The sequence below is a fragment of the Papaver somniferum genome, unplaced genomic scaffold (genome assembly GCF_003573695.1).
Source record: "Papaver somniferum cultivar HN1 unplaced genomic scaffold, ASM357369v1 unplaced-scaffold_107, whole genome shotgun sequence".
Taxonomy (NCBI): domain Eukaryota; kingdom Viridiplantae; phylum Streptophyta; class Magnoliopsida; order Ranunculales; family Papaveraceae; genus Papaver; species Papaver somniferum.
The window spans coordinates 4,560,123-4,632,211 of record NW_020619603.1 but is presented as its reverse complement, the minus strand read 5'-3'; the positions used below and the strand labels follow the sequence as shown (position 1 = coordinate 4,632,211).

At 37.6% G+C, this 72,089-nt stretch overlaps 3 protein-coding genes and 1 long non-coding RNA gene across 7 annotated transcripts; 3 read left to right on the top strand and 1 right to left on the bottom strand.

The window, feature by feature from the left end:
* The first annotated feature begins 5,350 nt into the window (after positions 1 to 5,350).
* LOC113327916 (uncharacterized mitochondrial protein AtMg00810-like) lies at positions 5,351 to 5,839 on the top strand. The gene has a single exon (XM_026575030.1). The coding sequence runs from the start codon at positions 5,351 to 5,353 to the stop codon at positions 5,837 to 5,839; it is 489 nt and encodes a 162-aa protein (XP_026430815.1).
* A 33,698-nt stretch (positions 5,840 to 39,537) lies between these two features.
* On the bottom strand, positions 39,538 to 42,455 carry LOC113328383 (pollen receptor-like kinase 3). The gene is made up of 2 exons (XM_026575502.1): positions 40,947 to 42,455; positions 39,538 to 40,805 (listed from the first exon to the last, which is right to left on the bottom strand). Exons 1-2 carry the CDS (start codon positions 42,301 to 42,303, stop codon positions 40,114 to 40,116), a joined length of 2,049 nt encoding a protein of 682 aa, XP_026431287.1. The 5' UTR covers positions 42,304 to 42,455; the 3' UTR covers positions 39,538 to 40,113.
* Positions 42,456 to 49,401: 6,946 nt separating this feature from the next.
* LOC113327914 (probable leucine-rich repeat receptor-like protein kinase At1g35710) lies at positions 49,402 to 54,819 on the top strand. Its single transcript, XM_026575029.1, has 4 exons — positions 49,402 to 49,760; positions 49,875 to 49,909; positions 50,602 to 51,157; positions 52,860 to 54,819. Exons 1-4 carry the CDS (start codon positions 49,402 to 49,404, stop codon positions 54,817 to 54,819), a joined length of 2,910 nt encoding a protein of 969 aa, XP_026430814.1.
* An 11,356-nt stretch (positions 54,820 to 66,175) lies between these two features.
* LOC113328446 lies at positions 66,176 to 69,552 on the top strand. 4 transcript variants are annotated; one of them, XR_003349418.1, is made up of 10 exons: positions 66,176 to 66,378; positions 66,523 to 66,586; positions 66,672 to 66,737; positions 66,900 to 67,038; positions 67,320 to 67,497; positions 67,590 to 67,646; positions 67,770 to 67,921; positions 68,100 to 68,970; positions 69,058 to 69,176; positions 69,370 to 69,552. It is a non-coding gene; the product is annotated as an uncharacterized LOC113328446 (long non-coding RNA). The 4 variants fall into 4 exon arrangements; XR_003349420.1 differs by having other exon boundaries at positions 67,320 to 67,404; positions 69,058 to 69,552; XR_003349419.1 differs by having other exon boundaries at positions 68,863 to 68,970; positions 69,058 to 69,552.
* The last annotated feature ends 2,537 nt before the right edge of the window (positions 69,553 to 72,089 follow it).

The window sequence follows — 72,089 nt, the reverse complement described above, 5'->3', positions numbered from 1 at the left end:
CCCTTAGCTGGTCCAACGTCATGTTTTCTTCTCCGATATTCTCTTCCATCTCCTCGCGAGTCATCTCCTCCTCGACAACGGTGTCCGTATCGGATGTGTGCACTGAACCTTCCCTGAGGTCATCTTCTTCCGTCTTCCGCTGGTTCTTTTCTCGTCTGTCTCCCACAACTGATATTCCGTCCCGTTCCATCTCCTCCTCTACATGCCTCCTTATCAATTTGTGTACTTCCACCGTGACAAAGTAAGATGTCCTCCTCGACCTTTTCTTCCAAGGTTGGTATGTACACAACAACTCCAGGAAAATATACCAAATTCTGGTCATGAAGAAAATTATAATTTTTACAGTGTGCACTAGGATTGACGAAGAGAACTCGAAGAACCTAAAAAATATGTGTAAATATTCCTTCATGAAAGCACCAGTTCGAATAGTCACACTTCTGTGATCGACGCAATAATTCTCCATAAAAATAGGGTTGTTCTAACACGAAGCAAATCCATAAGACCATCGTTACACGCCGGAGTGATAAAAATATTTGACCGTTCACTATTGAAGAAATTAGCTCCGACGGCTTCTACACTATATAATGTCCTAGTACCAAGAGAAAAATGACGAGACATGATATTCTCGCAATGGTGAAAGGTAAGAAAGATCACCAACTTCAGTGGCAACAAGGTGAAGTTTGTATGATGTTCACAGTACCCTGAATCAATTATTGACACATATGTATACACTCGAAAATTTGAGCCTCCACAGCTACCAGGTGTAACACACTTAACCAAAATCCCAAAGGCATCTTTATAAGGGACAGCGTTAGATAAGAATCCTTTAGTTGTCGTCTCATTAAATAAAGACACGGCAAACTCCTCTTTTGAGTATTCTATCCAAGTCGAGTACGTAAGCATATTAAGAGAAAAATTAATTCCTGGAAGAAGTATAACAAAATTCTCGAAGCCACAGTTCACCAAAACCAACCTGGTGGTAGTACTGTATCCATTGTTTAGTGTCAATAGTGTAGACCCGAACTGAGATGAATGAGTATTGTCTGCAATGAGGTGCAGTCTACTTGTTTTACAACATTCCATGAACTCTAAAAAATCATTATCTCCAAATAACGACAGAACTCCAGTTGAACTCGACTAATCCATGCATGAAAGATATTTTGTCGCCTCCTCATCATCAAACACTAGATTCCTTGCACATATCATAAGTCCAAACAAATCTGGAAGTATGAATGGACAATAAGAAACTCCAAACAAAGGTTTATTTGTTGTCTCTCCTTCCTGTTGGAAAAAAAATGGGTTTCACAAAGGATGAATGACACAGAGAAGAAAGTGTTGCACTCCAAAACTTTCAAGGCTTGTATAAATTTCTTTTAGACAAATATTTCTACCCTCCCAATAACAATTGGCGATTACAACAGGTATGCGAAATATTGCCTTCAGGATACAATGAAAGCCCTGCAACGAAAACTGAATTCAAGGTTTGTACCCCTTGATTCAATCAAGAACACACAAAGAGATTTCTGATTTCTGATGATGCTTTTTTGAAAACAGAGAAAACAGATTGATTTTTCTTATATGTTAAACGAAACTGGGAGAAGCTATTTATAAAGGGTTTTGCACCTGTTGGGAATAGGTTTTTATTCGCCAACAGGTTTCTATTCACGAAACGTCAGGTTCCTTCATCAACAGACATCAATGGTGTCTTTTGGATTCGAAATTTTCGAACAGGCTTTTATCGACCACAGCCTGGGGGGCGATGCCCCCCAGGACCCCCCTTTGGTTAGCGGCGTTGAAAATATTCCAACACTTCCAACTTAGAGTAAATATATCTACTTAGAGATAACAACTTGTAAAAATTAAGAAAAACCTTAGTTTTCCGTACAGGGCCAGCTCAGATTAACTTGAACTGTAGTGGCTGCGGGTTTGTCAATAGTAATCATCATAACATCATAGCCACGTATAGAAGTAATCCCATGCGTGCATATTGGATTAACCTTTAAATCTTCTTCCAACAATACTCTCTTAGCCTTTGAGAAAATCCGACCACGAATTCTTCCAATATAATTTCCGGTAGTCATATCGATTTGAGGTCGAAAATCATATTCATAGAGAAACATATAAAAATTTGAAACAGCGCATGCGAATAGATTTTGTTGAAAATCAATTGTTTTCGTTGGCTTACTTAGATATACCTCAAAATAATCTCTAGAGGCCAACTCATGATCAACATCCTTACTAGGGTTCATATAAGAGACCATTCGCGGTTTCTCATGAGTAAGAACTCGATAATCCTCAACAGTAGGAAAATCACATATTTCACTATCAGGAACTAGTACATCCACAGGTTTATTAAAGTTAGATGACTCACCAATAACCTCCAAAGAATTATGCGACAGCTCCTTTTGATAATTAACTTCCATAGGTTGCGGACCTTCAAAAGTCTCCTCTGAAACTGGAACCAACATCACATCAAAATTCTCTTGAGAAGTAATCTTCGTCTCTTCTTGACCAGCTGATGTAGCTGAAACATCTCCAGCACCTTTAGCCGACGACAAATCATCTTGAGTTGAAAAGGAAACTTGCTTATCCTGATTTTCATCTTTTTCTTTAAAAACTATGTTCTCTTCAACAAACTGAGAAGTAGTTTTAATTTCTTCCTTTAGAACAACAACTTTTATCTCTTCTTTGTTTTCCTTATTTGATTCTTTATCTTCACCGATCAAATTTTCTTTTTTCAGAGAAACATGAGGTATTACGTCATTCCCATAAGTTGATTTAATACAGAATTGACCAACTGAAGTAACGGAAAAAATTGCATCAATCTTGGTTTCAAAAAAATTAAAGGACGTTTCAAGTATGTTGCCGAGCTTGGTTTCAAGTGTTGTGCCGATCTTGGTCTCAAGTGTTGTGACAATGGCATCAATATCAGTTTGTGTTAACTTATCTCCGGTTGAAAAGTAAGTTTTACGGTTTGAGTTGCGGTTTTGAGTTACGGAAACGATTATGGATCGGTTTCTAGATAAGAAACTAGAAACGTTGGCTGTGGTACCAAGTAATGTAGAACCTGTTAAGAAGAAAGCAATACGGAGATTGCAGGCAATACGAAGAGACGAAATAGATACGAATAAGATGAAATTGATAAAGAGATTAAGAAAACATAAAAGAGAGTTCGTATAAACGAACAAGATTGATAATAATATTGTTTGATAAAAGATTATACATCGTCTAAACAAGAAGGCATAGCCTTTATATAGGTTCTACAAGGACCGACTAAAAGAAAGAAAAGGAAATTCTAAGTAAACTAGGAAAGTAAAAGACTTGCAAAGCAAGTAAACTTATGGGAGCAACTTGGCAAGTTGATGTCGTTGTTATGGGAGCAACTGGACAAAGTTGATACCCTCTTGAAGCATTGGATGTCCTACATCAAGATGACTAAGAATAGGTTGTTTCCTTTGAATATTCAATGTCAAAAGGAAAGGTGTTATAGCAGTTATGTTCGTAATGATTCTTGGTTATGGCATAAGAGGATGGGACATGTGAACTTTAACAGTTTGCAAACTTTAGCAAAGAAGGAGATGGTGTCAGGTCTACCTTTTATTGAGCTTCCAGAATCAAGATGTGAGAATTGCATCTTTGGCAAGCACCACAAAGATCCATCCCAGTGAATAAGGCAAGAAGAGCAGAACAACAACTGGAGATTGTTCATAGTGACTTATGTGGTCCTATTGAAGTAACGTCACATGGAGGTAACAATTACTTTATAACTTTTATTGATGATTTTAGTAGAAAAGTATGGGTATATCTACTTAGACAAGAAAATGATGCTTTTCAAGCTTTTAGAAGTTTTAAAACTAATGTCTAGAAACAAATTGGTAAAACTATCAAGATTTTAAGAACTGATAGAGGATAAGAGTATACTGTTGTTGACAGTTTTATGGAAGAACATGGCATTCAACATCAATTAACTGCAAGATATACACCACAACAAAATGGAGTTGTAGAGAGAAAGAATATAACCATAATGGAGATGGAAAGAACTATAAGAAGAACAAAAGATTTACCAAAGAATTTCTGGGGTTATGCAGTTGACACAGCTGTGTACTTACTTAACAGATGTCCTACAAATAGTTTGAATAATATGACACAATAAGAACCTTGAAGAGGTGTCAGACCAAGTGTAAGACATCTGAGATTATTTGGGTGTATTGCATATGCACATGTACCCAAAGAGCTGAGAAAAAAGTTGGATGATAAAAGTGAGAAGTGTATTCTTGTTGGTTATAGTTCAGTAACCAAAGGATATAAGTTGTTTAATCCAGAAACAGGAAAAGTAATCACAAGTAGAGATGTGATCTTTGATAAAGATTCACATTGGAATTGTATTACTGGGTCAACAAACAATGTTTATCCAAATTATGGGTCAACAAGGAATGTTGATCCACATACTGGATCAACAAGGAATGTTGATCCACCTACTACTGTCAGATCAGTTCCAATTGTAGTTGAAGAAGAAGTGCAAACTCAAGACAATGATGAAGAACATCATAAAGAAGCAAGAACAGAAGCAACGCCACAACAAGAAACTACAAGACCAAGAAGAAAATATATTATACCTGCCAGGTTGAATGATTAGGTTTTATCAAAAGATAATGAAGATACTGATGATGATATAGTGAACTTTGCATTATTTGGAGATTGTGATCCTGTATCTTATGAAGAAGCTTCTAAAGAACAAGGTTGGATACAAGCCATGAATGAAGAATTGAAGTCAATTGAGAAGAATAATACTTGGGAACTTACTACACTTCCACCAAATAAGAAACCCATTGGTGTTAAGTGGGTGTACATAACAAAATACAAGTGAAATGGTGAAGTAGACAGACTTAAATCAAGATTAGTTGCTAAGGGATATAAACAAAAACAAGGAGTAGATTATGAAGAAGTATTTGCACCAGTTGCAAGAATTGATACAATAATAATGATAATTGCTTTAGCTGCACAGAAGTAATGGAAGATATTTCAAATGGATGTGAAATCAACATTCTTGAATGAAGTATTGGAAGAAGAAGTTTATGTTGAACAACCAGCAGGTTACATTATGGAGCGGAAGGAGAATGAAGTATACAATCTAAACAAAGCTTTGTATGGTTTGAAACAAGCACCAAGAGTTTGGTATACAAGAATAGATTCTTATTTCATTAAGAAAGGGTTTAAAAGATGTCCACATGAACATACTTTATATTTGAAAGCTGATACTCTTGGAAATCATATTATAATATGTTTGTATGTAGATGATCTTATTTTCATTGGAAATATTTATGAGATGATTAATGAATTCAGGGAGGATATGGTGAAGGAGTTTGAGATGACAAATCTTGGTTTAATGTCATACTTTCTTGGAATAGAAGTACAACAAACTGAAAGAGGAATTTTTATCAATCAACAAAGATATGCAGAAGGAATATTAAAGTGTTTCAAGACGGATAATTGCAATCCAATCTTAACACCAGTAGAGGAGAGATTGAAGTTGACAAGAGAAGGGTCAGGAGAACTTGTGAAATCAACAGACTTTAAAGGTCTTTTTGGATGTCTAAGATATTTGACTGCTACAAGACCTGATATCATGTATGCAGTTGGATTGGTTAGTAGGTTTATGGAAGAACCTAGAAAATCACATTTACAAGATGCAAAACGTATTTTGAGATATGTTAGAGGAACAACTAGCTTGGGAATTATCTATAATGTTTCAGAATACCCAAAATTAATTGGATTTACTGATAGTGATTGGGCTGGTGATACAGAAGGAAGAAAGAGCACTTCGGGTTATGGATTTTAGTTAGGAACTGGTTTTTTCTCTTGGTCATCAAAGAAGCAACAAGTTGGTGATTTGTCTACAACAAAAGATGAATATATAGCTGCTAGCAATTGTGTTACAAAAGTTGTGTGGTTGAGAATGATGCCGAAGGCATTGTTTCAAGAACAGAAAACTCCTACAACAATAGTTTGTGATAACAAGTCTACAATTTCATTAACTAAGAATCATGTGCTTCATGGAAGAAGTAAGCACATTGATATTAAGTTTCATTACATCAGAGAGCTTGTAAGTAACAAGGACATAGTTGTGGAGTTTTATGAAAGTCAAGAACAAGTGGCTGATATTTTTACCAAGTCTTTGAAGTCTAACACTTTCATTTACTTGCATGGAAAATTGGGAATGATTAGCAAAGAGTATCTTGGTTTAAGGGATGATGTTGAAGAATAAACCAAGATACTATGAAGAAGATAGAAGAGAACAACATTGTGTGTTGATACAGTATGAAGAAAGCAGTATGGATCAACTATAAGAGTTGACATAGTATGGCTGGATCAACTGGTACGGTTGACACGATGTGAATGGATCAACAACTATTGTTGACACGGTGGTATGGTATTTAGAAGTAAACTTGGGTTTCAAGTATTATGTGTTTTTTAGAAGTCGTTTACGTGAGAATTTTCTAGAGGAGTCTTTGTTAGAGTTTGATTATGTTAGGAAAGTGTTTATTACTTGAGAGTTAAGTTTGTAAACATATAATTAGGCTGTTAATCCGTGAGTTTTAATTTCCTCTATTAAGAGAAGTATTTGAGAGTTTAGTTTTGTGTTCTTTCATTAAGTCTTTGATATCAGATTTTCTACGGTGGGGGTGATGATATTATTACAAAAACACTTCGTGTATGATAAATTTGTTTAAGAATTTATTAAATGTCCTCTAAATTTTCTAATGTTAGATTTGTGATGTTGTTAGATCAAAAGATGGAATAGTACACAGACAAAAATGTTTTTTTTCTAAGATACAAGGTGGAAAAATTATAAAAAAATACAAACGACTTGACATCTAACTCGAGTCAGATACCAAGTCGGATTACAATGCAAAGTCAGATTCAAACAGAAAAATAAAATGTAAGCATTATGTTACGGACCACAAAATTTCACTTTTAGCGCCATATTCGGTAGCCTAATCTTCCCTATCCGCCACTCAATTGTGTAACATGGCTGTAAATTTTGTTTCTTACCAAGCATATGTCCACCGATTTTCCTTTACAAACATACTTTACGAGCATAATATTTTGGATGTAACTCCATACTGTCTCCCCCTTGATCTGCTAACGATGCAAATCCATAACGGTTGATGCTGATGCATTTTGCATGCATCATAGGCTCACCAGTATCATTTAAGCATCAGTCATGCCTTGGACTAGTACATAGGACATTACAAGCTTATTTTTAGCATCCTTTTTCATTAAGGTGATGCGGGGATGCATGCACTGATTATTCTCGTTCCAAGAGTGCAACGGCCAACCACAAGTCAATCGTTGTCGTGCATCATTCCTTGGATGCGAAGGGCTTACGCAAGTTTTCCTAGCTTGCAATCTAGTTAACTTCTTTTCCCTGACCATGCCTCATTCGAAATTTGTACATGCGAACATCTATAGCTTGGTAAGTAATATTAACATTATGTAAATGAATGTCGACTACTTGATCAATTGTGGTAACAATCATCTCTTTTCTCGCTAGATGATATGAGTTACCAAAAATATTGGACCGCCAGGAGGATGTCTATGTATCCAACTCTATACCGTGAAAGGATTAAGCATGGAGTTTGTTTATCTCGGATAAAACAAGAAATTCAATCTTATTAAGGAAAAGAAAACACTTTCACCAAAGATCAATCGTTCTAAGGGGATACGATCATCCATGTAAAACTTGAATCACCAACAATTATCAACTTGTGTCACCAGATTAAAGTCCAGGCAACAACTAATTCTTATAGGTTAGGGAGTTTAGCAATAGATGCACAATATTATACTTGGCTAATGCTACTTAGTTCGCAAATCTGCATTCTCATGTTCAGGTTGAGTAAATTGACACAATATTTATCAAAATGATACATTCTCGGTAACCAACTCAGCAAAATAATCCTTTCCCTTTCTCGGTGTGCAACATTGAAAAGATGGTTCATCTGGGCTATATGCATTTCCAACCAACACCTCATTGGTATATAAGTTTTATTCACATTTCAATGTAATAAAATTAGGGAGATATTTACGATGTATCGTCTTCCTACCTTATTTTTGCAACACAACGAGTGCCAAGTTAATGAATCGTTTGGGTTAATGATGCATATTCCTAACAAGAAATACAAGTTAAGGATGCATTTACATCAAAAATATTAGCCTGTATGCATTTTCATCAGAACATGAAAGCAATACATTTTTACATATAAAAATTGAGCAAATGCTTGTTATGTGTTATCCCACCTCCTTTCAGCGACATAACGAATACCAAGTTGATGCATCGTTTGGGTTAAAGATGCATATTTCCAACAAGCAATACATTTTAATGATGTATTTTCATCATAAACCTTCTTCGGGAAAGTAACATAGCACAATGTCGCATTATCTGAATAAGGGCTAGGTATACTGATGCAATAACATCACGATGCTTCCCCCGGTAAGCGACATTGATAAATGTAGCATCTTTTTATACGGGACAACATACTTTTACTAAATATGCACATGTTATCGGAAAAAAAATAACACAGACACCAGATTTTTTTTAGAGGAAACCGCAAATGCAGAAAACCCCGGGACCTCGTCCAGTTTTGAACACCACACTGTATTAACCTCTACAGACTCTATCCTACTACAAGTTAACTTCGCACTGGAATGTAGTTGATCCCTAACCAATCTCTAGCTGATTAAGGTAAAATCACGTTCCTTACGCCTCTGAATCCCAGCAGGACTCTACGCACTTGATTCTCTTAGATGATCTCACCCACAACTAAGAGTTGCTACGACCCAAAGTCGAAGACTTGATAAATCTGTCTATTGAATAGATAAATCTGTCTCCCACAGAAATACCTACGAGTTTTTGTTCCGTCTTTTGATAAATCAAGGTGAAAAAAACCAATTGATACATCAGACTTATATTCCCGAAGAACAACATAGTAATATCAATCACCTCAGAATAATCTTAACCGTATGGTAGTGGAACAAGATATTGTGTAATCACAAAGAATGAGACGAAGAGCTTTGTGACTACTTTTTATCTTACCTATCAGAGATTAAATCTCGAGCAAATATTAGAGAAGATAGTAATCAATACGATAGAACAAAGTAAGATCAGAACATGCAACTACAGAGAAAATAGTTGGGTCGGGCATCAGAATCCCAATGAATCCTTTAAGTCGTTAACTTATAATGGTTTTAGGAAAAACCTAGGTTAAAGGAGAATCGACTCTAGTTGCAACTAGTATCACACAGGAGGTGTGGGGATTAGGTTTCCTAGTTGCTAGAGTTCTCCCTTATATATTCTTCAAATCAGGTTTTGCAATCAATGCTACCTTGGTAACAACGCATTCAATATTCACTGTTAGATGAAAACATTATTAGAGTCAAGCTAATACGTTAGATTGACTTAGCTTGTTACACACAAATGAAATGTGCCTTCATTTGGATATGGGTAACCGTACCTAAATGTGTACATTTGGTTGGCTCAACAATAGTTAACCGAAGTTAGCCATATGAACACTTTCATATCAACCTTGTTCATCTTTATCACAACTAGTTCAAATGACATAAATGAAACTAGTTATAGAGTTGTTCAATTGTATATATTCTCATAGAAGTATACAAGACACAATTGAAGCAAAATCGGTTTTGATTCACTCGAATCAATTCATGAACATTATAGCCACGGTTTGCAAAGATTGCATTCCTTATTATATAAATGTATTTGTTCATGATTATGTAAACATACATAACCTATTTTATAACTTAAACCACTCAGGTATGCAAATGGGTACGCATACCTAAGTTCCCCGACTTGGTCTTGTTCGCAAGTGTGCAAAAGGGTATGCATACTGTCGTTCATGATTGAACTCAGTTGAATCATTACGCATACTCATATGCATATTATAGTTCCCGGACTTCAAATGTTGAATCTATACACATACGGTTATGCGTACTAAATTCCTGGACTTGGAATACACTTGCAACAGTTAGCATACAAGTACGCATACTGTGTTATATTCAATCAACGTGGAATTGTTCTAAACTCCCATTTCAATCATTGAAATATTCTTAGAAGACGAGAATAGATATCTCGCACAAACTATTAGCTTCAAATCAATTTCAAGTGGTCGAATGAACAACACGACACATTCCGAGTCTACATCAAATGACTGTCTCACACAAATCATGTAAGATGTTACCAGGATATTTTCACATGATCATCTTTTGACTTTCGCCAAGAATAAAAGATGAACTTGGTTTAAGCAAAAGCTTACCAACACATATTTCGATAAATATGTAAGCATGTTAAACTCAACTCGAAATATCAAATGTATATAATGTAACGTATATATAGCTATACGACTTTTGTGTCAATAGGAGATAGAATAGAAATAGACTTCTGAGTGATAGATGTGTAGTTGCATCTTTTCTGATGACTACACCCAAGTAGATCTAAAGTCTATAAAACTACTAAATTCAAGATTCAAAGATAAACAAGATGTTAAGAACATGAAAAGTAAAGATTGACACAAGCATACAACGTGGTTCGGCCATAAAGACCTACGTTCACGGGAGAGAAGATGTTTTCTTTATTGATTAAGGTCTTACCCTTGAAAGAGTAACAAATATCACTTAGATTTCTCACTCTCTCTTTCTATAAATTTATCTCAGGAATTATCTGTAGAAAGACCATCTAAAATTACATATCCATCTCCTTCTACATGGACTGATATTTGTAGGTAAACTAAACTCGTGAGGTACACTCTGGTCTCTCCGAGTCGGTGGAGATATCATACATCTTCTCATTACTTCGAACGAGCTCTATACTATCACTCGTGATTCCCTGCTCGGTTCTCCTTCCGAGTTATCTCGCGTCGTAAGTCATCGTGCTGCTTGATAGACACATTTTTATGTCTAATTTGTCTCGATTATATATATTGATAGTGCTCATTTTTGTACTTATTATGGTGTTTTATGTGTGTGTAGGTATTTTTGTCCAATAAACATTTTTGGAAAAATCGGCTCGAAAAGTTGTCGAAAAGCGCACCCGGAGGACACTTGCTATTCGGACTCTCACTATGGATAAGGGGTATCCGAATTACTAAGGAGCACCCTCAGGACACCCCAAAGGCACCTGCTATCGTCACCCCTACTCTGGATAGGGGGAAAACTTTCTCTTCTCTAGATTTTTGGCGGGAAAAACTGAATTCAAATTCAGTTTTGCAGCGGAATATTCTGGCGAGATTCTAATCGAGTTTTAGGCTGAATTCGTGTTTGTTGTGGATTTGGATTACCCTGTTTTGGTCAAACAAGGAAGGTATGAGCTGCAGAATCGAAAAAAAAGGGTCAGAAATTTATACAAAACAAAGGCTTGGAGTTTCACGGGACTTGTGAGATTTTATGGATCTGATTTGGAGTGATTCAACTGCATATACGTGTTGGGATGGACTTCTTAGAGCATAACAGGGGATGTATGTTTATCAAATACGAAGGAATAGGGACGAATTCTTGGATTGAATAAAACAGAGAAGGAGCATTATTATCGGGAATTCTCTTGGTTCTATACATGGGGATTACGTGCAGATAAGGGTAGAAGATCTTCTGTATATTTAATGCCATCATTGGGAGATTCTTGGACGTCAGATTTAATTTGTAAGATGCGTAGAGAAGATTCAGAAAAGGAAATATCCGAGACTTGCTGTGAAGGAAAGAGAGGGATTAAATCGACTTATTTTTGGGTATGTTGCCTATATATAGGTTGGTTGCAGGTCATAGAAGGGTTACGCATACTTTGGGGAAGTTTAGAAACAGAACAGAGCTAAGAAAAATTCACAGAGAAGAATAACCGAGTTGCAGTCGAGAGGAAGAAGAAGAACAGAGAACCGTCACCTTTTCTTTCAAACTGTATCAATTTGCCAACAACTATTACTGTTAGTATCTCTTTGTAACACTGCTTTCTGTAACAGTGCGTTTTGTAACAATTACAACTGGTACAAACACGCTGCTTCATACCTTCTCTTCTATTTAATCAACTTTTGAGCAACAAACATGTATCTTGAGCAAGTGATTAACATGAGGATCTAAACCCCATTGCTGAGGCGATAGAGGAAGCTATTTTTCCAACAATAAGTGGTATATTCTATTTCATCTATTTATTGCAATTATGATTATGATTGTTTTCCTTGAGCTATAATTGAATATGATTTTTACTTCAGTGATTGTGATCTATTTTGATGAAGTATGCTTAGTTTATAGACTTTTGATGCTTCATACTTGATATTTACAACTATTACTTTTGAAAATCTACTTGTTGCAATGTTTTAGAATCAAATTGAATGAGAAAATTGCATAAATATAAAGATTGGATTAAATCACTTTGAACTTGAAAAAATAATGGAATCTTAGCCTCAGTTGTCTTTTAATATTGATATCAACTTTGTCAGTGTTTGCTTTAATTATTAGTGAGTTTTCTATTTTAGTTTTAGAATTTAAGTATATATTTTATCCTTCGCAAGTCTGAGAATCGAACCACTTTTACCACTATCTTTAGACCACATCAATTTTTGGCGCCGCCGACGCGGATTTGCTTTTAGGGTTTTAGACTTATTTTTCTTTTATTTTTTAGGTTTTTATTATTTTTGTTCTTTTTTACGTTTTTGGGTATTTATCTTTTGTCTACAGGTTTTGGATCATAAAGAGAATTGAGCCAAGGAGTTTGGTGATTTCATAAAGATTGGATCTTAAAGTATAAAGACTTGGAGCGAAAGATTAAAGCGAAAAGAACGGAAAAGAAGACAATTTCTTTTTAGTTTTTTTTTTTTTTAGGGTTTTGTTTTTACTTTATTATTAAAAAAAAAAAAAAAAAGAGAGAACTGTATTAGGGTTTGTTATTTTTGTAATTTTTTCTTTTCTTTTTGTACACTTGGACATTAAACTTTGGACATTATTATTTTTAAACTCTAAGGAAGGGTTGGTTTAAATATACACTGTATGCAGAGAAGGACGGTGATTACGATATCTCCTCGGCCTCTCGGGTTCGTACATGACGTAGGAGTCGTGGCCCGAGTCGACTTCAGCGGTTCTTCTCCCGTCTGGTACGGGAGGTAAGTTTTTCGAAACACCCGTGAATCCCCTGTCAGTGGGTTTACTGTATTCCTTCGTTTGCATATATGCTGAGGACTTGAAAACGTCTGCTTTAATTTCCAAGTAAAGGTCAAGGACTGGCCATACAAGATAAGGGTTCGGATTTCATCACCGTTCTCTTCTTTCCGGCCTTAGGAAAACGAAACCAAACGCGAACCTAAGACCAAAATTTTGACTAGAACGAGACCTATAGGGTAACAAGATTAATAGGAAAGTCGTTCTAAAAATATTGGTTACTCTTTTGAGCATACTTCGAAGTTCATGATAGTTTCTGTGAGTTGAATGCGTGACTGCGCCGCCTTGTAACCGGTGAGGCCTTGGGTATCAAAGCTCCACTGAGATTCCCTCGCCTCGATTCAACTTACTTTGACTCGGATTGATTCCAGAGGGGTTTTCTCAGATTGTAACGAGTTCCTTTTCGAAAGAATAGAAGCTGGTCTAGAAACAATCTAAGTGGAGCCATCATGCTTTTTGTTTGCTAGAAGTTTAGGTTTGATTTGGTTGAGTTAGCCTTGTTTTGTGATTGCGCATAGAATTCCCTACCTTATTCTGTTGCATGCCTGAACGTAAAAGATACGCCCTAGGTAGATTTGTTAAAGAGAAACCTAGTAGTTCTAAGCATCTCGATTACCTCAATTTAGAAAGTCCGATTCTTGAAAATTCCGTTTTTGAACGTCCGTTTGAGGAGAAAACCCTGTATATGCGCCAAAAAAAAAAGGAAAAAGAAAAAAAAGAAATGGCAACTTTGAAAGCTTTGTTGAACCCTACTAGGACTACTCGTCCCTCGTGTATCAGGTTACCTGAAACTGAAGCAAATTATGAACTTAAGCCTGGAACCTTACAGTTGCTCCCAATCTTTTTAGGAAAGAAAATGAAAACCCCTATTTCCATGTTAGGGACTTTGAGGAAATTTGTAGTACCCTGAAAATTAGAAACCTTGATGATGATGCTTTAAAACTCAGGTTATTCCCCTTTTCCTTAAAAGATAAAGCCAAGTCGTGGATGTATAGTTTGGCTTCCGAATCAATTGAAACCTATGAACAACTTACATCTGCCTTTTTGAACAAGTTTTTCCCTAGGCACAAAATCGTCTATTAGGACGCAAATCTGCACGTTTCAACAAGAGGGAGAATCTTTGTATAGGTATTTGGAAAGGTTCAATGATTTATTAGCCCAATGTCCTCATCATGGTTTAGAAAAGGTTAGGTTAGTTCAGATCCTTTATGAGGGTTTAGATTATCCCACACAACTACAGTAGAGTCCATGTGTACAGGTGGGTTTGAAAACCAAACAGTTGATGATGCGATGACATATTTGCATGAAATCGCCGAAAAGACCCAACAATGGGAAAGCAATAGGGTACCCCAGAAAAAATTCTTCTAGGCAGAGGAAACGTTAATAGGGTAGAAGGAAGCTTTGAATCAGATGCCAAAATTGCTGCTATAGCGAAAAGGTTAGAAGCTTTAGAAGTGGGTCACACTAGTGGTAGATTGGAGCCTTTTTGGGAAGGCCAGAATAATGAAGAGCAAGCCAATGCTCTCTATAATAACACTAGGTATGATAACCGTCAGAAGTTTGACCCATATTCAGAAACCTATAATCCTGGTTGGAGAAACCATCCGAACCTTTCATGGTCTAAGGGCCAGAGTCAAGGTCAGTTTAGTAATTCTAATGCTCCCCCAGGTTTTGGTTACACTAAGAATTCATCAGGCCCAGAAAACAAAACGACTAGCTTAGAGGAATCTATTAAGATGTTAGCAAAAACTCAGGATATGTTAGCACAGAGCCAAATTAGTTTTCAACAGGAAACCAAGCAGAACTTTCAAACTAATGCTCAGAGCCTTGCTAAGCTAGAACTTCAAGTCGGCCAAATAGCTAAGACCTTAAGTGAGAGAGATAACGGAAGGCTCCCTAGTCAGACTACCCCCAACTAGAGGAGTTCATGAAGTAGGTGCAAAACCATCGAATCAATTGAATGCTATTAGAACCCTTAGGAGTGGTAGAGTAGTAGACAATCAGGTAACCATGCCCGATAGTGAACATACTGTAGTTCACCCCTCAGGATCTCATCCCTCAGGACCACTAACTGAGGGGACTGATAAAATTTCCGATGATGCCAATTCGGTTCCTGAGAGGTCTGATTCTGTGCCTAGAGCCCCATTTCCCCAGCTATTAGCATCAACAAAGAAGGAATCGAACTTTAATGACATATTGGAGGTTTTTAAGCAAGTTACCATAAACCTTCCTTTATTAGATGCAATTAGGCAAATTCCTGCTTATGCCAAGTTCCTTAAGGATATGTGTACGCGAAAGCGAAAACTTAGCGTCCATAAGAAAGCCTTTTTAGCTAGTCAGTAAGTTCAATCATTCAGAACACTACCACACTCCAAAGTACAAAGACCCAGGTTCCCCACCATTGCTTGTACAATAGGTAAACACCGGGTAGAAAAAGCTTTACTTGACTTAGGAGCCAGTGTGAACTTACTGCCGTACCATGTGTACTTACAGCTAGGACTTGGTGAAATGAAACCTACTCAGATAACACTGCAGTTAGCTGATAGGTCTGTCAAAATTCCTCGAGGTGTTATCGAGGATGTTCTTATTGAGGTCGACAAGTTTATTTATCCAGTGGATTTCGTGGTCCTAGATACCCAACCTGTCCCTGACCCAGAGAACCAGATACCTGTGATTTTAGGTCGCCCATTCTTAGCTACGTCTAATGCGATCATAAACTGTCGAAATGGTGTGATGAATTTATCCTTTGGTAATATGACTATCGAAATGAACATTTTTAATGTCAGTAAGCTACCTTATGAGCTAGATGACACATGTGTTGAAGAGGTGAATATGATAGAATCCTTAGTTCAGGAGTCATTACCAAACATTTGTCTGAAGACCCATTAGAGAGTTCTATCCCATTTTGGTTTAGATTTTGACGATGATAGTACCATTGAACAAGTGAATGCTCTATTAGATTCTACCCCTGTGTTAGACACTGATAGATGGAAAGCTAGGTTCGAACCATTACCAGCTTCTGAGACTACCTCAGTTCCTTCCTTAGAAGAGCCCCCTAAGTTGGACCTCAAACCACTACCAGATAACCTGAAGTATGTGTTCTTAGGCCCATCTGAGACTTTACCTGTGATTATTGCTGCCGACTTGGATAGTGATCAGGAAAGTAGGGCTAGTAAAAGTACTTCAAGATAATAAGGAAGCTTTAGGGTGGTCTATAGACATTAAGGGTATTAGTCCTACCGTTTGTATGCATCAGATTCATTTAGAGGAAGACTCCAAACCTTCTAGGGAGATGCAACGTCGACTGAACCCTAACATGAAAGAAGTAGTTCGAAAAGAGGTGCTTAAGTTGTTAGATGCGGGTATTATCTACCCAATTTCAGACAGTAAGTGGGTCAGCCCCGTTCAGGTTGTTCCCAAGAAATCAGGTATCACTGTAGTCCAGAATGAGGATAATGAGTTAATCCCAACCCGAGTGACCACGGGATGGCGTGTCTGTATCGACTATAGGAAATTGAACAAGGTCACAAGGAAGGATCACTTTCCCCTTCCTTTTATCGACCAAATGCTAGAGAGATTAGCTGGATATAGTTATTGCTTTCTAGATGGCTTTTCCGGATATAATCAGATCGTTATTGCCCCAGAAGACCAAGAGAAAACCACTTTTACCTGTCCCTTTGGTACCTTGCGTATAGACGCATGCCTTTGGGCTTTGTAATGCCCCTGCGACTTTTCAGCGTTGTATGATGAGCATATTTTCTGATATGGTAGAACGGTTTTTAGAGGTCTTTATGGATGATTTTTCAGTGTTTGGTTCATCTTTTGATGAGTGCTTGCATCATTTGACATTAGTGTTGACTAGGTGTAAGGAAAAGAATTTAGTGCTTAATTGGGAAAAATCATTTCATGGTTAAATCAGGAATTGTTTAGGGCACATCATTTCTTCAAAGGGTATAGAGGTAGATAAAGCCAAAGTTGACCTTATTAAGACTTTACAGGTCCCAAAAACCGTAAAAGACATTAGGTCATTCTAGGCATGCAGGTTTTTACCGTCGATTCATTAAGGATTTTAGCTTGATTTCTAGACCTCTTTGCAATTTGCTTGCAAAAGACGTTAAGTTTGTCTTTGATGATGCTTGTTTAGAGTTTGAGAAGCTTAAATTTACTCACTACCGCTCCCATAGTCCAGGCACCAACTGGAACCTACCCTTTGAGATTATGTGTGATGCTTCAGATTATGCTATAGGCGTGTGTTAGGTACGTGTGACAAATTACTTCATGTGATTTACTATGCTAGCAAAACTCTGAATGATGCCCAGTTGAACTATACAACTACCGAGAAGGAACTTAGCCATCGTGTTTGCCTTGGATAAGTTTAGATCCTACCTTAGGTTCTAAGATCGTAATCTATACTGATCATGCTCTTTGAAATACCTTTTGTCTAAGAAGGATACCAAACCTAGATTGATTAGGTGGATCCTATTGTTACAAGAATTTTCTCCAGACATTAGAGACAAAAAGGGTGCTGAAAATGTAGTAGCAGACCACTTATCCAGGTTAGTTGTTAGTTCCCCTAGTGATTCCCTTCCTATAAGGGATAGCTTTCCTGATGAACAATTGTTCTCTGTTTCCCAATCACCTTGGTATGCAAATATAGTGAATTATCTTGTTACTGGCCGAACCCCTCAACATTGGGGTAAACAAGATCGTTCTAGGTTTTTAGCCGAGGTTAAGCATTTCTTTTGGGACGATCCTTATTTGTTTAAGTATTGTCCAGACCAGATTATTAGGAGATGTGTACCTGAGAGTGACCAGTCCAGTATTCTCTCCTTTTGTCATGAACATGCTTGTGGGGGTCATTTTAGTGCTAAGAAGACTTCTGCTAAGATATTGCAGTGTGGCTTTTACTAGCCTTCCTTGTTTAAGGACTCCCATAGTCACTGTGTGTCTTGTGATCATTGCCAGAGGTTAGGGACCATTTCCCGTAGAAATATGATGCCTTTGAACCCTATTTTAGTGATTGAGGTCTTTGATGTATGGGGCATTGATTTTATGGGTCCATTTCCTAATTCTTTGGGTTATCTTTACATACTTGTCGCTGTAGACTATGTGTCTAAATGGGTTGAGGCGGTTCCATGTAAAACAAATGACCATAGGGTCGTAAAAGTTTTTGAAAGATAATATACTTACACGTTTTGGTACACCGCGAGCTATAATTAGTGATGGGGGTTCACACTTTTGTCATAGACCGTTTGCTCTGTTAATGAAACAATATGGTATTACCCACAAAGTAGCTACCCCATATCACCCACAGACTAGTGGTCAGGTAGAGGTTTCCAATAGGGAAATTAAGCGTATTTTAGAGAAAACAGTTAATCCCAATAGGAAAGATTGGTCGTCGAGGCTTACTGATGCCTTATGGGCTTACCGTACTGCGTTTAAGACACCCATTGGAATGTCACCCTACCGTTTAGTATTTGGAAAGGCATGTCACTTGCCTGTTGAGTTAGAGCATAGAGCCTATTGGTCTATTAAGAAGCTAAACTTTTCACTTGACAAGGTAGGAGCTCACAGAGAGCTCCAGCTCAATGAGTTGGACGAGATTCGTAGAGATGCATACGATAGTGCTAAGGAGTATAAGAACAAAATGAAACTTGTGCATGATAAGAATATTTTACGGAAGTCGTTTTCTCCAGGTCAAAAATTTCTTCTGTATGACACTCGTTTGCATCTATTCCCCGGGAAACTGCGCTCTCGGTGGACCGGTTCCTTTTGTGGTCCGTACTATTTTTCCTCATGGCGCTGTTGAGATTGAGACATCAGATGGTACTAGTTATTCAAAGGTTAACGGTCAGAGATTGAAGCCCTTTTTAGAGCCTTTTCCTACAGGTGATGTTGAGGAGGTCCCTCTGGAGGACCCTGTTTACCCTTGATTGACCATCGAGGCGATTTGTATGTTGTGTACTATTTTTGTCAGTTTTTGGTTTCACTTCACCGAAGTACTATCTTTCCGAACTCTCTATTTCCTCATGTTACTTATATTTTTGGCACTGTTCTTTCATTCGAAACATTGAGGACAATGTTAGATTTAAGTTTGGGGGTGGGATAGAAACTTTTTGTTTTAATAAATAAAATCCAGAGCCTAGAAATTTATGCACATTAAGGATAACACTAACCAACCTAAGTGGATAGAAGCATTTTGGTTGTAGGAGTTAAGGAATCAATCTGATTAGATGGAAACATCTAGAAGAGTCTATTCATAAAAGCACAGATCTCAGGTGTTAGAAATAACATGATAGTTTCACCATATCTCGTTGAGTCCTTTTCACTTCTATTTTTATTTTATTTTGTTTTTAAACTATGTTACTCTAAGTGATTAGGTGGGGCTCATGATTCAAGTTGTTACCAATGCTAGGGTGAATTAGAGTGATTGAGATACCAAAAAAAAAAGATGCCAAAAAAATAAAATAAAAATGAGACCAGACCATTTGACCAAAAGGAATAAATTCAATAAAGTCGACCACTGGTACCCTTGTATATGCCAGCTGTGTTGACCTAGAGTTAAGATTATCAATCACTGTTCCCTTGTATATGCCAGTTGTGTTGATATTATTCAGACTAGTATCTCAGTCCATTAGGATAGGTTCATTTTTGGCGGAGGCCTTCAGACAGATATGGGAAACACCGTTCACTTAGTAAACATCAAAACCATCTACGTTTTTCTATATCCATCTCTTAATCTATCCATGTGATTGGTTTGAATCCGAATATTGATGTCCATAGTGCAACTATTTGAGTAGAGCTCTGTCACTTTATATGAATTTTAGTATGCTTGAGTGCAAACTCGTGTACAACAATTGGAATTTCGCATCACGGTATTTCTTCCTGTAGTCAATAAGTATGCCAACCAAGGAGATTCTTTAGTGCTTTCCAAGGTTCTGCGTAGATAACTAGGGTCTGGAGTATAAAGGTTTTGTGGGTATACCTCTGGTAAGCCCTCCCGAGACTATAACTCGGCCACTAGGGCCACTTAGGGGTTTAAAGGCTTATTGCATACGCTAAATGCAATCGACGATTCCTGCGTCAGTGAGTTAGGATTTTATTTTTCAATTTTATCTTTGCTCAAGAACTAGAAAATAATAGGTTTGGGGGTATTTGATAGACACATTTTTGTGTCTAATTTGTCTCGATTCTATATATTGATAGTGCTCATTTTTGTACTTATTATGGTGTTTTATGTGTGTGTAGGTATTTTTATCCAATAAACATTTTTGGAAAAATCGGCTCGAAAAGTTGTCGAAAAGCGCACCCGGGGGACACTTGCTATTCGTACTTTCACTATGGATAAGGGGTACCCGAATTACTAAGGGCACCCTCAGGACACCCCAAAGGCACCTGCTATCGGCACCCCTACTCTGGATAGGGGGCAACCTTTCTCTTCTCTAGATTTTTGGCGGGAAGAACTAAATTCAAATTCAGTTTTGCAGCGGAACATTCTGGCGAGATTCTGATCGAGTTTTAGACTGAATTCGTGTTTGTTGTGGATTGGGATTACCCTGTTTTGGTCAAACAGGGAAGGTATGAGTTGTAGAATCGAAAAAACAGGGTCAGAAATCGAGTTTATACAAAACAAAGGCTTGGAGTTTCACGGGACTTGTGAGATTTTATGGATCTGATTTGGAGTGATTCAACTGCATATTCGTGTTGGGATGGACTTCTTAGAGCATAACATGGGATGTATGTTTATCAAATACGAAAGAATATGTATGAATTGTTGGATTGAACAAAACAGAGGAGGAGCATTATTATCGGGAATTTGCTTGGTTTTATATGTTAGACACATTTTTGTGTCTGAATTGTCCTCAATATCTCTATTGATAGTACTCGTTTTCGTCCTTATTATGGTGTTTTATGTGTTTGTAGGTAGTTTTTTGGAAATAAATAATTTTGGAAAAATCTGCTCGAAAAATTATGCGGAGCATCCCGGAGGACATTTTTTATTCGGACTCTCTGTTTTGGATAAGGGGCACCTCAATTTATAAGGGGTACCTGAGTTGGACACCTGCTAGTTACACTCCACAGACAGTTAGGGGGCAGTCATCTTCAAGAATTCAAATTCTGGATTTTGGCGGGAAATACTTAAACAGTTCTGGAAGAATTTCAATTGAGAAAATGAAGGGGTCATGGGTCGATTCAATGACTGAAATTTGGTAGAGAGATGTGATATAGGTTAAGAAACACAGTATGAGTGACAAGATCGATTAACTTTGGATGGAATTCTCGGTGTGATTCACAATCCCAAAATAGAGTACGTGGACTGTAACACGAGTAAAAATATGTTTCTGCTGTGCATGGAGAAGTTCTGCTAGCGTTAGACGAATTCTGAGGCGTGTATAAGCTGAATTGGAGCGTGCTACAATGAAGTTTACGTGTGAAATTCCAAAAATGGTAAGAAAATATTCTCTTCACTGCCCGAGTAATGAAGGATTATTTGGAGTTATAGCGACGGATTTCAGCGTGTTTTTGAGTATAAATATGCTCCTTGGGTCTACTAGAAAGGTTGGAAAGTGAGAGGGGATATAATAGAGCAACACAGAGTTCAAGGGAATCGATAGAAAAACTTCCAGAGAAGAATGTTTCTGCTGCTGCTGGAAGGGAAGAACGCGAAGAACAGACTGACTAAGACAGTCGTTTATCAACAGTGACAATGACTGTCCACTGTGGGTCGTAGTATTCTAAATACTACTGCACTTTAGGGATATCGTTCTTTGTAACGGTGTTTGGTTATAAACGTTGCAAACACCCGATTTTATCATTTTTCTCCATTTCATCCTTGTAAACATCTTTTGAGCAATGAATATCAATTTTGAGCAAGTTTACACAATGATGAGCTAAACCCATCCTCTGGGGCAACGGAGGAAACTATTCGGCCAATGAAAAAGGAGTAATTTCTATTTTAATTATTTATGCAATTTATTATATTTAATTATTTTCCTTGAACAGAGAGTTTTTCCAAGGATTTTTATTAAACAGTTGTCATTTTAATTGATGGTATATGCTTGACTTAGAGTTTTTGATATTCCATGCTTTTAACTTACATTTATTATTTTATAAAATCCATTTTTGCAATAATTAAAACTATTTAAAAGGAAAAATTTGCATAATAATATTAGAAATATCATTTTAAATTGGTAGAAAAAGTGGAATCCTTAGCCCCAGTTTCTCCAAAAATATTCCAATCACTTTGCTATTTTGCTTCACTTATAAAATTTATTTAAATCTAAAAAAAATTATCTCCTTCACAAGTTCGAAAAGCATCCCAGTTCTTACCACTATTCACAACAACTTTTGAAAATACATCACTATACATGGGGATTACGTGCAGATAAGGGTAGAAGATCTTCTGTATATTTAATGCCATCATTGGGAGATTCTTGGACGTCATATTTAATTTGTAAGACGTGTAGAGAAGATTCAGAAAAGGAAATATCCGAGACTTGCTGTGAAGGAAAGAGAGGGATTAAATCGAGTTATTTTTGGTCTGTTGCCTATATATAGGTTGGTTGCAGGTCATAGAAGGGTTACGCATACTTTGGGGAAGTTTAGAAATAGAACAAAGCTAAGAAAAATTCACAGAAAAGAATAGCCGAGTTGCAGTCGAGAGGAAGAAGAAGGACAGAGAACCGTCACCTTTTCTTTCAAAATGTAACAATTTGCCAACAACTATTACTTTTAGTATTTCTTTGTAACACTGCTTTCTGTAACAGTGCGTTTTGTAACAATTACAAATGTTACAAACACGCTGCTTCATACCTTCTCTTCTATTTAATCAACTTTTGAGCAACAAACATGTATCTTGAGCAAGTGATTAACATGAGGAGCTAAACCCCATTGCTGAGGCGATAGAGGAAGCTATTTTTCCAACAAGAAGTGGTATATTCTATTTCATCTATTTATTGCAATTATGATTATGATTATTTGCGTTGAGATATAATTGAATATGATTTTTACTTGAGTGATTGTGATATATTTTTATGAAGTATGCTTAGTTTATAGACTTTTGATGCTTCATACTTGATATTTACAATTATTTCTTTTGAAAATCTACTTGTTGCAATGTTTTAGAATCAAATTGAATGAGAAAATTGCATAAATATAAAGATTGGATTAAATCACTTTGAACTTGAAAAAATAGTGGAATCTTAGCCTCAGTTGTCTTATAATATTGATATCAACTTTGTCAGTGTTTGATTTAATGATTAGTGAGTTTTCTATTTTAGTTTTAGGATTTAAGTGTATATTTTATCCTTCGCAAGTCTGAGAATCGAACCACTTTTACCACTATCTTTAGACCACATCACTGCTCATTATAGGGGGATCTTGTATTGCACCATCCTTGAGTCATAGTGTAGATCGTCCGAGCCTTCTGATGCAATGTAGATTAGTCCACGTCTCTTCTGATCCTTCATTAAATGCATTCCTTCTTTTTTAACTTGACCGTCTGAGAGGATTAAACCACTTCTCACACGCGTCATGCATGTAGCGTTGTAGCAGGCGTCTCGATTCAAACAAAATCACCTTTTAGAGTATGATTCGATGCTTCTATCTTATCACCTTATCATGAAATCATCCCATGAGATGTTGAGACGTGGACATCGGGTATTTTAACCTCACCTGTTGATCATTTTCTTTTCATCTTGCCGAGGGCATGATGGGGAGAAAACTTCGTAACTGTTCCGTCTTTATTGCCACGTCCGATATTCTCGCCACGTCTGCACTTTTAGTGCGCTTTTACCTGTTGGACTGGAGGCGCCGGTTGGTTGTCCATAGGTTTCGTAAAAAATCTCTTGGAGAAAGAGAATGATGTCTTTATTTTCTGTTTTCAGAGTTCATAACTTTTTCATTCTTTTTTCTCCTCTATCTTCTACTCTTCCTTCTTAACTTCTTGTCTCCTATAAAGAAGTTCATTATGTCTGGAAGAAACTCTCCATCTCGGGCTTCAAGACGGTATGGTTCTTCTTCTTTGCTTTTATTTTTGTTTTGATCGGTGGCTTATGACGTTTTTTTGAACTCAATGGTTCTTATGAGATCACCATGGTTACTTCTTTTTCTCTTTTGATGTCTTCACTTGTTTTTTTTACATCAATATAAGTTCTGATTATTCTTTTGTTTACACTTTTTAGTGCTGAGAAGAGACCAATCAGACCTTCTAGTACCAGCAGTTCTTCTGGTATGTCTGACGCTACTTACATAGAAGCGGTGAAAGTTACTCATCGTCTAAGGAGATTTGATGTTTCTTTTACCAGTCCGGCGGGTCAATCCGGCATTTTGACAAAGAATATCCTTGAGGATAACCCTTGCGGTCCCAACGAGATCGTCGTGACGGTGGGTCAGCTCGATGCTGGGCTTCGCCTTCCTTTGTATTGCCTGCTAGATCCCTTCCAGTACGAGGTGCTTTGTCGAATCAGTCCTCAGCGAGGTATTTTTCAACCCAATGGTAATTTTTATAGGATCGCCCGAGAATGTGCTCGGAGAAGTAAAGGTAAGGTTACTGAGCACGATCATAATGAGTTCTTTCATTCTCATATGGAATTATATACACCTGAGACTTTTGTGGAGAATTATTGGTGTCAACAGTCCGATACTTTTGAGGGATTTGGAGTTGGAATTTCTCAATCCCGCAAAGCTATCGAGGGCCCCGTGCTCATGTCCAGCAATTTTTATTCCCAAGAATCATGATCCAAAGTGGTTTTAGTTCCTCTTCGAATTGTGGGGCCTTACATTTTTGGTTGGGATGATTCTGGCAATGTTCTTACCGGGATTACCGATATGCATAGTCATCTGCCACCTAATAAGCCATGGGATCTTATATGGGTTACTCCTCTTAGGCGTCCATCACAAACCGTCCAAACTATTGAGTATGCTAAGGTAGAAAATGTTGTCTTAATGTTTTAACGTATATATACCTTTCCCTTGTTTTATGCCTTAGCATTTTATTTATTTTTGGACAGAGGAGGAGGGTTGCTGATGGTTCTGGGCCATCTTCTGCTCCAGTGGAGGTTGCAGAACATGCTTTGGATGTTGATATTGGTGTTCTGTTTGGTGAGAATGAGATGAATAACCTTGGTGATGGATTTTTTTATGATGTTGACCAAGCCTTATTGGATGATCCCATCAATCCCGGTGGCACTACTACCTTATTGGAGGTGAGGATTCCCCAGGCGAGTAATCTTGCTGATAAGGGTGCTCTTCCCGATGTAGGTTCTCGGGTTAGGGGTAGTGGTGGTAATATTGTTCCTTTTATTCCAAGTGATGGTGGTGTTGGCACTGGCGTACCAAGTGCTTATGATGGTGGTTTTTCTTCTGCTCCAGCAGTTCCTTCTAGTTTGTCTTTCACCGTTTTAGGTGGGGGATCTGAGGCGATGAAAATGTTATGCTCGGATCAGTATGCTCAGTTGAGCGAGGTCGAGCAAGCTCGTATCTTAACTTCCTTGGATAAGTCCACTCAGTATCAGCTTGTGCAGGAGGTATGTATTAAAACTTGACTATATTTTTAATAATATGTATTTGTTAGTGCCCCAATCTAACTGGTGATTTTGTTTGATTTTCTAGAGCAACAATCTGAGGGTTGGAATGTTTTCCGAGACTCGCATTGCCAGGAGGCGAGCTAGAACTGTGGATCACGAGAACGAGAAATTGCGTCTTACTGTGGAGATGGCTAAGCAGGAATCCTTGTCCTTTCGTTAGGATAAGAAGGAGTTGGAAGGTATTTATTTTCTCCTTTGTATAATTTTTTCGACTCCATACTATGTTCTAGAGTTCTGAATGAGTCCCTATATTGGTAGCCAACGTCAAATGTTTGGAGGAGAAGATATATAATATTGGTCATAGGCATGCTAAGGAACTTTGCGGCTTAAAGCTCTATGTGAGCTCTCATTAGTGTAAAATTGATTCCATGGAGCATGAAAATACACAACTTTAGACGGATGTGGATGTTCACCAGGATTTACTTGTTGAGTTTCGTGTGATGTTAGATAAAGCTAAGCAGGTGGATGTAGCTCGCTCGGATGAGATCAAGCTGCTCCGAGCTCAGAAGGATGAGCTTATTGAGTGGAAGTCCGATCATCTGCCCCAGCTGGCACATGCAGAGGATGACAGAGAAGAACTTGCTTGTCTTAAGAGATATTTTATTCAACTCGAGAAGGAGCACGATAGACATATGCTATCGTACCAGGTTGGTGATGCCGCCATAACTCTTATTGAAGCACAAATTAGTTCTTTAAATAATCAGAAAGCCCAAGTGGAACATACCTTAGCTTCTGTTTTAGTTGAACATGAAGGTTGCCTATAACAACTTTTTATTTTTTTATTTCATTCCTTGTGAAATTTGCTTTTGGACTAACTGTCTCCATTTGCTTATCTTGTAGAGTCTCATAAGCGCAATGCAGAGTTGGAGAGGCAGTTTAGGACGTGAAGGGAGCAAAGCAAAATCCTGATGAAGAGCTTAATGACTTGGTGAATCGTCATGAGGAAGAGCTAGAGGCTAAGCGCGCTGATAAGAATAAGAAGATGAGCAATCTTCATGCTGAGTATAAGGTCAAGATGACAAATGCATGCAAGGAAGCCATCCTTCGTGAGCGTCAAAGAGTTGCTGCATCTACTGCTACCAATGATGTGGTTTCTCCTGAACATGTTGAGCCTGAGTCCGAGCAAGATGCTCCTGATGCTGCCGAGGGCGAGGATCAGATGGATACTGAGCAGGGTGCTCTTGGCGAGGAACAGTCGTGATGCTCCTTTGTTTGTTTTACTTTGATGCTAAGAACTCTTTAGTGTTTTTGGTTACTATGCCCTCGTGTTGTGTCCGAGGTGATTTAAAGTTGTGGGTAGTAAGTCCTCTGTTGTTTTGGAGGCATTATTTTGCTAACTATTTTGTTTTGGAAAGTATTCAAATGTGGGAGGTGATTAATACTTTCTTTTGAAGCAACTGTTAATATGGATGATAATTTTCCTTGTTGAATTATTCCACATAATGTGTTTACTTTGATGGTTATGAGGGGTTTTTGTGAATACTGTTGGTCCAACCATGGGTGACAAAGCCAAGGAGTGATCAGTTCCTTAATTGGATAATGCATCGCTTACAGTGTTGGATTTGTAGTATAGCGCATTCCCCTTCTCGTCTTAATTTTATGCCTTCATGGGCGTGGTTTTTTAATAGTGTCCAGTTTAGATTACACTCTCCCTTTGGTTGAGTGATCAGATGTTTGAATCACTTGCTATTTAACCATTCTTTGCAGGGCAATACCTCGGTCAAGTGATTCTTGCCTTAGCCAAAGGCAAGTACCTTGATTCTGGATATCTCCTGTTATGGAAGGACATCATCCGATTTAATGATCGTTATGGCATTACCTTAGGTCTATTTCCGTCTTAGGTATCTTAGGGTGTCCCCCGCTTCATCTTTTTTCACTCGTCTAGATGCCGTTGCCTAAGGTCTGTGTCCGACTCGGGCATCTTAAGTATTTTATCCGCATCATTCGTTGTAAAATGGAAGTTGTGGCTAGTACCGTACCATAGTCTTGATGGTCTTTGATTATAATGCAATTATGGAGTGATTGTTCTACATGCAAGTGCAAGAAATGAAAAAATTAAAGGAAAGGGGAAAAACATAATCATGGAAAATCACAAGAAAACAAATAATCAAACAACTAGATAAAAGAAAAAACAATAAATGTAAATAAACGAGAAGTGAGCAAAAGGATTAGTTTTATTACTCTCAAAAGAGGGTTTATAAACCCTTGGTACATTAGGATAAGACCTTTTACAAGTAGGGATTCAAACCCTGTTTTCGCAAGTTGACCTTCTAACCGATAGGTTGTTTAAGTATTGTATTGCTTGAGGTACTTGATATTCTATGGGCGTTCTTATTCTTCGCCATTGGGTTTGAGCAATCTGTAGGCCCCATCGCCTGCCTTGGCGATGACTGTAAGTGGTCCTTCCCAGATGGGAGAAAATTTTCCAGACTCGCGCTGATACGGTGGTATCTCGCGCCAGACTTTGTCGCATGGGCTAAATTGTCTTTAATGAACACGTTTGTTGAATTCTCGGGCTAACCTCCGATGATAATTTTCTATTATTTAAAGATCTATTTCTCGGTTTTCCTCGAGATCGTCTATCTTAGCGAGTATCATGTCCGAGGTTAGGTTCTTTTCCCAAGCCTCGGTCTTAGTTGTTGGGATCATCGCTTCGGATGGTATGATAGCTTCCGTGCCATAGGTGAGAGCGAAGGGGCTCATCCCTGTTGCTTCTGTTCAAATGGTCCGATAGGCCCATAGAACATTGTATAATTGCTCACACCAACAATCTCCATGTCCATCCAGCTTCTTTTTGAGCATATCGGCGATGGTTTTGTTAGTGGCCTCTGCCTGACCATTACTCTCGGGGTTGATGGGTGTGGATTTATTCTTCCTGATCTTGAAGCAGTTAAACGAGGAGATCATTGTTTTTTCCTCGGAGTTGGGCCCCATTATCTGATACGATGGCGGCTTGGATACCGAAGCGGCATATGATGTGCTCAAAAAGGATTTTAAAGACATTATGGTCTCTAATTTTCCTGAGGGCTGAGGCTTTTACCCATTTGGTAAAGTAATCTGCGGCCACAATTAAGTATTTTCGATGCCCTGTAGAAACTCGTAGGGTTCCAACGATGTCGACTACCCACTTGGAGAATAGCCAATGGCTTAGTACATATTTTAAATCCATTGAGGGGGCATGCCTTCGTTTACCAAAATTTTGACAATCTAAGCATAGTTTGGCCATTTACTTCGAGTCTTCGTTCATGCGAGGACAGAAATATCTTTGTAGTCTGTGTTTGTGAGCTAGGGATCTTCCTCCGTTATGGTTCCATGCGTAACCATAATGTATTTCTTTTAATATTTCTTGGCCTTCAACAAAGGAAAGGCATCTAAATAAAGGTCCCGAATATGACTGTCTATAAAGTATGCCATCCCTGAGTTGGTAATTTCCTGATCGTGATATCACTTTGTGTGCGGGCTTTTGGTTACTTCGGAGATCACAATTGGCTAGGTACTTTATGACCGGGGTTCTCCAATCGTCCTCGGTCAAAGCCTATTCTTGGCTTGTTGAGCCCACATTAAGAATTTTCGTACCTCCTTCTATGGGTATGAAGGGAAGCATTACCCTCTCGATTCTTATATTTGTGGCCTTCAGATCTGTCGTCATGGAGGCAAGGAAAGCTAAGTCATCTGCGTGCCTATTGTTGTTCCTTTTTAAGTGTCGGAAAGTGATGTTAGGTATCTGTCCGATATAGTGTTTGGCGAGTTGAAGATATCGCTGCAAACATGCATCGGAAGCTTGATATATTCCATCTATCTGTAGGAAGATGAGCTGTGAATCACTCCTGAGTCTCTCTTCATTGATGCCGAGTGCAATTATTACTCGGAGAGCATGTATGACTGCCTCCTACTCAGTTATCTTATTAGTAGCGGGGAATTCCATCCTTAGGCTATAAACTATCATGTGGCCTGTTGGAGTAGTAAAGACCATTTTGATGCCAGATATTTCCGAATTACATGACCCGTCTACAAATACTTCCCATCGTCTTGGGTTTTCCGAGCGAAGTAGCTCGGGTGGATCATCTAGCTAGTCCTCCATTCCTGGGATTTCTTCGATTTCGTCGGTATCTTCTAGGGGAAAGTCGACCAAGAAGTACGAAACAACTTGGGGTTTTATAGCAGTTTGGGCTTGATATTTTACCCCAAACTGTTTTATTTGAGCTCCCCATCTGGATATTCTTCAATCTCTATCGGCATGGTCTAGGACAGACTCTATTGGAGCTTTTGTATTGACAGTCACAATGTGTGCATGGAAATATGTTTTCAATTTTTGTGTCGCGTAGACCAAGGAAAATACGATCTTCTCGATCTTAGAATAGTTCTTCTCTCCAGATGTCAGAGTCTTGCTTATGAAGTAAATTGGTTTCTCTACTTATTTATCTATGTGAGTTAGTACTGCACTGATCGAAGTGTTAGTCGTTGATAGGTAGATGTAAAGATTTTCTCCCAGATCGGGATTCTGTATAATCGGTAAGGTAGATAGATGCTTCTTAATTTTATGGAAGGCTTCTTCGAAATCGGCGTTCCATGAGAATTTTTCTCCCCTTTTCAGAGTATTAAAGAAGTCCTTACATTTGTCGGACGATCTAGCTATGAACCTTCTCAGGGCTGCTAGTTGACCATTTAGTCTATGCATATCTTTGACTGTTGCAGGCGAGGGAATCTCAAGTATGGCTTGCACCTTGGCTGGGTCGACCTCGATGCCTCGTTTAGTGACCAAGTATCCCAAGAATTTTCCTAAGTTACCCCAAAAGCGCATTTTATTGTGTTGATTTTCATATTGAATTTCCTCATTTGTTCAAAAATTTCTTTGAGATCGTCGACATGATCTTATGGGAGCTTGCTCTTGACAAGCATGTCATACAAATATACCTATAGGATTTTGTGTATCCAACTGTCAAACATTTTTTCCACCATTTTCTGATAGATCGCTCCGGCGTTTTTTAGTCCGAATGGCATCTTGGTGTAACAGTATAGACCTCGGGTAGTGAAGAAGGAAGTATGTTCTTGGTCTTCCTCGGAGAGGGGGATTTGGTTATAGCCTGAATATCCGTCCATTAGGCACAGTAGTCCATATCCAGATGTAACTTCTATGAGCTGATCGATATTGGGGAGTGGAAAGATGTCCTTTGGGCAAGCTTTATTAAGATCGCTAAAGTCGATACAGATTCGCACTCCTCCATTTTTATTTGGGACTATTACCATGTTAGATATCCATATCGGATGTTGTACTTCTCGGATGACTCATGATGCCTCCATCTTCTTTAGCTAATTTTGGATCGCTTCATGGTACTCCGGTGCCACCTTTCGCATTTTTTGCTTCATGGGCTTGTGGTTTGGATTAATTTTCAAGTGGTGACAACGGACTTCTGGATATATCCCTGGCACATCTTCCATGCGCCATGAAAAGACATCAGAGTATTCTTTTATCACTCGTACTAGTTTTTCTTCTTCCTCTTTTTCGAGGAGAGTTCCAATCTTAACCATACCCAGATTTTCGGGTGTTCTGATATTTACTTCCTTTGTAGGTTCCGATGCCGAGAAGTTTGACTTAAGCTCTCCAACATCGGAGAGGTTCTGTAATTGCTATAAGGTCTCCATGGGTGAGTCATAGGTTGACACATTGTCCGAGGCTGGTACATTGTCCGAGCGCCTTGCCTGGTTTGTTACTGCTATGTAAGTATCGATTTCATCCTGGCCCTTGGCATTTTTATCCCTTTTATTCTTTGCTTTTGGGGAATTTACTATGTTCTCACCATTTTGTACATCCATGTTGTAACAGTACTTAGCTTCGCCTAAGTCTCCAATGATCTTTGCGATCCCATCGGGTGTTGGAAACCTTAGTTTCTGGTGATAAGTCGAAGCTACTCCTTTGATCCCAAGGACCCAGGATCTCCCTACAATGGCTATGTATGGTGAAAGTACGTCCACTACACAGAATGTGGTTAAGGTGAGGATTTTTCCTACACGGATCTCTATAGTTACCTCGCCTCTTGGGCGGGTTGACGAGCCATTGAATCCAAATATGTTATATGATATCGGTCCGCGAGTTATAACCCCAGAGGTGTCACCATCCTTCCACAAAAAACCCATCAAAAGTAACACAAAAACCCCATCAAAACAAAATTAACACAAAAACCCCAAATTTAAATGTTGGTTTCATCAAATTTTATTTTGGTTTCATCAAATTTTATGATGAAACCAACATTTAAATTTGGGGTTTTTGTATCAATTTTTAAAATTTTGGGGTTTTTGTATCAATTTTGTTTACGATGGAGTTTTAATGGATCCCAACATTTGAGTGGGGTTTTTGTACCACAAGTTTGGTTACCTTGGGTTTTTATGACTAGTTTTGATATTGGTATTAAGTAGTCGTCTCTTACACCCATTTGTTTGAATGTTTTCTAAAACAAGATTTCGACAGAACTTCCTCCGTAGATCAATATCTTAGGAATTACCCATGGTAATGCCTTTGGCTTTTATTCCCCTCTCTCGTATTCAGGGAGCGTGATAGCCGTCGTGACCACTAGTGGATCGTTGTGGTTTCGTCCTCCATCAGGTGCTTCAGAGGCTGAGAAGCTGATAGGCTGTTTCATCCACTCCTCCATGGGAGGTTCCTTTGCCACAATGACAACTTCGTCACCTTCAAAGTTTCTCTTGTGAATTCGTCATGTGATACTTCCTTCAGGTATGGGAGCAGTGATAACTGAGGGTGATATCGTGTTACATCCCAAGTATTGTGCCTCGCGTGGGATTTCTACTCGATGTACTGGTGGTCCTTCCACTGGTTGGATTGTTGGTTGCGCGATATACTCCTGGAGTTTACCTTCATCGATCATGTCGTGTACCACTTTCTTCAGATATCTGCACGAGTCTGTCGTGTGGCTATAGAACTGGTGGAAATCACATAAATATTTTCTGTTCGTAGCACCCTCGGGATGCTGTCCTCTGTTCCATGGGTAGGTGATCTTACATTTTACGTCGATCTTCTTGAAGATCTCGGATATGGGGGTGTTTAGCTTCGTGTAGACTGGGTCTACGAATTTTCCCTTTTTTTTGGGCATGTTCTCGCCCTTTCCAACCTCCACTTTGATGTTTATCGAACTGAGTGGACCCATTGTTGGGTCGTCCTTCTCCTCGGACTTGTGTCTGAGGGTTCTGTGGTTCTACCACATTTGCTTCTCTATTGGTTCCTCTAACCAACTTGTCATATGTCCCGTCTTGGAGTTATTCAAGGGATATGTAGTCCTCTTGAATCTCTCTAAATTTTCCCTGACATGGTGGCATGGTTTCGTACATGCGGACGAATATGGGGTCTGTTTTTTCTCAGACTTTTTTTGAATCCCAAGATCGCGTAGTCCTACGGGAATCTTCCGATCTCGGCACATAACTTTCTCCAGCGAGTCACAAGAGAACGAAGCGACTCATTTGGTCCTCGAGCCAATTGGAATAGCATATCGATTTATGGCTTGACTCGTCTGTTATGTATGTATGCTTCTAGGAATGACTCGGATAGGTGGGAAAATTACTTAACCGATTCTTTCGACAAGTTATTGAACCACATTAGGGCCTCGTCCTTTAGACTGGATGGAACAAACTTATATATCACTACATCGAAATGATTACATTGTGTTAGTGTCATGTAGTAGGATCTGAGATGTTCGATCGCATAGTCGGTCCCGCTGAAGGGAGTTGCGAACATTGGGAGAGAGCATTTCCTTGGAAAAGGTTGGGCCATTAGACTCTCCGAGAAGGGAGATTGTCCAGCCTCTTGCATTAATTCTGTCAACTTTTGGCCTCCTTGTCTTCCTGTAGCCTATCTGCACATCGCTTCGAGTTGGAAGAGTCGGACTTGCAGTTGGTCATGAATGTGCCTCGTCTCGGCCTTCTTCCTTCTTCCTTGCGCTTTTTCGGGAGAGAAAGAAGCTTCTGGGCGGCGATACCTTGATTTCCCTGAGTTTTTGTCCGATTGTTCGACATACGACACTATCTTAGAACGAGTTGACTTTGAATTCTCCCCTCGCTTGGGGTTTTTCGCTACGGGGTTCTCGATCACGCAGTTGGTTTTAACTTCGTCTTCTTTATTCTTTTAACCCTTCCCGATGTTGGTTATCGAATTGTCCCTCTCCTGGGAGTACACCTTTGTTCATAGTTTTGCCGAGCTCCATTTCGTCTAGTCCTTCGGGTTAGGCTCTACCAGTTTCACCTTGGCTCGTGCGAGTGGACCGTATCGTCACCATCGCCTTGCCTGCGATATATGCAAAACATTCCCTACTTGCATAAAGTTTTAGTGATGGGAAAAAAGTGTTTTGTTTGTCTTTTTTCTCAAGAGAACTACCTTCTTCTACACGTCATACCTTTACTGGGAAAAAACCAAGTTATGATGATTGAGCATGTTTTCCCATTTTATGAAACATTTCTCATCATCTTTAAACTTTTGATTTTGAACAAACTTTGAGTTTGATGAATGATTATGTACTCATTAACCTTTCCCCTTGATTTTGAGTTAGATTTCTAAGAAGAAGATTATGGGTTATCTTGAGTTTCTTAAAAGATGAAGAACATCATGAGTAACTCGTGTTTTCAACTTCCATAGGATGATATTTTCTCTTATGAAGTTTACTGACTTAAACTTCTTCCCATCCCTTTCACGGAGGAGATCGTTTGAGTACTGTTTTGAAGTGCTTAAAGCTTCATTTTCACTCCGATCTTCAACTCTCCTGAGCATATTGTGGAAGATACAAGAAATATTAAAAGAACGAAAATCTTAAAGAAAATCAAAGAAAAATATGTAGATCTGATGATTCTGAGGCTCTTCAGGACTTCACTGATCGTGTGGATCGTGTTGCGTCCGAGATCTACTCGTGAAATTACCAGAATTCTACACAGTAGTATGAAATCCACTACTCTTAGAGAGATTACGAAAAAACTATAGAGATGTTACTAGGGAGGTAGATTAGATCTTCATACCTCCCTTTTTCTAGCGACAAAATGTAGTTGCATCTTTTCTGATGACTACACCCAAGTAGATCTAAAGGCTATAAAACTACTAACATTCAAGATTCAAAGATAAACAAGATGTAAAGAACATGAAAAGTAAAGATTGACACAAGCATATAACGTGGTCCGTCCATGAAGACCTACGTCCACAGGAGAGAAGATGTTTTCTTTATTGATTAAGGTCTTGGCCTTAAAAGAGTTACAAATATCACTTAGATTTCTCACTTTCTCTTTCTCTAAATCTCTCTCCGGAATTCTCTGTAGAAAGACCAACTAAAATTACATGTTCATCTACTTCTACATGGACTGGTATTTATAGGCAAACTAAACTCGTGAAGGTACACTCTGATCTCTCCGAGTCGGTGGAGCTATCGTACATCTTCTCATTACTTCGGACGAGCTCTATACTATCCCTCGTGATGCCCTGCTCGGTTCTCCTTCCGAGTTATCTCGCTTCGTACGTCATCGTGCTGCTCCATGTATGGGGATCTCGTATTGCACCATCCTTGAGTCATAGTATACATCGTCTGAGCCTTCTGATATAATGTGTATTAGTCCACGTCTCTTCTGATCCTTCATTAAATGCATTCCTTTTTTTTAAACTTGACCGTCTGAGAGGATTAGATCACTCCTCACACGCGTCATGCATGTAGCATTGTAACAGGCGTCTCGATTCAAACGAAATCACCTTTTAGAGTATGATTCGATGCTTCTATCTCATCACCTTATCATGAAACGATCCCTTGAGATGTTGACACGTGGCCATCGGGTATTTTACCCTCATAATATGAGTTCAAGTCTCCACATACCTTTTGTTGATGAAGTTCCACAAGATCTCCTTAGTAGTTCTTCATATTCAATCAATTAACGTCGTGAAGTTTAAATCTCAACTACACAATATATCCTAATGCGAGACATAGCTATAAGTAGACTAGAAATCAAGACTTATAATTTTGACAACTAAACTTGACAAACAAGCTTGAGATAGCAACACTTGCGAGTTCGATCGAGCGGTGCTCTAACAGTGGGAGAGGAGCATAATAACCTATATCCTATCAAGACAACTAAAGTTCAACAATCCCATCATCTGGCCCTTACTTCAACGACAACATCATCTTCAGTCTGGAATCTAGCCGATTAGGTCATCCTTCAGCTCATATTCTCAAGTGCTTACAACAACAACAATGTATCAAGTTATTTGGATCCATCTCTACTTCTCTTTGTCAGCATTGTTCAAATGGGTAAACATACTATACTCCCTTTTAATACATATACTAGATATTCTTCTCATCCTTTGGAAATTATTCATTGTGATACTGCATGGGGACCTGCACCTGAGAATTTCGTGTTGTCAGTATATATATTTTATAGATAATTATAGTCGATAAAATTGGTTCTATCCTATGAAGCTCAAAACTGAGAGTTTGGCAATCTTTAAGCATTTTAAGAAGACGGCTGAAAATGTTTTATCTTCTTCTATCAAGATTTTTCAAGTAGATGATATGAACTAGTTAAAGGTCAATTTGATGTTTTCTAGCAGAATGTGGAATTGTTATTTCTTGTCCAGGCCCTAATACTCCTCAGAAGAATGGAGTAGCAGAGAGAAAACTTAGAAAAATAACTGGTATGGGTAATACTCTCTCTTTTCAAGCTTTTTTACCAAAGAAAATATGGATTGGGTTCTTCTTACAACAACTTATATTATCAATAGAACACCATCACATATCTTGGAATATAAGTCTCCTTATGAAATGTTATTTCATAGAATTCCAGATTATTCTTTCTTCAAAACCTTTGGGTGTGCCTATTATCCAAATCTTTCTGCAACTAGACAGGACAAACTTAGTCCAAAATTTACTTTGTGCACCTTTTTGGGCTATAGTTATTCTCACAAGGGTTACAGATGTTTTGATAATAAACTGAAGAAAGTATATAATTCAAGGAATGTTACTTTTGAAGAATCGGTTTTTCCTTTTGGTTCCTGTGAGATTTCCTCTGAGCCTGCTTCTACTTCAGTTGCTACTGTTGCTCCGGACTATATGATGACAGCTGTATCAGATATTATTTCAGTTACAGCAAGATCTAGACTTTGTAATTCTTCTACTTCAACTTCATAAAGTTCTTCTACAACTGAAAGTCCAACAACAGTCTCTAATGATTTAGATGTTGCTAGAAGAGTCACCAGATCTCAATCAAATATTCATGTACCAAAATAATTACCTTCTAATTTTGTCTCTCATTATGCAACTAAAACATCCTATTCCACTTGCTTTCACTGCATCTTTGTCTACACCCTTAGAACCAAAAACATATAAGTCAGCTATTAAATACTCTAGATCGATTGACTGTATGAATGAAGAATATGCTGCTCTACAAAGGAAAAAAAACTTGGTTTTTAGTTGAGCATCATCCTAATATGATTGTGTTGGGTTCTAAATGGGTCTATAAACTCCAACTCAAAGCAGATGATTAAATAGAGAGATTTAAATCTAGACTGGTAGAAAAGGGTTATCTTCAGGAGGAGGGTATTGATTTTAATGAGATATTTAGTCCAGTTGTGTAAGCAAAAATAATAAGAATAAGTTACGATTCTTTCTTTAACAAACAACTGGATTATCAAACATCTTGATGTTTCTACAGCTTTTCTACATGGTGTTCTATGAAAATGTTTATATGCATCAGCCACAAGGGTTCATTGATCCTTCAAGACCACATCATGTATGCCATCTACATAAATCATTATATGGTCTTAATCAAGCCCCAAGGACCTAATTTGAAAGATTCAGCTCATTTCCTCTTAAAAGTATTTTTATTAAGTCTACTTCAGATAACTCTATGTTTCTGTTCAATTTTGGGTCTGACTGCTTGATTCTACTCCTGTGTGTTGACGACATTCTCTTGACGGGAACTTCTCCTCATTTATTGATTCTCTCATATCATGTTTAAGTACTAAGTTTGTGTTGAGATTATTAGTCCCACATTGTCTGGAAAATCTAAGATCCTGCGGTTTATAATCCTTTAGGGCCCCTCCACTCATTACCAATTGGTTTTGAGTTGGATGCCCGTATTCTAACATGGTATCAGAGCAGGCTATGTGTCAAGACATTTGACCGCACCTTTACTCCGCGTCACCCGATTTATTGTGTCTACGTGTTAGACCCAACGAGGCTACACGTGAGGGGGCGTGTTGAGATTATTAGTCCCATATTGTTTGGGCAATCTAAGATCCTGCGTTTTATAATCCTTTAGGGACTCTCCACTCATTGCCAATTAGTTTTGAGTTGGATGCCCGTATTCTAACAGTTTGCAATGAAGAATTTGGGAGATGTTCACTATTTTTGGGAGTTGAAGCTGTTAAAAATAATACTGAAGGCACTATCACTCTTACACAGAATAAATATTCGATGAACTTGTTGACAAGGTCTAAGATGCTTGAAGCTAGACCATGTAAGACACCAGTAGCTAAAGGACAAAGAGTGTCAGTTATATATGGTGAGTTACTTGAATCTTCTACATAATACATAAGCTTAGTAGGTTATTTACAGTATTTAACTATGACTAGACCAGATTTAGCTTTTGCAGTAAGCTATGTTAGTCAATTTTTTCAAGCTCCTACTGATGTCCATCCACTTCTAGTGAAGAGCATTCTCAGATATCTTAAAGTTTCTCTAGGCTGTGGCATTGTATTACATGCTGGTGACATGAAACTTACAGGCTATTCTGACTCGGACTAGGATGGATGTCCGGATACAAGAAAATCCGCTGCTTCATATCGTATCTTTTTAGGTGATTCACTTGTTTCTTGGTATTCAAAGAAGCTCCCAACTGTTGCTAAATCTTCTGCAGAGGCAGAATACAAAGCCTTATCACAGCTTGCTACAGATGTTATGTGGATTTCTATGCTTCTTGAAGAACTGAATGTGCCTCTGCCAATACCTTTTCATCTATTCTGTGACAGTATGAGTACAACATGCTTAGCCTTGAACCCTATCTATCATTCAAGAACTAAGCATATTGAATTGGAGTATCATTTCATTAGAGATCTGGTTGCTGCTGACTTTGTTGAAGTGCACTTTATTCCTTCATCTGAATAGGTTGCATATATCTTTACTAAAGGATTGCCTTTTCCAGCTTTTATCTTATGTCAGCACAAATTTCTCAAGTGTCCCCTTGTTTTGTTTGAGGGGGAGTATAAGGACTAGTAGTACCTGTGACAGTTATTTACAACTGTCATTTCATTTCTTGTTAGAAGATCCAGTTAGAATATTTTTTTCTATTTCATGATTGACATTATCCAGTCTCTTTTATTATTTACCTGTAGTGTCAGTCATCTGCTTTATATTTGTCCTAGTCCTGTTTCTGTTTTCCATCTTTTTACAGTAGTACCAAAAATCACTAGTTAACACTAGTTTTGTCGGACAAAATGCATCACTTTTACCAAATGTGCATCACAGATTCACCATGATGCATCATTGTACTCGATGACGTACCCCAAAGTATGCAACAAAGGCTCGAAATGATGTTTCATATCATGCACTGAGCAACCGTCGTATGAAAATTACAGAGCGTCACAATTTTTCAGTCATAGTTGATTTCGAGTTCAGGTCGATATCAACCCTAATGATTTTTCTTTTCTACTAAAACGGCATTTACATAATTAATAATAATATTATGTTTGTAAAGAAGATATAGTAAGTACCATAACATTTTTTTTGATCTTAAGAAAACAAAACAAATTACACAAACTGACTGCGAAAAAAATATATTAAATTGTACATTCAAAAAATCTAAATTAAGTTTTCAAGATTGATAATCAAACCCCTCAACTAAAAAAACTATGCATGCCCATATATAAGGCAACATGAGCACCTGGAAAGGTAACGCAGACACAGCTCCAAAAATAGACATGTCCCTGCTACACAGATGACCACAAACAAACTCCCTTCCTTCACCAACATAAAGAAAAAATTATAAATACCCTTTGTTTTTTTCTTTTCTATTCTTGCATTCTACACTTCATATGGTTATATGCTCATTATACTCTACTAACCTTAAGAATTATAGGGTATTTTGTACTCAAAAGATAAAAAAGAGAGTTATACAAGAGTATAGAGCAGAAAAGAGAATAAGATCATGGAGCATGTTTTTTGTTTTTGAGAACTCTTTTTTTTTTTATGTATAAATTCACAAGAAGAGGAAAAAAAAAATGAAGTAAGAAAAACCAACTAGATTGGTGAAGGAAAACAATTTGTCGAAGTTTCGTTAGCGTAATTCACCGTGAAAGATCTATGTTATTGCCTTCGAAAACATCTAAAGCATGGGAAGTTGAAGTTTGATCGGCGTAACCGTCTTTTAATGTTGGTGCTTGTTGAATTGCTGCACCTTCAGCAAGTCTCTCTACCTGTACTTCTTCTATTCTTCTAATAGCTTCTTTCATATCTGGTCGTTGTTCAGGGTTCTGTTCAACACAATCTGCACCAATATGTAAAAGTCTCTCCATTTCACCAAGTGCATTTTTTGCACCGGATATCTCTGGATCAAATAACTCGGCTTCTCTTTTCTCAGCGATTGCTGATAAAGCCCATTGAACAACATCCGTTCCGCCTTTGCCGTTGTTGAGATATTGAGAAGGAAATTTCCCTGTCAGGATCTCCAGAATGACGATTCCGAGACAGTAAACGTCACATTTCGGAGAAACTTGGCGGTATTGTAGCGATTCCGGTGCTTTGTAGGCTAACATGGATGAAGCTGCTTGCGGTGTGTTTACTAGTTGAAAGTAACCGTAATCGGCAAGTAGTGGTTCGTAATCAGAAGCCAGAAGAATATTGCTGGACTTGAGATTTCCATGAGGAATGCTGCAAGAAGCTAGTTCAGTATGCAGAAAACCCATTCCTCGAGCAATTCCTTGAACGATCTTTAGACGCGCCGGCCAGTCTAGCTCAGCATGGTTAGGTCCCCGGTCACCTTTGATCAACAACAACAAAAAAAAAGTTTAGCCAATGGTAAAGTCACTCGGTGATAATATCAGTGACCTGAGTTTAAAATTCGTCAGAACCAGAACCAAATTCTACATCAACCAGAGAAAAAAAAAAACTCTGGACATACCATGCAAGAGATACAACAAGCTTCCCTTGGGTACGTATTCGCAAATCAATAGCTTCTCCTCTTTCCGGTAATGATAAGCTAACGGAGTCAAAATATTCCGGTGACGTAGTTTTCCAAGGTTCCTCATCTCCATATCAAAACCATCCTTACCGAGTTTATTCATTTCTCTCATTCTCTTCACCACCACTGCAACACCACTGGACATAACTGCCTTGTAAGCTGATCCTAAACTGCCATTACCCAACACTTCGGCGGCAGCTTTCATCAAATCAGGTAGTCTTAGTATGCCCTTCTCCTCGTTCACCATCACCAAATCTCCCATTCCCGTGTTCTTGTTACTATTGTGAGTAGAACCCTTTCGACTCGAGTCCATCCCCTTTCGGCTCGATTCCATTCCCCTGCTTCTATTTGAACCTCCTTGTGCGACTTGAACGTCTAATGGCTCGTCAAGATTTTCCCTCCCAAGCACATCAAAATCCTCCTTCCTTTTCTTCATTACCAAAATAGCTGCAATTACAAGCAAAAGAAGCATCGTAATCAAAACAATGGTCGCTGCCGCCAATTTCTTGGACTCTGGAGTTTCTGGACGTGGTTCTACAACCTGAGGGTCAGCAGGAGATTGTGGTTCGATTGCAGCTTTGCATTCTGTACCCAATTGCCCACCGCAAAGCCCGGCGTTGCCAGCGAAAAATTTCTTGTCAAATTTTGATAAACCTGATGGGATTTCACCCTCGAGCTTGTTATTAGACAAGTCAATGGATTTCAATGACGATTGTGTAAATGGAGGAATAGCTCCAGAAAACTGATTGTTCTCCAGATGCAGCTCCGTCAGATGTGGCAACGTCCCCAACGACGTCGGTATCTTTCCCGTAAATGCATTATCAGATAACCAAATCAACCTTAAAAACTTTCCAAAGAAACCGTCAGGAATCTCACCGGAAAACTTATTCCCTGATAAGAACAAACCCCTTAAAGCAACAAGCTTGCTAAAATCCGGTATAGTTCCGGAAAATTCATTTTTCTCAAGAATGAGAGTACGAAAGCCAGGTAATTCACGTATAGCATCGACATCAACCTTGCCAGAGAGCCCCATTTGTCCTAAATGTAAACCTGTAACAAATCCATCAATACAAACAACACCTGCCCATGAAGTTTTAGTACCATTACAAATCGACGAACCATCGTCTTTCCATGTGTCTAAAGATTGTTTAGGATCTGTAAATGATGCTTTGAGTTTTAGAAGCGCGTCGGTATTTGAACCAGATAATATAACCGGCGGCAAGAGTAGAAAAAAGAATAAAAACAATACAAAGAATGAAGTTGATGATGATGGCCTAAGAATACGAACAGCGGCCATTTTGCTTCAACCTGAAAATTTTTGACACCTCCAGGGAAGGAAATGCCCGCTGTTCTCGAGAGAGAACAGGATTTTGTTCGGAAAAACTTTAGAAAAAATTCTTCAATCTTTCTCTTGTCCCTATTTTCTTGCTTCTAACAAATTTTTTTCTGTTTTGTTTGTGTTCATGGTTTTGAGAAAGAAAAATGAAAATCTAAAGATAGTTCTTTTGAGAATGGCTGGACTTTCATTGACCTTTTCAGCTCATGATGATGTGGGATGAATGAAATCCATTCCTTCATTCCTCAATTCTTGGAAGTGTTTCCACTGTTTTTTTTAAGACAATTTAACTGAATTAACTGTCGAAATTATTTGATCCTTCAAGGGCAATCATCAGTATTCATATTGTTTTACACGTTATGAGAACTAGAAGAATCAATGAACTGATGGAGAAAGCATATCTAGCTGGTAGAACGAGCAGTTTTTGAGAGTGGTGACAAGAAACGAAAGAAGTCCCCTATAGTTGGTTATAAACAAGGTAGAAACCCATCATCAATGGCCAAGAATCAACACAAGTGCATTATCATTGTCCTTGAGTGATTGTTAGTGGTTGTTTTGCTTTCCAGGTGATGGTCTTGTAACACTTTTTTTAGATGAATTTAACCTTCTTTGCCAAAATAAACTAAAATAAAAAATTTATTGCTAGCCATAAGAAGATGCCCACTCTCGCAGAGTCGCAATACATATACATGCAAAAAAAAAAAAAAAAAAAAAAAAAAAAAAAAAAAAAAAAAAAAAAAAAAAAAAAAAGGATAGAGAGGGTCATGATCATAGCTTTTCTCATGGATTAGTACTTTTATAAAAGAGGCCAACCACGTACAATGTACTGATAAAACGGATAATGAAAATCCAAAACATTACAAAGATTTTTCAAGATCATACACCTTCGTCAAAACTAATATATCTCCCCAATTCCTCGGTAACAATTCTGACCTTGTAAATGTTAAAATGTTATACACTATGTTCTCTTTTTATAAAAGAGTTACCTTGTATGCACCTCTTTTTCATTAAATATATTTGTTTCTTTATCATGTATATCTCTGATTTATTTGTTAGTTGCGTAGCATCTGTATAAAGTGGGTTATGTTTATCATGGCATCAGAGTCAAAGTCCATCCGACTTTAGACATTCGCTGCCCCACGGTTAATTGATTAAGTCTTTTTTTCTCTCAAGCATACAAGACAAATCCAATCCTCCTCGTTATCTTTTGGCAATCCATTAACAAGTATATGTTTAGTGATAGAATACTAATTATCGCAGCATCAACATACTACCCGTCAGTATTGTTCTGTATTTTGAGGACGTTTTCTTATATATCGACATTAGAGGGAGCTTTTTGCCGGAAAAAGACTTAAAAATCGCCCAATTTAGTGTATATGGTCAACGTACTACTGAATTCCAAAAACAACGTACATGACCAAAAGGGAAAAATATGACCAAAAGGGAAAAATATGACCAAAAAATATGACGACAATGTCCCGGAACACGACTGCAAGATGAATGCAGTGGTAACATTTTTTGTAGTGCACTAATAGTGCGTTCGAAATATTGACCAGTATGTTGGAATCATGTTCATGATCAACAACACTCAACATTATTTAGTCAATGGTCAACATTACAATTTTCGAGTGTCCAGTAAGAGTGCACCCGAGTACTGGGATCAGTCAACAGGAATATTCAACAGTCAATGTTACGTTCATGGTATGTTTGTGGGACTCATTGAGTCCACGTTTGACCAAAACAGTTGCTAAAAGTCTATTTTCGAGAATAAAAAAAATATAAAACGGTTGCTAAAAATCCAAAATGTTATTTTTGGAATTTCCAATTAGGAACAGTAAGTTCGAGAATTTTACCAATGTTTAAGTCATGTTCCGATAAATAGCTCCATTAGAGGACTCGTTTCAGTGAGTTGTTATTCGCAATGTATACTCCGTCAGTTCCAGCAAACTGCATCCTACCAGGTTCTTATTTAAATTCTTCCGGTTTCACTACAACCAACGCAGTAGAAATACAAGATATGATTTTATAGACTTTTTGTCCTTTGGTGATTGTTCTACTGTTTCTCCCAGTTCCTTCAACTGATTTTTCAACCGGTTGGTTTCTTGATTCAGGAGCATCTAATCATATGATTTATGATTCACGGAATTTCGAGCATTTAATTCTAGTTACTTCACCCGAAATCCATACAACATATGAAACAGGTCCTCATGTTAGTCATATCGGTGTAGTCAAAGTTACAAAAGAAATTAATGTTTCCGATGTTTTACTTGTTCCAAGCTCACGATGAATCTTATATCACCAGGACAACTATGTATTCAAGGTTTTGACACTGAACTTTCAGTTTATGGTTGTGTTTTTCGGGATCGCTTATCAAGAAAACAAGTTGCAGAAGGTCATAGATTTGGCAGGTTATTTCTCCCGATATACTACAAATACCCAAACAGTCATGTACAACATTTCTTGCTGCATCCGCACCTAGTTCATCTTCTTTAGTGTCTAGGAATTCTCGATTAGGACACGTTTCATTCCCTCGTCTTCTTTACATGATCATTAAAGGTTTGTTAGGAAGCACAAAATTAGATAAAGAAACTCATTGCATTTCTTGTAAGTTGGCAAAAAAACCCGCTCTCTCATTCAGTCAAAGCACAACTTCTTATGCAACACCTTTTAATCTTGTTTATTCTGATGTTTGGGGGAAATCACCATTTCCAACTAAAGGAGGAGACTCATACTATGTTATATTTATCGACTAGTCATGGCGATTTCAACTTTAATTTGCATACTGGTACTGAGGAGCCGGATTTTACCAGACCCGACCCAATGATTTGCGCTTTGTTTTTATGTAGTTTGGACCGGTTACAAATTGGAAAACCCCTAATGAATCTTGGTCTCTTGGTGACTGCTCTGTGTAATCATGTTTGTCCATATTTAAATAAATTCTTAACATTTTTTGTCCTAATTTTTTTACCAGTACTGCTCTTATAATTGTCGTGTTAGAAATATTGTTCAATTCCAATTTTCACGAACGTAACGTCACTACGGATAAAACTAGCATCTTTGGACGACAGAGATGAGAGATGAATTAGAGATGTATATGGGGGTGAGGGTTGGTTGGTATGGAATGGTTTTCGTCTCATGCGCATTCAATGGATTATTAAGTTATTTTATATATAAGCATATTGAATCTAATGGTTACAGACATTCAACAGATTTTTAGGATTGCACATGCACCCAATTCAAAATCCGCTGGACACCCATCCGTAAAAACGCAGTTGATCCGGATCGATTCTGCATATTTCGCGCCAAAAGCGCACCTTAATGTCCGGTATGTAATATTTTTCGAAAAACATCCCCATCATTGGCCTCTTTTAGAGAAAAAAGCCCATTAACAAAGAAAGTTTAATATCTCGAACTGGAAAAGCAAGTTTAATCTTTCATACAAATTCATATAAAGCTATCTAGAGGTGTAAATTGGGACGGGCCAACACGTTTAAGGCACAACACGTTAAAATTCGAGCACAATACGGCACAGCACGTGACCGGCCCAACACGTTTGTCTAATGTGTTGTGTTGTGCCAGACAAATAGGCACACCGGCACATCATAGCACGCGGCACGTGTTAGCACGCGAAGAAAGCACACCACGTCATGCGAAAATACTACACAATACATCACATTTGATGCATATTTCACAAAAAAAATCATTGTTTTAGCCAATTTATGACATCTTATTTTTGTTATGCTAATTTATTTTAATAATAATACATGTACTAAGTAAAATATCTCAAAAAATTTATTTTGGAGAACATAAAATAAGTGTGCTAGCACAGCCCAGCACGACACATCACGTTTATTTTTCTGGCACAACACAGCACGGCGCGCCATTTAGCACAGCACATCACAGCATGTCTGAATCTCTGGCACAACCCAGCACAACACGCAGCACGCTAAGCACGTGACTTCGTGGGCCGGGCTGTGCCGAGCCGGCACGTTTTACACCTCTTAAGCTACCTATATATAAATTAAGATAACATGAGCCGCATGAAAATAAGATGATTAATGAAGGCTTATTGTCCTGGTGTAATTAAACTTCCATCGTCTGAAAATCCATTGAAACCAAAGTCAATCGATCTGGTCAGAAACCAAATTAGGACATATCTTCAGCAATCAAACAAACCCTCCTGGAGGAGCATAAAGAGGGACTCCGCTGTAGAGAAGGTTCTTCAATTCTTGAGGAAACTCAGTAGGTCTAAGTACAACCTCTTTACCGTATCTTTTCCCATATTTCACCATGTAATCAGCAATCTGGTTATCAAATCTAAAGGTTGTTTGCGCAAGAGACGTATATCCAATAAATTGAGCTGCCAAGCCTGCTATTTCTTTAAGGATAGGCCAGAAAAGTGGAAAGTGTTGGGAAAAGAATCCTTTGACGCAAATCTTGCAAATGTGTTTACGGGAGTAGTCGTTGTTTTTGGGGTGATCCAAGCATCTCGGAAGCCCTGGGTAATGAAATCGTTCGAGGACTTCACGAGTCCAGTCATGATTACAGACAACCTGCAGTCTCTTGATTCCTAGTATTCTTGCAACTCGGTAAGCTTCTAAAACACCTTTGAGTTGATGATACAATGGGGAAATTGGTTTTTCTGTAAACCAAGAACAGGCAATAATTGGATTCCCAGGATGGTCTCTTACAACAAGCCCATGCCCTGCAATGTTTTCATTCTCTCTAAAGTAACCATCAGTATTGACCCAATACAAGTAATCAGGGGAAATAGAAGGCGCTGGGCAGAAACGAATGTTTGGCATAAAGGTTTTCTTGTAGAAGTTTTTGCCAGTTCTAAGGGGATTTTCATCATCAGATGGTGTGAAAGGACAATAGTCCCACATCGATATAATCCGCTTAATGAACTTAAAATATAATATGGAAGGGCCGCTCCATTCATTGCCAATTGGTTTTTAGTTGGATGCCCGCAGACTTTAATATGGTATCAGAGCAGGCTATTTGTGTCGAGTCAGTTGACCGCACCTTTATTCCGCGTCACCCGATTTAATTGTCCACGTGTTTGTAAGACCCGCTGAGGCTACACGTGAGGAGGCGTGTTGAGATTATTAGTCCCACATGGTTGGGTTATTTAAGATCCTGCAGTTTATAATCTATTAGGGCCTCTCCACTCATTGCCAATTGGTTTTGAGTTGGATGCCCGCAGAATTTAACATGGTATCAGAGCCAAGCCCCAGACCTAGACCTGCGTACGCAGGGTGTAGGCCGAGTTACTGGTCGAAGTGTTTAACCGATTTTGTCACTTGTACACCCGGGGTGTAGGCCAGTGCCGATACTGGCTGAGGTGTTACCCCCTGATTTAGTCACTCACCTGTGTGCACCTGTTACCGATAGATTGGTAACTCGTACGTAGGTCCACGTGTGAGGCCCAGTGACTGGCCTTACACGTGAGGGGGCGTATGAAAGGACAATAGTCCCACATCGCTATAATCCGCTTAATGAACTTAAAATATAATATGGAAGGGCCGCTCCACTCATTACCAATTGGTTTTGAGTTGGATGCCAGCAGACTTTAACAGATGGATCAGAAGAATCAGAAGAGTACCAATGATAAGGGTTATCACCAGGAAAGTATGTTCTTCTTCGTCTTCTCCTTCTCCTTCTCTTAGATAGATCCCCCTCCACCTTTACATCACAAACCCTAGGTATTATATATTCCTCATACGACATTACATCCTCGGTTTCGGTAACAGCCTCTTGGGAGTCTACTGCCTTAGAGATTTGTGATCGCAAGTAATTCGACATAGAAAAATAAGAGCAAGAACTTTTCCTCAAAGGTGTGATGATCTTCCGTTCTCGTTTGTATGATGACTAGACTTCAATCTTGTATTTCTCTGCTCCTCCTTCCTCAAATATCTCTTTCTCTAAAGAAAGACACTAATCTTTCTTTCTTTGCAAGTTTCTGTGTTTCTATAAAAACAACCCAAGAATGTTTTGTGTACCACAACAACACACCGTGACGTTGGTGTGAGAGAAAAAGAAGGTGGTGGACCCCACCTTTAACCTACCCCTGTAAATCTCCTCCAAGGCTGCCCTAATGGCGTTTGGATCTGATCACGGTGATCAGTTTCGGTACGTGTATCATAACCCTAACCCTGCGTGCTGGTTGGTGGTCCCTACCATCATTGCACATATTGTTAGCCTTACAAAGAGGCTGGTTCTTGCGGTATGTGCAATACTAAAGAAACCCTAACCCTGGAAATCATTAAAATCTTAAGCTAGAGAAAGGTAGAGGACGTCCACGAGATTAGTGTACTATTTCTGCTTTTTAGGGTTTTCATCTATTTCATGATTTCTTCCCTAATTCTGGTTCTTCTTCGGCTACTCCCTCAAGTAATTCTAACGAGATAAAGTTCAAGTTTTTAGTTTATACACAAAATTGGTTAAAATGACCAAAATCAACAATTCCTGGGTGAAATGGATAGTTAGATTTTGATATTGTTTAAATGGCCAAAAGTATAAAAATAGGCAGGATGTAACCAATTTCATCGTGCCTATTTTCAATTATTTTTTCTTATTTTTAATTTAAATAGGATGTATCCAGTTTCATCCTTGCTATTTTTTAAATTTAAGATAGGATGAAACCAGTTTCATTCTTATAAAATTTTTTTTTGGCTATTTCACCCAAACTATTTTTTACCCGTCCATTTGAACCGTGATTTAAAAATATTTGGACAAATGACCCATTTTCCGTAGTTTTTATTACGTAAGTTATTTAGTGATGATGTTGAAAAAGATGAAGATTGATGATGATGATGATCAACTTGCTCCATATTTTCCTCAGGAATTAATAATCGAAAAGATCCTCACCAGGTTACCAGCTCGGATTGTAGCCAAGTTGAGGTGCGTGTGTAAGTTATGGAACAATTCAACTTATAATGATAAAAGATTTGCCGAGGTTCACTTTTGTCTAAATCAAAACAAAAAAAATTATTCTTAAGTCTCCTTAATGTATGGTATCGGACTAATGAGATAAAAGCTTGTTTTTCAGTTTAGATGATGACTATAAGCACAGCTTGTTTAGATGGAAAATGTCTTAAATTCTACAATTTGCAAACAGAAAGTCTCGAGGTGATAAGATCCTCGTGCTCCACCGATTGGATAGGTCGTTTCACTTTTGAAACTAAGATGAAAGGGTCCCTTCCAGACCGTGTTGTTGGTGATGATAATAAATTTTATTGCCCGTATATGGATTATCAGCTGCATGCACAAGTTGAAAACATCCGTTCTCTGAAAACCTTTATTCCTGCGGGAGAAATTCTTGAATTTGTTAATGATGATGATTTTCAACGGTTTTGTATATCAAACAAGAATGATTTACCTGCAGAATGGGTGATCACAGTAAGGGATTCAATAAGGTATCGTGCTTTCTACTAGGTAATTCTACTAGGGAGTATTATTTTATTTAACTTTTGGTGTTCAGACTGTTGTTTGAATTATTACGTTTTATGGCAATTATTTTGTCTTTGAAGTTTTTGCTTAGGAAGAATAGACAATGCAATTACAAGTATGCTCCAGCAGGTTATGAGTAGTTAAACGGATAAAAGCGATCACAAAGTTTTTCCTTTTGAGTTCTCACAAAGAATTCTTGTCTTTGCAAAAAATATGTCCTGACTCCTGCTCTTGTCCATTCCCAAAGTAGATACCACCAATTGATAAAGTCCTTGCATAGAATGAATTTTCAACATTGCTAATAGGGGTACAAAAATACTTGTATGGAGGTTGGTACTTCCCCGATTAATTTGGTATCTCTATTAACATCCATGAATTTGTTGAAACGACATGATACATTCACACTCAGAAATTTCGCATTGCACTTCTTACAAGTTACACCAACTCATACAAGTACTCTTGGCGTATGTGTATTGACTTGACTGCAATCTAAGTCTTTTGATAGTAAAAAAACAATGAGAAGAAAAAGAAGGAAATTATCGATCAAAACAAAAAAAAAAAGGAAATTACCGTGTATTACTGTTAGAGAATAGTAAATTTAGGAAATTTAGTCTTTATTTTCCTGTCTAATGTTGTATTTCTGTTTATAGTTTCGTTTACATTGTTATGTCTTGAATGCCAAGTTATGGAAATTGCATTCCCCGTATAACAAGTCATGTAAATACACATATATAAATACCAGAGTTTATGTTCGGTTTTTCTCACTTTGAGAAACCCATTCAAACCTAATTCCTTTCTTGATATCAGAGCGTTATATAGAGGATCTATTGGAGCGTGCTAATATGCAAGGAGCAAAACATGTGAGTACTCCTTTTACTAGTTCTACTGAGCTACATCCACAGGATGGTGTTCCTTTACAAAATCCTACTGAATATCGGAGTCTCGTTGGTGATCTTCAATACTTGTCGACCACTCTTGCTTTCTCAGTCAATAAAGTATGTCAATTTATGCAACATCTTACTGACAAGCATCTTCTTCTTGTCAAGAGAATTCTCCGTTATTTACAAGGTACTTCCTCTTACGGTCTTACTCTTCGGCCTTCATCTAATTTAAAATTGAGTTTTCAAGCCTACACGGATGCTGATTGGGCTGGTGATCAAACTGATAAAAGGTTAACCAGTGGGTATTGTGTTTACTTGGGTTTGAATCTTATTTCTTGGAGTGCTAGAAAGCATAAAACTGTTTCTAAGTCAAGTATGGAGGCTGAATATTGTGGTCTTGCCATTGCTACTGCTGAGCTAATGTGGATTGAGTTTTTACTCAAAGAACTTAAAGTTCCAGTTTGCACTCCTCCTGTCTTATGGTGTGATAATCTTGGTTTTATCTATCTTATTTTCATGGTCGTACTAAACATATTGAAATCGATTATCATTTTGTTCATGAAAGAGTTCAACGTGCCAGTTACAAGTACGTTTCGTTTGTTCTAAAGACCTAGTTGCTGATGTGTTTACTAAACGTCTTTCGCGAGATAGATTCTCTTTTCTACGCTCTAAGCTTACTGTTTCTGATCACCCGCTTAAATCGAGGGAGGGTGTTAGAGAATAGGAAATTTACGAAATTTAGTCTTTACTTTCCTGTCTAATGTTGTATTTCTGTTTATAGTTTCGTTTACATTGTTATGTCTTGACTGCCAAGCTATGGCAATTCCATTCCCTGTATAACAAGTCATGTAAACATACATATATAAATACCAGAGTTTATGTTCGGTTTTTCTCACTTTGAGAAACCCATTCAAACCTAATTCCTGTCTATTACACCATAAACATTGCTACGTCTGCTTTATAACAACTATGCTAATAGGTGTACCAAAATGCTTATGGGTGTACCAATCCAATACTTGAGATTGATCGATTTTTTGTCTTCTATATTTTATAGTATATTCCCAAGCAAATTAGTACCCCTATTAGCAGCAACGCTTTATAAGTTGTGAAATTACCGTCGGTTTCATCTTACCATGCTATTGTCTATAATTCTGGGAACACTAACATTAGTGGGTTGGTAAGACTGAAGAAAAGTAACTTGAAATTTTTGTTAAAGAAAATGACACCTTTTTCTTTTGTAGATATATTTTGACCGAATCCTACAACTCGCAAAACATTTTTTACTTTTCATCGGCATCGAAGATTATTGTAACTTTCCATCATCTCTGGTGGTGCATGGAATTTGTTAGCATGAGATCAATTTTCTGTCATGGCGTAGTATTTCTTTACCAAGAAGAGAAACCCTAATCTACACTTTCCTCAAAACCTGCTCTATGTTATGTTGGAAATCTGTAGGATTCATTAACTTTGTTAATGTGCTTTCAAGGGTTATCTTGGCGATGTAAGACTGTCTCTACTCGTTTTTCGTCCCGTTCATTGGCAGTGATAATACACTTTTAGCGCGCAATTCCCGCTTAATTACAAAAGAGAAAAAGGAAAAGTTGAAAGTTGCATGGCAACTTTCTTCTTCTGGTATAAGATCCTAAAGTAAGGAGTGACATTACCTTAATATATTGACTTGACTCCGACTTTAATCTTCTGATAGCAAAATATTAGCTACAAGGAGTGGCATTATATAATAACACCTTACGGGACTTGATTGATCATCATCACTAGAAGAAAAAACGAAGTTTATAATTCTTCTGATAAATTTCAAAATGTTATTAAACGCTGCCTCTGCAACTTTATTAGTTATGGTAGTACTTTTTGTTTCATATCACAATGTTGTTGTCTTGGCTTCAAGTTCTTCTTTTTCTTCAACTCATAAAAAACAACTTATACAAGTTGCAGAAATACAACAAGAAGTAGATGCTCTCTTGAAATGGAAATCAAGACTTATTAACCAAACTCATTCTCTCCTCCCTTCTTGGAAGAGAAATTTGGGTGATAGTGCAACGAGTCCATGCAGGTGGTATGGAATCACTTGTAACCAGGAAGGAAGGGTCGTAAAGTGACTTTAACAACTTTGGATTTACAAGGTACGCTCCATAGTTTGAACTTCTCATCTTTCTCCAACATCATTAGTCTTAACTTAGGAGACAACAAACTCTTCGGAACCATTCCGTCTCAAATCGGTAGTCTTTCGAAGCTCACACACCTTGATCTCTCCTTAAATAATTTTTCTGGACATATTCCATTAGAAATAGGTTCTCTCACAAGTTTACGACATTTAGACCTTTTTGATAATCAAATTGAAGGATCAATCTGTCAAGAAATTGGTAATTTGCATTTTCTTACTCATCTGTGGTTGGCCAAAAACAACCTCGTTGGTCCAATCCCTACCACTTCTATATGCAATCTAACAAAGTTGTCCATTTTATCCGTTTATTCAAACCAAATCTCGGGTGTCATTCCTCGAGATATTGGAAGGCTAAGTTCACTTATCGCTTTAGATTTTTCCGACAACAATCTCATTGGTTCAATCCCTATTTCTATAGGCAATCTGACTAACTTGACCTTTTTAGCAATTTATAGAAATCAAATCTCAGGTGTCATTCCTCTGGATATTGGGGGTCTAAGTTCTCTTACTGTCTTATATTTGTTCGAAAACAATCTCAGTGGTTCGATCCCTCTTTCTATTATATGCAATCTGACAAAGCTTTCCATTTTATTAATTTATTCAAATCAGATCTCAGGTGTCATTCCTCATGATATTGGAAGCCTGAGTTCACTTGCTGTCTTAAATTTGTTCAGAAACAATCTCAGTGGTTCAATCCCTACTTCTATATGCAATCTGACAAAGTTGTCCATTTTATCATTATATTCAAATCAAATCTCGAATGTCATTCCTCGAGATATTGGAAGCCTAAGTTCACTTACTTTCTTAGATTTGTCCGAAAACAATCTCAGTGGTCCAGTCCCCAAACTCATAACCAATTTGACTAGCCTGGACACTCTTCAACTATATGATAACCAACTTTCTGGCATCATTCCTCAAGATATAGGAAGGCTAGCCTCTCTTACACTCTTAGATTGGTCCATGAACAAGCTCAGTGGTTCAGTGCCCGCTTCTGTAGGTAATCTTAGCAGTTTAACTCTATTAAGTCTTTTTCAAAATGAACTCAGTGGTTCACTACCAATAGAAATAAACAATCTACGACATTTGGAGAAATTATATTTGAGTACCAATGAGTTTTCAGGTAATTTACCTCAAAACGTATGTCAAACTGGAGTACTTGAACAATTTATTGCAAGTAATAACCATTTCACGGGTCCTATACCAAGAAGCCTTAGAAATTGCACCAGCCTTAGAGTTCTCGGGCTTAGACGTAATGAACTGGTAGACAATATAACAGAGGCGTTTCACGTGTATCCATATCTAGAGTTGTTTTCTATGAGAACCAATATGTTGTATGGTGAACTCTCTAACGACTGGGCAGATTGTCAAAATTTGACAGCCCTATTTTTTTCCGGAAACAATATCACTGGTAGCATACCATCTTCTATAGGCAAGTTGAAGACTTTAAAGGCACTTTATCTTGATTCAAACAACTTAGTAGGGGAGATTCCCAAAAAGTTATATGCATTGTCTTTACTGATCTACTTAAGTTTAAGTAATAACCAACTCTCTGGTAAATTGTCTTTCCCAATTGGAATGTTATCCAGATTACAATATCTCGACTTATCAAGAAATAAATTCATCGGATCAATACCCAAAGAATTAGGGGAGTGTTCAAACTTGATATCTTTGAATTTGAGCACAAACAATTTTAATGAAAGCATCCCACCTGAGATAGGAAACTTAGGTTCGTTACAAGTTTTGTTGGATCTTAGTTATAATGAGTTGAGTGGAGAAATACCGTCAGCTCTCGGAAAACTAAGCAAACTGGAAACACTAAATTTATCCCATAACAAGCTTTTTGGCTCAATTCCATCTTCCCTTGATCAAATGCTTAGCTTGACCACTGTCAATATATCGTATAATGAATTGAGCGGTTGTCTTCCAAACATCAAAGCTTCGAGGTTGCTCCAATTGATGCGTTGAAGAACAACAAAGGTTTGTGTGGCAACATCTCCAGAGGTTTAAAACCATGTAATTCCTCGGTTGTGATAGGAAGAAAAGAGGACAAGCATAAACTCTTGCTTATAATCCTACTTCCTCTGATCGGTTCATTTTTTATTTTGTTCATACTTTTCGCTCTTCTGTATCGCCTTCGAAATCGACGGGCCAGAAAAGTTGCGTCCACAAAAGCAATAACTAATACCGAAAGAAATTTATTTTCCATTTGGAATTACGATGGCAAACTGGTGTTTGAAGACATAATTAAAGCAACCGAAGATTTTGTTATTAATTATTGCATTGGAACGGGAGGATATGGGAGAGTCTACAAAGCAGAATTGTCAACAGGTCAGATTGTTGCTGTCAAGAAACTCCACTCCTCAAACGAAGACTTTGAAATATTTGATCTCAAGTCATTCGAAAGTGAAGTTCATGCATTGAAAGAAATCCGACATCGGAACATCGTCAAACTTTTTGGTTTTTGTTTTCATCTTGAAAGGCGAATCTCATTTTTGGTTTATGAGTTCTCTTTAAGCCGAAAATGCTAAAGAGACCACCTTTTCTTTTTCTTCCTGACACCAATGATTGACACCGCTTATGTGTTAAGGCTTTATTGGACCATTAGGGTGAGAAAGGAAATCGACCGCGGATCCAGATGATACATGGTGGCGTCAAATGATGGTGTGAAAATGCGGGGTCTCCCAAACGGCGGATCCAAATGACACACGGCGGCGTCAGATGATAATGTAAAAAAAAATACTAGGTCTTCCTAACAGCTTCTTAGCATGTCTGGCGAAACACCATGGCAATGCAAATTCTTTGGCTATGGGACTATGGTTGTGTCCTCGTCAAAAACAACCAGTATGGTCCACCACTTGGCTAGAATGTGGGGAATAGGAAGGACTTGGCTGGTGAGTTCTCCGTTTGTGACATTGTGGGACACAAACATCAAACATTGTTAAGATCAAATATCCAAGTTGGCACAAGATCACGTGAACAGTTAAATGATAGACGCATTTATGTGTCTAGTATATATTAATTGTATACATTGTCAGTGCACGAATTTGTACTTATTTGGTTATTTTATTTATTTGTAGGTGGTTTTGGAAAAATAAGGCTTTGCGGCGAATTGGCTAAAAATGTGGCATTTGGACCTCCGTTGATAGTGTACCGGAAGCGCCCCAGAAGTGTACCGGAAATACCTCGGAGGAATCCCAAAGAAGTGCGGAAAACATCCCGGAAGAATTTCTAAAGGCACCACTAAGTTGGATAAGGGGCACCCCATTTCAGGGCATGTGTTAAAGGGACTCTCGAACTGGATAAGGGGAGGTCATCTTCATAGTTTCAAACTGAAAAAATGGCGGGAAAATGCATGCAAGAACTGGCAGATTTTGTGTTCGATCTTGGAGCTGTTTTAGAGCGATTCAATGGGTGTATTTGGTATGTATGGACACTACAAGACATAAGGGGCCTGTTTAAATCGTCTAGACCCAGCCAATTGGGCTGGATAAGTCGGAAAAATCACACTAAGTCCAAACAGGGACACGTACTTTCTGTTGAAGTTTCAAAGATTTTTTGAGAGAGTTTTGGGCGAGTCTCACGCTGGATAGACTCTCTATAGTATTATTCAAGTCCTGGGAGAGTCTTGGGGAAATTTTATATCTAACAAACGCGTACAGGGAGATGACAGGAGAGATATTCTCTCAACAGCGCAGAGAAGAGAGAAAAAAGAAGAAGTCGGATTCACTCGAGATTTTTGGGGGTTTGATAGCTATATAAGTGTTGGTTCGAGTCATAAGAAGGGTTAGAAAGTTTTAGGAGAGAGTTAGGAGGAGTTTAGAGACGAGAAGAAGAAGTTACAGGAGGTATTGTTGCTGCTACTGCTGCTGCTCGAGGAGGAAGAAGAAGACGAAGAACAGACTCGCAGAGTCCGTCGTTCTTTGACAGTCTTAAAAGCAGAAAAAGTATCGTTCTTATACAGCAGTAAGGGCTTATCGTTTACAGCAGTCTCAAAAACACTTACGCCTTTGTAACAGTGACGATGTAACACTTATACAGCGTTGCTAATTCCTGTTTCATCTTATATACATCAATAAATAGCCATGAATACATCTTGTGAGTGTGTTTTTGGGATCAGGAGCTAAACCCAATCCCAGGGGTGACAGAGGAAGCCATTCTCACAATAATTATGTGGTAATCTCTATTTTATTAATTTATGCAATATTTTTATATGATTAATTGCATTGGTAAAAATGATTTAAATGGTTTTTATTAATCAATTGTGTTTTCCCTTGATAATGCATGCTTAGTTTTAGACTCTTGATGCATTATACTTGTGATTAACATTTGATTTTTTTTTTGGAAAATATGCTTTTGGCAATATTTAGAATCAACCCAATTATTTAAATTGCATAGTAAAAAAATATTAGATCACATAAGTATTGTTGAATGGTGGAATCTTAACCCATGTTTCTCCATAAAATTTTACGTCAGTTTGCTATTTCCCTAAATTTTATTTAAATCTAGAAATTTTGTTACCTTCACAAGTCTGAAAAGAACCTTTTTACCACTATCTCACAACCATTTGAAAATACATCAAATTTTTGGCGCCCCCGACGCGGACCTGGTTTAGTTAGCATTTTTTTTAGATTTTTATTTTTATTTTATTTATTTGTTCTTCTTTACGTTTCTGTTTTTTTTTGTCTTTTTCTTTCAGATTCTTGAAGTTGGAGCGAAAGAAATTTTTTCCAAAGTTTTTGGTGGACATTTAAAGACTTGGAGTAAAAGGCAAAGCAAAAGGAGCAAAAGAAGAAGAATTTTATTTATTTTTTTGATAAAAAGAGAAAAAAAAAAGAGAGACATTTTTATTTTTGAATTTTTTTTTTTAGACTTTCTTTTCTTTTGTATTTTTTTTTATGGACTTTGGACATTAATTTTGGGACATTTTTATTTTTATTTTTAAACCCTACTGAAGGGTATCCTTAAATACAAACTGTTTGCAGGGAAGGACGGTGATTACAATATCACCTCGGCCCCTCGGGTTCGCACACGACATAGGAATCGTGGCCCGAGTCGACAACAACGGTTCATCGCCCGTCTGGTACGGGAGGTAAGTCTAATCGAAACACTCGCGAATCCCCTGCAAGCGAGTTACTGTATTCCTTAAGGTGATAATTGTTTGAGGACGAACCGGACTGTTTTTATATTCCTAGTAAAGGGCAAGGCCTGGCCTAAACAAGATAAGGGTTCGGATTTCATCACCGCTCCCTTCTTGCCCACCTTAGGAAAACAAAACCTAACGCGAACCCAAGCTTTAAAATCTGATTAGAAAGAGACCTATAGGGTATCGAGCTTAACAGGACAATCATTCGAAAAATATTGGTTAATCTTTTAAGCACACCTCGAAGTTCTTGACGGTTTCTGCGAGTTGAATGCGAGACTGCGCCGCATTGGATCGGTGAGGTTTTGGGTATCAAAGCTCCACTGAGCTTCCCTCGCCTCGATTCAACTTGCTTTAACTCGGATTGATTCCAGAGGGGTTTTCTTAAATTGTAACGAATTCCCTTTCGAAGGATTAGAAGCTAGTCTAGAAACAATCTAAGTGAGCCATCATGCTTGTTGTTTGCTAGAAATCTTTAGGTTTGCTGTGGTAAAGTCGAGTCAGCCTGCTGTGTGATTGCTAGAACCTTCTTGTTAGGATTTTTATTTCTTTTTGAATTTTTTTTAGTGTATGCCCGATTTTGTTAATAGGGCTTGGAAAAGAGATACTCTAGGTCGATTGATTAGCGAAAAACCTTGTAGTTCTTCTGATTTAAGCAGGGAGCTCGAAGACTCTTCTTTGGAGATCCCTGTTTTTGGAAACTTCAGTTTTGAGAATTTATCTCTGAGTGACAAAAGTACCCCTAGTACTCCAGTTGTGCCAACGATGGCAACTTTGAAAGATTACATGTTCCCAACTAGGACCAACCGAGCTTCATGCATTAAATTGCCAGCCACTACGGCTAATTTCGAGATAAAACCTAGTATTATTCAAATGATCCCTATATTATTAGGAAAAGATGATGAGAACCCTTATTTTCATATTAGGGACTTTGAGGAAATCTGTGGGACAATTAGGATAAAGGACCTTACCGATGAAGTCTTGAAACTTGAGATGTTTCCCTTTTCTTTGAGAGACAAAGCCAAGACCTGGCTGAACAACCTACCGTCTGAATCCATAGAAACATGACAGGAACTTATCGCTGCCTTCTATATGAAATTCTACCCTAAGCATAAAACTGCAGCTGTTAGGCAGAAAATTAGTGCTAGTGTGCAACAAGAGGGAGAGTCTCTTTATAGGTTTTTAGAGCGATTCAATGATCTCATATCTCAGTGTTCTCACCATGGATTTGATAATATGAAACTCGTACAGATTATTTATGATAGTTTAGACTATTCGACCAAAGCCATGGTTGAGTTTATGTGCGCTGGTGAGTTCACTAGTAAAAATGCTGATGATGCTTTTACCTTCTTAGGAGCTATCGCTGAAAAATCCCAACAGTGGGAATCTTGTGTTGAACCCCCTAAAAGACTCTTGGTCAATACAAGTAGCACCAATATGGTAGATATGAGTTTTGCGTCAGATGCTAAGTTTGCTGCTTTGTACAGAAGGTTAGAAGCTTTGGAAATGGGTCAGTCTAAAAATAGGTCCCTTGTTGAACCTAATAGAGCCTCTCAAGTCTCTAGTTGTGGAATAGAGCCCGATAATTTATTATGGGAAGGTCAGGTTAGTGAAGAACAAGCCCATGTTGTCTATAACAATGCTAGGTATGAGAACCGTCAGAAGTTTGACCCATACTCAGAAACCTACAACCCTGGTTGGAGAAACCATCCTAATTTCTCTTGGTCTAAGGGCCAGAGTCAAGGCCAGTCTAGCAATTCTCAGCCTCCCCCAGGTTTTGGTTTTAAGAACTCTTCAGGTCAAACCTAGTTTCAGAACACTTCCGAGAAAAAGATCTCTACCTTAGAGGAATCTATCACTATGTTAGTAAGTAACCATGACATGCTATCAAGGAACCACATGAGATTTCAACAAGAAACTAGGCAGGAATTGAAGAATACTTCCCAGAGTCTTGCCAAGTTAGAACTTCAAGTAGGACAAATAGATAAGTTTATAAGTGATAGAGAAGATGGAAGGTTCCCTAGTCATACTGATCCTAACCCTAGAGGAGAGAAATTGTACAATCATGTGAATGCTGTCACGACCCTTAGGAGTGGAAAGAAAGTTGATAATAAGGTCGACATACCTGAAAGTGAACATGCTGTAGTTCACCCTTATGAGCCAGAAAATGAGGAGACTGATAGAGTCTCTAAAGAGACCAATGAGGGTCCTGTTGAGCCTGGTTTTGTCCCCAGAGCCCCATTTCCCCGGTTATTGGCACCAACAAAAAATGAATCAAACTTTAATGACATAATGGAGATTTTTAAGAAAGTTACCATAAACCTTCCGTTATTAGAAGCAATTAGGCAACTACCATCTTATTCCAAGTTCCTTAAGGATCTTTGTACACGAAAACGTAAGCTTAATGTCCATAAGAAATCCTTTTTAGCTGGTCAAGTAAGTTCAATTCTTCTAAACCAAACACTCCCTAAGTACAAGGACCCTGTATGCCCTACCATATCTTGTGCAATTGGTAATCACATGGTCGATAAGGCATTACTTGACTTAGGAGCTAGTGTTAACTTACTCCCGTATCATGTATACACCCATCTAGGTCTTGGTAAGCTGAAACCGACCAACATGACACTACAATTAGCTGATAGGTCTGTCAAAGTCCCTCGTGGTGTCATAGAGGATGTTCAAATTGAGGTTGATAAGTTTGTTTATCCAGTTGATTTTGTTGTTCTAGACACCCAGCCAGTTCAGGACCCAAGTGCTCACGTCCCGGTGATTTTAGGTCGCCCATTCTTAGCCACATATAATGCTATCATCAATTGTAGGACTGGACTCATGAACATATCCTTTGGTAATATGACCACTGAACTGAATGTTTTTAATGTTACTAGACAACCTTCCAATGATTTAGAGGAAGTGAATATGATTAGCACTTTAGTTCAAATTCAGGATAATTGGGATGCCACTTTATTTAATGATTGTTTGGATGCATTTGATGAGACAATCTTACTAAGACAGATAGGTGAACCGACTGTAGAACTACAAGAAGCTCTTGAGCATTTCAAGGACTCCGAAGATTCAGAAATCCAAGCAATAATTAAAGGTTTGACTGAGAGTAGTGAAAACCCTATGTTTTGGGGTAGTAATGATTCTTGTGATAGTCAAGTATCCCCATTGGAAGTCCCTAACTTGGGACTCAAGCCTAGTGAGGTATTCCCTGAGTCTATTCAGACTCCACAACCCGATCTTCCTGATACTGTCTAGGAGAAAATCCATATGTTAGAGGCCCGTTTTTCAGATGAATCTGTTTGTCGAGACACTCATATGAAGCCCAATTGGGAACTCCAGATAAATCCATTTGTCTTGCGAGAAACTTTAGATCAGGTTGTGCTCTTTCTGCTCATTTTTCTGATCTTGACCATTTGTGTCCTATTAGTGGCAGTTCTATTTGGTCTTATGGACCCACAATTGTTTCTACTATTGATATATGACTTTGGAAGGTGACAATTCTTTTAGAGGTATTTGATGTCTAGCTAATGACTATAAATTTAGCATTTACTGGGAGGCTCCCGCGTTCATGTGATACGGTAATATCCTTCCTTATTCTTTTCCCTCCAGTGGTAATAGTTTCTCCTTGTTCATGCTTTTAATTTCATCTTTAGAACATTGAGGACAATGTAAGATTTAAGTTTGGGGGTGGGGAAGAAACACTTTTTGTCACCTTTTTGCAATAAATAAACTCCAGAGCCTAGAAATTTATGCGTATTTAGGATTGCACTAACTAATCTAAGTGGATGGAAGCATTTTGGTTGTAGGAGTTGAGGAACCAATCTGATTAGATGGAAACATATAGAAGAGTCTATTCATAAAAGCACAGAGCTCAGGTGTTAGAAATAACATGATAGTTTCACCATATCTCGTTGAGTCCTTTTCACTTCTATTTTTATTCTATTTTGTTTTTAAACAATGTTACTCTAAGTGATTAGGTGGGGCTCACGATTCAAGTTGTTACCAATGCTAGGGTGAATTAGAGTGATTGAGATGCCAAAAAAAATGTTGAAAAAAAAAATGTTGAAAAAAAAAAGTTGAAAAAAAAGTTGAAAAAAAAGTTGAAAAAAAAGTTGAAAAAAAAAAGAAAGAAAGAAAGAAATTGAGACCAGACCATTTGACTAAAAGGAATAAATTCAATAAAGTCGACCACTGGTACCCTTGTATATGCTAGCTGTGTTGACCTAGAGTTAGGTTATCGACCACTGGTACCCTTGTATATGCTAGTTGTGTTGACCTAGAGTTAGGTTATCGACCACTGGTACCCTTGTATATGCCAGTGTGTTGATAATAGTCAGACTAGTATCTCAATCCATTAGGATAGGTTCATTTTGGCGGAGGCCTTCAGACAGATATGGGAAACGCCGTTCACTTAGTAAACATCAAAACCATCTATGTTTTTCTATATCCATCTCTTAATCTTTCCATGTGATTAGTTTGACTCCGAATATGATGTCCATAGTGCAACTATATGAGTAGAGCTCTGTCACTTTATATGAATTTTAGTATGCTTGAGTGCAAACTGTACAGCAATTGGAATTTCGCATCAGGGTACTTCTTCCTGTAATCAATAAGTATGCCAACCAAGGAGATTCTTTAGTGCCTTCCAAGGTTCTGCGTAGATATCTAAGCTCTGGAGTATTAAGGTTTTGTGGGTACACCTCTGGTAAACCCCCCGGAAACAACACTCCGCCACTAGGGCCACCTAGTGGTTTAACGGCTTACTGCACGTGCTAAGTGTAGTCATTTTATTTTAGATTAGATTTGCTCGAGGACTAGCAAATAATAAATTTGGGGGTATTTGATAGACGCATTTATGTGTCTAGTATATATTAATTGTATACATTGTTAGTGCTCGAATTTGTACTTATTTGGTTATTTTATTTATTTGTAGGTGGTTTTGGAAAAATAAGGCTTTGCGGCGAAATTGGCTAAAAATGTGGCATTTGGACCTCCGTTGATAGTGTACCGGAAGCGTCCCAGAAGTGTACCGGAAATACCCCGGAGGAACCCCAAAGAAGTGCGGAAAACATCCCGGAAGAATTTCTAAAGGCACCACTAAGTTGGATAAGGGGCACCCCATTTCAGGGCATGTGCTAAAGGGACTCTCGAACTGGATAAGGGGAGGTCATCTTCATAGTTTCAAACTGAAAAAATGGCGGGAAAATGCATGCAAGAACTGGCAGATTTTGTGTTCGATCTTGGAGCTGTTTTAGAGCGATTCAATGGGTGTATTTGGCATGTATGGACTTTACAAGACATAAGGGGCCTGTTTAAATCGTCTAGACCCAGCCAATTGGGCTGGATAAGTCGGAAAAATCACACTAAGTCCAAACAGGGACACGTACTTTCTGTTGAAGTTTCAAAGATTTTTTGAGAGAGTTTTGGGCGAGTCTCACGCTGGATAGACTCTCTATAGTATTATTCAAGTCCTGGGAGAGTCTTGGGGAAATTTTATAGCTAACAAACGCGTACAGGGAGATGACAGGAGAGATATTCTCTCAACAGCGCAGAGAAGAGAGAAAAAAGAAGAAGTCGGATTCACTCGAGATTTTTGGGGGTTTGATAGCTATATAAGTGTTGGTTCGAGTCATAAGAAGGGTTAGAAAGTTTTAGGAGAGAGTTAGGAGGAGTTTAGAGACGAGAAGAAGAAGTTACAGGAGGTATTGTTGCTGCTGCTCGAGGAGGAAGAAGAAGACGAAGAACAGACTCGCAGAGTCCGTCGTTCATTGACAGTCTTAAAAGCAGAACAAGTATCGTTCTTATACAGCAGTAAGGGCTTATCGTTTACAGCAGTCTCAAAAACACTTACGCCTTTGTAACAGTGACGCTGTAACACTTATACAGCGTTGCTAATTCCTGTTTCATCTTATATACATCAATAAATAGCCATGAATACATCTTGTGAGTGTGTTTTTGGGATGAGGAGCTAAACCCAATCCCAGGGGTGACAGAGGAAGCCATTCTCACAATAATTATGTGGTAATCTCTATTTTATTAATTTATGCAATATTTTTATATGATTAATTGCATTGGTAAAAATGATTTAAATGGTTTTTATTAATCAATTGTGTTTTCCCTTGATAATGCATGCTTAGTTTTAGACTCTTGATGCATTATACTTGTGATTAACATTTGATTTTTTTTTTGGAAAATCTGCTTTTGGCAATATTTAGAATCAACCCAATTATTTAAATTGCATAGTAAAAAAATATTAGATCACATAAGTATTGTTGAATGGTGGAATCTTAACCCCTATTTCTCCATAAAATTTTACGTCAGTTTTCTATTTCCCTAAATTTTATTTAAATCTAGAAAGTTTGTTACCTTCACAAGTCTGAAAAGAACCTTTTTACCACTATCTCTACAACCATTTGAAAATACATCATTAAACACCCTTGCTAGTTTGGGAGCTACAGGATTTATCAGGATCCTATTACCACATGATAGAATAAGACATTTTCAAGTAAAATGAAAACCTCTTAGCCAACTATTTTCTTTAATGACAAATTTATTCCTGATTAATAAGTGTTAATTTAATTGATTAATAGATATTTAATTAATTAACTTAATCCTGAAATCAACCAACATTAATTCATTATCGAAACTTGATTTTTTATTACTCTTTTTAGCAAAAATCAACCTATAATCGGTAGATTTGTACTCGTACACCGATTCCTGGTTAATATTTTAATTCACGAAGAATACCAAGAATTAGTGCATATAACTTACAACATAGCCTGATTATAAGAATCGGTATGCACAATATACACATATAATCCGATCCTAGAAAGAAAAAAAAGAACCGGTCCATATAAGAATCGGTCCATACAAGATCTCATGTAGTCTGATTCTAGCAAAAAAAACAAACAGAAAAACGGTTCTCTTCCACACCAGAATCGGTATATGTGTTCATTAACTTCAAACTATTCTGGTGAAATTCTCTTCGACCAGAAAACATATCCAGGCCGGTTGATTGATGTGTTCATGGAGATCGACCAATTATCATAGGAATAGGTAAATATGGCCATGAACGTCGACTGATTATAGTAAACACAGTAACCAAGATTTTTTATCGTTTTCAATCTTGACTGGATAAATTAATCACAAGTATAATAAAGAGATATGAGTTGCAATCGACGATGTTTAGTGTGATTTTTTTTAATGGATGATGAGATTTCCTTTAAATCGATGATGTTGTTAGAATCGACTAATGAATTGAAGTTTTAGTTATAACTTGTGAGAGAAATGATTTGAAAAGGTTTTCGTTTTAGAAGGATAAAAGAATCTAATTTTAATAGTGAGGGTATATCTTGGTACTTTTTTCCGGATAAATTTTTGACGGGGGCATTTTTGAAGGGTGCATGGGGACAAATGATATGTTGACACATGTCCTTGATATTAATGAATTATATTTCCAAAACTATAAAAAACAAAGTGTACTTTTGGAGAGAAAGTTTGTTTTCTTAATTGGTGTAGGTATTTTTGGAAGCAGAATTCATTGAATCAATTAATATCAAATACATGTGTCAACATATCATTTGTCCTCCATGCCCCCTTCAAAAAACGCCCCCATCAAAAAAAAAATCTACTTTTTTCCTAATTTGGACATCCCTTATGATCAATTCCTAGATTGGATGAGGAAATTGATAGGCCCCATACTAGCCAGGATAAACACTGAATAGAAAAAATATTATATACAAAATGTGTAGATTTCCTAAGATTTTGAGAAATATAACACATATGCCCAAACATGAGCAATTAATATTTACAACTGCTTGATTTCCATAATATGGTCTGATGATTCTAAGATTCCTAGGATTAGTAACTAGAAGTCGCAACAGTTTATCCTCTGTTGCGAATTTTCAGTTGCGAAATTCTGTTGCGAAAATTTTGCAATAGTTCGTTGTTGTTCCAAAACTCGCAACTGTTTGACCTTGTGACAATTTGCAACAGAACTGAGTTGTACGCGTGCGACTCGTGTATGTAGCCCACACTTTCAAGCTGACTCGGTTTCAGCCCATTCAGATACTTGGAGTCAGCTTCAAAAATGACTCAGTCCATATGATTGTCGAGAACACCACGTTCTCTTCTCTACCTCTCATTATCTCATCTCTTCTCCTCTCGTTCCCTGCTCCTCTCTCGTTCTCTTTTCTACCAGTAAAGAAAGTTCTCTCATATATCACTAAATACTCATTGAAACCTAAAATCTATACCTTTGTCTGGTTTCTGAGAAAAAACTTTTTAGGGTTTAGATTATTAGGGCTCAGACACTAAATTCTTCTTTCTATTTCAATTTCAGACTCCAAATCTCACCTAAGGCTTCAGTTATACTGATTCAGGTAATAAAAAAAAACAGTCTATGTTTCTTAAATTCGGGTTTTTTTTTTTAAAATTGCATGTTGATTTGGATGAAGAATGGAGTTAAATTGAGTTGTAAGATCTGTTTAGGTTTAATCAATTGATTCAGTGAGCTCTTTGTACAGATCGAGTGTTCATATCATTTTGGGTTACTAAGGGATCTAACGGGTTCAGATCTTATGTGTAAAGGTGTGAAAAAAGTTGGTTTCTTATCGATTTCAGAATCATTTTTTTTATCATTGTTGAATCGAATGACTAGGGTTTTGTAAATCAGTGAAACATACTTTTGGGGTTATATACTAGAGGGAGGGAGGAAAGAATTACAGAGTAATCATGAATGGTAAGAATGGAATTTCTTCACCCAAGTATCAATTTTTCTTCAGATTTCTTTCAAATTCTTTTTATCAGATTGTTTTCAGTTTTGCTATACAATTTGTTAAAATAGAATCCTTGTATGTCTAAATTGATGGGTTTTGTTTGGTTTTTATTTCGGTTAATTCAGAGCCAACGAAACCATTTTGGTTGGTGATGTTTTAATGACAGGACCATCATCACCTATCATACCTCCAGAAATTGCATCACATGTTCTTGAAGGTGTTGAGACTTGTGATGGAATGGAATTCTTAGGAATTTCTTCTTACGTAAGTTTTTGTTAAATTTCAAATTTCTCCTTGTTTAGTAATGTTCATTTTAAGAGTTTAGGGTTAAATGCTAATTGCAACATTGTGTTGTCTAGGTTTGCAAATCAATGATATTGAACCGTTTAGAAATTAGAAATGAAGCTCCTTTTTTTGATTTTGATAATGGGGTTTTCTTAATTTTTCTTGGTCTTGATTCAGAAATCAAGCTTCTCCTTTCCGTGAGTTTGATTTTGTTTCTATTTCTACATCGTTTGACCTTGATTTTGGTTTGATTGTTCTAGGTAATGGATGTGATGATCTGTATTCAGAGCTATGGAGAGCTTGTGCTGGTCCTCTTGTTGATGTCCTCAAGGTCATATGGAGCAAGTAAGACTCATCATCCCTAAACTGACATGTATTGATCTTGCTTTTATGGATAGAAGCATCGCAAATGAAGAATTAGTTTTCAGAGAATTATTGGTATGTATGGATCTTGGTTTTTCTCTTTCTTCAGATATTTATGTTATGATGTCTAGTATGATGCTAATTGGACTTCGAATGTTTTATCTTAGGATGAACAAGAAACCGATGAGGTTTATGCAAGACTGACTTTGCAACCATAACATGATGTAAGGAATCAATCAATCTCTCATTGAAGTATTTTTCTTTTTTTGTTGATTTTGTCGATTTTGTTTGTTTGATTTACTTATAAGATTTTTGTTTGTTGTTTGTGTGTTTTTGTTACATTTTAGCCGAATGAACCTAGTAGTCATGTACCATGTACACAAGAACCACCAAGAGAGGGTGTTCAATCATTTTGCAATATTTTGACTGCGTCTGATACTAGTACTCATGGAGCGTTCTTCGTTCCTCGAAAACATGCTAATGAAAGTTTACCTCCGTGGTAAACATCCTTCGTTTCATTTCATTTTCACTCTTATGTTTCTGTTTTTTGTTTAGCATGGATCTAATTCTGCGAGTTTTGTTTTCACGTTTTGTAATATGTGACCCAAGCGACACCAACTCAGAATACGTCCTTTCCTTTTTACCATGTTTTAATGTGTCGCCTAATTATTTCATAGGGTCCAGTAGGCTAAAGCCGCTAAAATGCTACTGATGCGAGAGATCCGCATTGTCTTAGGTGAGGGTATCGCGGTCGAGGTAATAAACTCTTAATAAGCTAGAAATTAAATTAGTCAGCAAATTAAGTTTTTACCGTGGTTGATAATTCTTCTACGCTGCTTCAAAAAGGTAGTGCCCTTAAAAAGATGGATGAACATACTTTATTAAATACTTCTCTTTTCATGTCAATTTGTGCATCTGAATCGAATTACTCAGCTTGCGTTGTTCTCTATTGGCCGTGTCAAATATCATCTATAACGCCTTTCAACTTAATGACCTGCCCTGTAACTTAACCTTACCTGTGTTAAGCATAATTGAAGTCCATAATCTTTCTTTATTATTTTTTCCAACAAAGAATTTAATAGTGCATTTGTAGTAGTAGTAGTAAATGGTATTGTTTAGTGGCTCACCAAGATCATAAAAGACAAAGTCTTTTGTTTCCAACACAAAACAAAATTCTGTGTCTTATACAAATATTGTAGAATAAGGGCCTTCTACAATTAACGAAAGATAAAAGAGTAGACAAAATAATCTTTAATTTTTTTTTTCCTTTTTTCTGAAAGGAAATGAAATTACTACTAAAATATATTCATGGGTATAAGTGGCGGTTTAAGCATATTTTAGAGGTTTGTCACTTCTAAAGATATTGGTTGCAGGGGATATTTTTGTTTTTCTCAGATACCAGGGCTTTAAATTTCTAACTGTTTGTCCATCTCTTTTTAGGATTGCTTCTGGTCTCTTGTTTCTTCTTGTATAGAGCGAAGAATGGGAATTTGTGTGTTGTAGTAAGGCATCATGCTAGGAAACAAAGCAATATGCCCTCACCTAATCGTAAGGCTATCCTAAATGTTTTTATCATGTTTCACTTATGTCATTGATTTTATTTTCCAGCTAACACGTGCGCTCATTGTTGTGCAGTACATGCAATCTGGAATGTTTGTCTTGCTCCTGCATTTGGCCAGAGAGTTTTATTTAAACAAATATGAAGAACTTATCGCTATTCTTGACCTGCTTTCAGGACTGTGTCCTTTAACACGGTAATATAATTTACATTAAGCCGATTTGTACGTACTAGATGTCATCAAAGTACTTGTATACTTTGAACTTATCTTGTTTGCTTACAACAAAGCACGTGTATACTTTGAACTTATCTTGTTTTTCGTGTCTTCATTAGAAAAGTTAATTAAGATCAATTACTAATGTATTGCTTTTCTTGTGTTTACATGAAAGTATACTCGACAAGTAGCTGGCCAGCTCTCATGGTCAATACTTCTACAAGTCATGCAAGTCCAGGTTCACCAATGATTCCAAGTTTTATTTTGATTTAAACTGAATTGCTTCATTTTTGTTTGTATTTTTTGGTAGTTTCTGTATCAGAATGTATATTTTTCAGATTTCTATAATATTATGTAATTGTTTTCACTTCTATAGTATTATGTAATTGTTTTCACATTTGGAACTTGAGAGATTGTAGTTTGTTGAACTTGTAAAATGAAGTCAGTTAATAATTGTCATTCAATTTCAATTTTTTGATAGTATTGTTGGATTAATTTGATTACCGGATGAAAAGGGTGATTTCATTACAGGAGTTCTAATTTTGACCTGGTTTTGACCGGTCAAAACCATTACTTTTTGGATGTTGCCAAAAGTTCGCAACCATACAGTGCGGTTGTGACTTTTCAGTTCGTAACTGACTCAAAATGTTGCGACCTCCTAATTTCGCAACTCTGTTGCGTCCAATTTAAGTTGCAACTGTTTGAAACTGTTCAACCGAATATTCGCAATGGCTTATGAGCAGTTGCGAAAATTTGCAACATGGACTTTCGTATGGGATTAAAACTGTTGCAACCCCGCTTTGCAACTGAATCACGTCGTTGCTAATCGCTAAAAATGGTGTAGTGAATCCAAGACTAAAATACCTGATTATTGTATTTGGGATCACTGTTTTATACTATCCATATGTAAAATCTAACATTAATCAAGATAATCTATCATTTGTCTAGTTCTGACTTGAATCCAAACAAATATGACCAATATGAATTTTTCTAAAATGATAGTATATAGAATTGTGCAATAACGTCTTTTTTTCTGACACTTCGTTTTTATTTTTGCATAAACCATTTCTACAAATTAGTATTATCTAGTTTCGTTTATACTGATTCAGCTGTTCATTTTTAACAAGCAAATTAGTCATAGTTATTTTGTAGAATCTCTCCAGTCTCCCACCCCCAACAACTTCCAAGTACATGTCTACCACCATGCATCTGACACTACTACTACACAAACAATACAAGTAATTAAACTTTTTTTTGATATATTGTTAGAGCACTGCCCGGTCGAACTCGCATGCGTTGTTATCTCAAGCATGTTTGTCAATGTTAGTGATCAAAACTATAAGTCTTGATTTCTAGTCTACTATAGATAAGTCTCGGACTAGGATAGTAAGTGTAGTTGAGTTCAAGGACTCCATTGCGATTCATCATACAAGACGAATATCTAATCAAGGAACCGGTGGAAATTCTCAACAAAAAGGTATGTGGAGACTTGAACTTATCTATCAATCAAAAGTCTATTTATTCTATCTCCTACTCTTTGAGACAAAAAGTCGTATGCTATATATTAGATTATGATTATACACATTTGGTATTTCGAGCCGAGTATACCTCGCCTATCTATATCTCAAAATATGTGTTGGTAAGCTTTTCGCTTCGACCAAGTTTATCTTTACCTAGTGACGAAAGTAATGATATGTTTTAATCACTTTGAAAATTGCTTTGACGAAAAATGGTGTAACGACTGTATAACGTCCTCTAAGAATGTTTCAATGATTGGAATGAGAATTTAGATTATATAACCAATGGTGGACATAAACATTGTTGTGGAAACACATTTATGTATAAGTCCTATTCCTTGAACTAAAGTTTGTGAACTTTGTTGATCAAGAGAAACCGGAAGAATGGCTTGTTGCCAAGTCCGCGAACTGCCGAAATTCTCATCCCAAGAAATTTTACTGGAGTTGACAAACTAGTTGCGTGTGTACTAGTCCGCGAACTGGCTGAAAGTCTTTGCCGAGAATTTATGCTGGAGTTTGTAAACTCTTCCCGGTTGCTTAAGTCTGTGAACCTAGTGTGCGAACTTGAGAAGGTTATATATCTAAAGATGATTTATGAACTTGAACTTAAAAACACTAAGTAATGTTATTTGCAAACCGTGGCTATAAAAGTTCATGAACCGATTCAAGTGAATCAAATCATATTTGCTTCAATTGTGTCTTGTGTAGTTGCATAAGATTTCCTTGCAATTGAACAACTCTCTAACTAGTTCAATTGAGTCATTTGAACTAGTTATGGTGAAGAAGAACATGGTTGATATGAAATGCTCATATGACTAACCTTTTGGTTAACTATTGTTGAACCAACAATATACACGTTTGGGTACGGTTAACAAACCTATAAGCGTGCATTTCATTTGTGTATAACAAGCTAAGTTTTCGATCTAACGATTGAGAAATATTAGCTTGAATCTAAATCAGGTTTTCATCTAACGGTGGATATTGATTGCTTTGCTACCAAGGAAAAACCCTGATTTGAAAGACTATATAAGGGGACATCTAGCAACTCTGCAAAACTAATCCCCACATCTTACGTGTGCTACTAGTTTGCGTGCTAGAGTCGGTTCTCCTTTAACCTTTGGTTTTCTTCTTCTAAAACCAGGTTAAATGACTTAAAGACTTCATTGGGATTGTGAAGCCAGACCGATACTACTTTTATCGTAGTTGTGTGATCTGATCTTGCATCTTCTATCGTACGAGTACAATCATATTGATTGGCTTGAGATTGTTTGATTTCTTCGATAGGCAAGATATAAAAAGTAATCACAAACATCTTCCCCTCATTGTTTGTGATTCCGCAACATCTTGTTTCGCTACCATACAATTAAGATTGTTGTGA

What these genes read in the sequence shown, in the direction of transcription:
- LOC113327916 (XM_026575030.1), top strand. Translation starts at nt 5,351, where the DNA reads ATGGTGAAGGAGTTTGAGATGACAAATCTTGGTTTAATGTCATACTTT.
- LOC113328383 (XM_026575502.1), bottom strand. Translation starts at nt 42,303, where the DNA reads ATGGCCGCTGTTCGTATTCTTAGGCCATCATCATCAACTTCATTCTTT. An exon ending in CTTGTTGTATCTCTTGCATG is followed by an intron (nt 40,806 to 40,946) that starts GTATGTCCAGAG and finishes TGTTGATCAAAG; the next exon opens with GTGACCGGGGACCTAACCAT.
- LOC113327914 (XM_026575029.1), top strand. Translation starts at nt 49,402, where the DNA reads ATGACTATAAGCACAGCTTGTTTAGATGGAAAATGTCTTAAATTCTAC. An exon ending in ACAGTAAGGGATTCAATAAG is followed by an intron (nt 49,761 to 49,874) that starts GTATCGTGCTTT and finishes TTGTCTTTGAAG; the next exon opens with TTTTTGCTTAGGAAGAATAG. An exon ending in TGCACTCCTCCTGTCTTATG is followed by an intron (nt 51,158 to 52,859) that starts GTGTGATAATCT and finishes CAACATCATTAG; the next exon opens with TCTTAACTTAGGAGACAACA.